Source organism: Microcaecilia unicolor, chromosome 7 (genome assembly GCF_901765095.1).
Source record: "Microcaecilia unicolor chromosome 7, aMicUni1.1, whole genome shotgun sequence".
Taxonomy (NCBI): domain Eukaryota; kingdom Metazoa; phylum Chordata; class Amphibia; order Gymnophiona; family Siphonopidae; genus Microcaecilia; species Microcaecilia unicolor.
This window is the reverse complement of record NC_044037.1, coordinates 272,505,626-272,577,714: the sequence shown is the minus strand read 5'-3', so window position 1 is coordinate 272,577,714 and position 72,089 is coordinate 272,505,626.

Below are 72,089 nucleotides of genomic sequence, written 5' to 3'. Positions count from 1 at the left end.
TCTCTACAAAGATGTGAAAGTTAGCTCCAACTTGTGGTGTAGAAATACAGTACCAATTGGTCAAAAAAGAATAAAATGCAAAGGACTGATAATATTATACGACAAATTGAATTGTAATGTCAAGAAGTCCACAGTTTATGGTAATGCACTTAATAATAACTTAGGGCGTCTACACGGTTAGCGCATGCTAATTTTAGCATGCGCTAAAAACACTAGCACACCTTAGTAAACAAGGCCCTTAGTTTATTACCTTTCCTTAATAGGATTTCACATCTTTTGTTATAATTCCTGATTTCTTATCTCTTAAAAATGGTGTTTGTGAATAATGTTTTATAAATTATGTGAATTCAACATGTAATGCTGATTTTTTAAAAGGGTTCCATGGTTGATCTGGCAAACTACAGACCGGTAAGCCTGACATCAGTGCCGGGCAAGATAATGGAAACTAAAATAAAAAGTAAAATTATGGAACATGTAGACAAACATGGTTTAACGGGACAGAGTCAGCATGGGTTCAGCCAAGGAATGTCTTGCTTCACCAATTTGCTTCATTTCTTTGAAGGTGTGAATAAACATTTTCAGAAAACTTTTGACAAAGTTCTTCATGAGAGACTCCTGAGAAAATTAAAAAGACATGAGATAAAAGGCAATGTCCTTCTTTTGATTAGGAATTGCTTATTAGACAGAAAACAGAGGGTAGGGTTAAAGGACCATTTTTCTCAATGGAGGAGGGTGAATAGTGCAGTGCCACAGGGATCTGTACTGAGACTGGTGCTATTTAACATATTTATAAATGATCTGTAAATCGGAACAATGAGTGAGGTGAACAAATTTTCAAATGACATAAAACTATTCAAAGTTGTCAAAGCATATGTGGATTGTGAAAAATTGCAGGAAGACCTTAGGAAACTGGAAGACTGGACATGCAAATGGCAGATGAAATTTAATGTAGACAAATGCAAAATGATGCACTTTGGGAAGTATAATCAGAATCGTAGTTACTTGATGCTAGGCTCCACCAAAGGAGTCAGCACTCAAGAAAAAGATCTAGGTGTCACTGTAGACAATACGCTAAAATGTTCTGTCCAGTGTTCTATAGTGGCCAAAAAAGCACACAGGATACTAGGAATTATTAGGAAAGGGATGCAAAATAAAACAAAAAATATTGTAATGCCTCTGTATCGCTCCATGGTGCAACCTCACCTTGATTATTACATTCAATTCTTGTCACTGTATCTCAAAAAAGATATAGCGGAATTAAAAAGGTTCAAAGAAGAGTGATGAAATTGATAAAGGAGATGGAACTCCTCCTCTATGAGGAAAGGCTAAAGAGGTTAGGGCTCTTCACCTTGGAAAAGAAAAGGTAGAAGAGGGAGGATATGATTGAGATCTATGAAATCCCGAGTGGTGAACAAGTGAATCGATTTTTCACTCTTTCATAAAAATACAAAGACCGGGGACACTCGATGAAATTACATGGAAATATAAGTTAAGCTCTGAAACCTTTTGCCAGATGATGTGGTAACAGCAGTTAATGTATCTTGGTTTAATTTCCTGGAGGAAAAGTCCATACTTTGTTATTAAAATGACATGGGGGAAGCTACTGCTTGCTCTGGGATTGGTAGTTCGGAATGTTGCTACTAACTGGGTTTCTGCCAGGTATTTGTGACCTGGATTGGCCACTGTTGGAAGCTGGATCCTGGGCAGGATGGACCATTGGTCTGACCCAGTGTGGCTATTGTTATGTTCTTATGCCCAATATGGCATCAACAATTTAGAAACTTGGAGCATATGGAGGGTAGGTTGGTTTATTTGATTTCCCCAACCAAAAAATGTGAGAAAACATTCCCAGAGACGTGTTTAGATCAGAGGAGGAAAGTAACACGTGTGGATTATATTTTTGAATCTATACATTTTATTTACCATTAAAATTAAACCAACTTTTAGCCCTTGATGCAGCCTATAGGCGAAACATGGCCATGCCAAATTTTAACTGATTTTATTATATGCGTATGGTAATAAACTTATTGTATTTATATATATTTCCTAGTTCTATTTTTAGCTTGCTCTGGTACTTCTGTAGAACCCAGACCCTCATTAATCACAAATTTTGAGTGGGATATTGTCTATACAGCTAACATCTTTCCATATAGGGATCTATCATACACAACCCTCCACCCAACCTACTTTTGTAATAAACCCCAATGGAAAAACAATATGCAGATCATGGGAAAAATATATATTTATGAAATAAAACCCACTCTTCCTTTCTCAGTTCTTTAAAAACTGTTATAAATACCAGGTATTAAAATTAGGGCATCTTTTATCAAGCCGCACTAGCGGTTCCCACGTGGCAATGCCGACAACAACCATTCAAAGTAAATGGGCTTCCTTGGCATTGTCACACCGAGGACCACTAGTTCGGTTTGATAAAAGAGGCCCTTGGTAACCATTACATCTACATATCCTTTATCATTCTGGATGTCACAGTGAAATGGGAGGAATTTACAGCTATTACATTTGTGCCCAACAATAATATAAGAATAGAACAGCATTTTTAAAATGTCTTTCAAACTAAAAGTGTCCTAGAATGCCAATTTACTTCCCTGGCACTTTTATATACAGTATCATCAGGAATCAGGTTATGATTGGTGATGCAGTTCAATGAAATTCAGCCTCTTTTTTATTGCCTTGAATGTAATTTTAGTGATATGCCGTAACTGCTGTCTGATAGTTTAATAAAATATGATGCACTTTGGCTGTTAACTAAAACAACACTGTGCTATGAACAGGATCTGAAATGACTAGTTACGGACTTTAGAAACTGATGTGTAGTACTATAACCACAAACAGAAAAAAGAAGGGATGGATAATGTTCTTCCACCCATCGATATGATATATACTCGTGGCTAGATGGGCTTGATTTTTATACATGATACCTACGAGCAAGGTCTAAAAAGACATCTATTATATAAAAGCAAACTAGGCATTACCCCCAAGATTCTATATATGGAGCCTAGAGTTACTTATTCAAATTGGCATGCATAGCTGATTTGTGTGTGTAACTTAATTAAGTAATGAGCCAATCAGAGCTGATAACAGGATGTTAATAAGCAATTATCAGTACCAATTGGGACCAATTAGAATTTATGTGCAGTACTTGCCAAGTGTATTCTATAAGGTAGTCTGCATAAATTCTGCCGTGTGGATCTCAAAAGTGGGCATGGCCATGGGTGCAGCATGGGCTGTTCTAACCTTTACACGTGGAGAGGCATAATCGAATGCGAACGCCTATCTCCATGGGCGTCTATGTCCGAAAACGGGTAAGTGAAGAGGAGGGACAGACCGTATTTTTGAAAAAATGGACGTCTTTTTTTTTTCGAAAATACGGTTTGTACGGACCAAATGCCATGGATTTTTTCTTTTCTGAGCTAAGCGTTTTTTTTTTTAAGCGATAATGGAAACTAAAACCGGCCAGCTCAAAAATGTCCTAATCCAAGCCATTTGGTCGTGGGAGGGGCCAGGATTCATAGTACACTGGCCCCCCTGACATGCCAGGACACCAACTGGGCACCCTAGAGGTCAGTGCGGTGGACTTCAGAAATAGCTCCCACATGCATAGCTCCCTTACCACGGGTGCTGAGCCCCCAACCCCCTCCCCCAAAACCCACTACCCACAAATGTACAATACTACCATATCTCTTAAGGGTGAAGGGGGCACCTACATGTGGGTACAGTGGATTTTGGAGGCCTCCCATTTACCAGCACAAGTGTTACAGGTAGGGGGCATGGGCCTGGGTCCGCCTGCCTGAAGTGCACGGCGATACCCACTAAAAGTGCTTCAGGAACCTGCATACACACAGGCCTCTGGGACTTGTTGCTGCTGTAGAACCTTGGCACACCAGTTGACACCTGAAGACTAATGTCTCCGAAAACGTTCTTTATTTGAATAAGCACGTTTACTCACAGTTAACTGCAGATCAGAGGTTGTGCCCCACTGGCAAAGAGTCTTCCTGGTACTGAGATTAGCAGTAGGTCAGAACTGGCAGAATGCTGTACAATGCCCACTTTCAGTAACGTGGGTAACACATGAAACGGAGCTAAAACTGGCTTACAAAAATGGACACTACCTCATGGACTACTGGAAACAAAACAGGGCACACTTTGACCCAGTAAGCAGAAGGAAAAGCACCATGGGAGTAGAGCCTACCAACTACCAGCATCGTGAGCATGTAACACAAGCTAGTGGAATCACGGAGCCCAATACCCTACACCCACCACAATGCATTGCTGATGTAACTCTGCAGTGCCCTTAACAGAAAAGGTGTCACACTCACCCGAGACCCACATCAGAACCAGGGAAAGGCTGTCAGAGGATAGAACACATTCTGCTGTCATGGAGGTGGGTACAGAATTTGAGGCTGGCATACAGGCTGGCAAAAAAAGTTTGTAAAGTGGGTTCTTTTGGTGGGAGGGGGTTAGTGACCATTGGGGGAGTCAGGGCAGGTGATCCCCGATTCCCTCCAGTGGTCATCTGGTCAGTTGGGGCACTTTTTGGGACTTGTTCGTGAAAAAAAAGGGTCCAAATAAAGTGACCCAAAATCTTTTTTTTCCGATTATCAGCTAAAGACGCCCATCTCTGCTCAGGCGATAACCACGCCCCAGTCCCGCCTTCACCACGCCTCCAACACGCCCCCATCAACTTTATTCGTTCCCGCGACGGAGTGCAGTTGAAGACACCCAAAATCTGCTTTTGATTATACCGATTTGGGCACCCGCGAGAGAAAGACGTCCATCTCCCGATTTAGGTTGGAATATAAGCGTTTTTCTCTTTCGATTATAAGGTGGATAGTGTTATATAATAACCCATTCTGTGCCTTCATTTAGTTGTGGGCATTTACACCAGGTTTTCATTGGCGTAGATTTTAGTCGCGTGGACGGTGTTATGCCTATTCTACAAACTGTGCCTAAATTTTAGTCATGTGGATAGCGTTAAGCATATTCTATAAACTGAGCCTAACTTTAGGCATGGCTTATAGAATATGCCTAAGCATGTTTTTGATTGGGCTGATTTTTTAAGGAACATACATAGAATTAGGACCTATCCCCCTAATTCTATGTCACCAAAAATAGTGTGTGCAAATTATGGGCTTGTGCCAATAACATGCAATTATTGGCACTAGTTAGATTTAATTGGAACTTACGCACATACATTTCACCACAAGTAAAAAAGAGGGTGTGGAAATTGGAGGTTTATGGGCAGAATGGGGGCGTTCCTAGCATTTCTGTACATTGTTATAGAATAAGGGGGGTACGTGTCCAGTTTAGGTACATACATATTTGTACCACATTTCATTTGACACAAATGGCTGTGCCTAGAGATAGACTTGAGTCCCAGGCATAAGCACTGTTCTATAAACTGTGCCTAACAAAGTGAATGGGCTTTATCGGCATTACCACACCGGAAGCCTCCAGTGCAGCTTGAAGGATTACTGCGTGAGCCCTTATCGCCTACAAAATATATATCAGTAAGTGCTCCTGTGGTATTTCCTTTTAATGATCATTGAATAGTGCTTTTTTCAGTGCTGATTTTTTTTCAGCGCCATATAAAGAATTCAACCCTATGCACCTTTAGGACTAGACTCAGTAAATGATGCCCATATTTGGGAGCCAGGAAAAATCTGCGCAAAGCACATCAAAAGGCACTCCAAGTCACACACTGTTTATAGAATAGTATGTACCACTGGAATCTGTGCCCAGATTTGGATGCGAGAATTTACACCAACTGAAACCTGGTGTAAATCCTGGTGTATAAATTAGGCGTAGATCTACTGAATTCTATAATACTGCATTCGTCTTTAGTGAATACCCTTGACCTGCCCATGCCCCTCCCTTGGCCATGCCCATTTTTCAGTTGCATGCAAAAAGATTTGCACATGGACCTTTATAGAATAGTGCATAGCAAGATGAATGCACAATTCCTAACTGGAGCTAATTAACTGCAATAATTGGATGCTAACACCCAATTATTGCTAGTTATTGGCTCATTGTTCAATTAAAATGCATACAGCCATGGGTCTTAGAACCATGCCATTGATAAGGGAAATATATAAACCCCAAGTAGTAAAGCTTTGTTTGGCAGACCTCAAAACTAGCAGCAAAATATCAGAAGCTTCTAGTGAGGACGCTGATTTTTTGCTGCTAGTTTTGAGGTCTGCTGAGCAATGTTTTACTACTTGGGTTTATATGTTTCCCTTATCAAAGACATGGTTCTAAGACCCATGGCTGGATGAGAAGACTCCTGAGGCAGGTATGTGGCTGAAACACAATACTTTGTTGAGTCTTCCATCAGTAAACACCACTCAAGCTTTTCAAGTTGTTCTGCCCATCTCTGAAGTGCCAGGTCCACTTCCCACTGTTTGTTTGTTGTCTATTTTGGGTTTTCAGGGTTCCTCCGCCAAGGTGATCTCTAGATTTCAGAAAAATGCTTGTACTGAGCACTACGGGGATTAGGGGAGGTTATCCCTTAAATCCCCCAGTACTTGATATCCCCTTGCCCCTCCAGAAAGCCTGGCAAGGGATACTGGAAACTGTGACAGCTTCAGAAAAATAAATGTTTACTTGTAGGTGAAAACCATGTTCAGTAATGCATAGTAATTTGACATAATAACGTGGTTGCATAAAACATTAACATCAAAACTGACCAAACCAACAGGCAGCAGAGAACAGTAAATTGCTGTAAGGTTCTATAGAAAATTATCTTATGCTATTCTCGATCCTTTCATGCTTAATGGGACCTTTATTCCACTTCAACATTCAGTGAACATTTTAGGAGTTATCTTGGATAGTACTTTCTCTTTTTATCCACACATTTCCACCCTAATAAAGAAATAATTATTTGTACTCTGGCAGTTTAGAGATATTTGTCATCTTTTGGATCAGACATCGTTCCGTGCATAGGAGTCAATTTTTCAAAGTGATTTGGGGTGCTAACCCAATGGAAATTACCCCTCCCTGATCACAATCAAGGAGTTTGCTCAATATTGGAGGTGCTTAAACACTCACTGCACCCACGTAGCTGGCTTCTATGGCTCTGTCTCCTCATACACTCCCTTCAGCTTTCACGCCTTGATTATTGTAATTCCTTAGAAAAAGGTCTTAAACGTTCTTATCTTCATTGGCCACAGATAATCCAAAACATAACTGTGAAGCTTTTGAATTATGCAAATGAACAAACAAACAAAAATAACTGATCACATCACTCTCCTTCTGGTTAAAGGCCATTGGCTCCCCATTTCATTCTGAATTCAATTTAAGATATTGACTGTTATGCACCAAGGGCCCAATATTCAAATGGGTTTAACTGGGCAGGAGAGGCTGGGGACTGTTCCTGCCTGATGGACCACCAGGAATACATACAGTAGGTCTTTCAGAATGGTGTGGGGGGGGGGGGGTCCTTTGGGGAGGTGGAGGATGTCACCGGAGATGTGTGTGGCCTTGATTAGGGAGGAGACTTAATCAGGGGGTAGGGGGTGTCTTCTGGGGGGGGGGGGGAGAGCTGGGGGGCTTGTTTGGACGTTGGGGGATTTCTTTTTTGATGAAAAAAAGTTTTGGACTTGTTGTGGATGTGTAATAGCATGCTAAGACCAAAACCTAATGGATTTTAGTAGAAGGACCCCTACATGCTTAGCACGCTTTAATGAAAGACCCCCTCAGAGTCTTGGAGGAGCCAATCATAGTGAGGGATATTTCTGTAAGTTGTCAATGTGTTATTGATCTGTTTCAAAAGTACTTAAAATGTAAAGGCATCACCTAGTGATTGATAAATAGTTAACTGAAAAATCAAATTACTATGATCATATTACCATGTTTTAGGGGAAAAAATGATTGTCTGACTACACTTCATGAAAATCACATTTCATTAATGAGCACTTACAAAACATATTGATAAAACATTATAGCAGAATCTTCGTTAGAAATTTGATCTCAGTCCACAAGTCAAAGAGCACTCAATCAAATGTCCTTTACCTCCATTTACTGATAATGTTATGTTGGGTTTTGTATAACAATAACAAGGGATGAAATTTACAGTATTTCAATTTTCTAATTGTGCTATAAATCTGTTAATAGGAACTAAGGTGTTAGGTAAATGCAAGGATGAGCGTCTTCCAATTACAATGACAGTTTTCAAATTTTCTAAGTTAAAACAGCAATCTGATCTTGTAGAGTGATTATGCAGTAGCGATTAAAGCAAACATGCAGTACTGATGTAAAAATTCCACTCTTTCCATTTGGATTAACCCACTGGATTGAATTAGCACAATTTAACAAACTATTCCAATGTTTTGCAGTACACCATGTTAATGGGTAATTTTATAACTCAATGGCTACATAAACAGTGCATATTAAAAACAGAAATAAGGCATAAATATCTAAAGCAGTCCAGGAGAGTAATAACCAAAGGTTTACCAGCAGCTGTGAGATATTTGAAATTAAATGGAATGATTTTTGAAGAATTTGCAATTTGATAAATATTAAAATGTAAAAACGATGGTGACATATTTCTCTAGGTAAAATTTTCTAAATCCAAGTGACAGCTCTGAACTTCAACATATATATATGAATGTGTATTTTTCCAGTGAGATATCTCTTGGAAAGTGTTTGCATAAATACTGTATGGCATACTTTCCCCTATGTAGGTGCCTGCAAATTTTCCAAAAAATTACCCCTAAGAACTTATGCACATATACTCATTTATACTTGTTTTTCATTGCCTACACTTTACCAGATCTGCGTGTTAACAATTATTGGTGTTAATTGGCGCTAATTAGGACTTACGCATTGTCCTATAACACTGGCCACCTAAATTGTCTTGTATGCAATGGGTAGTGCATGGGCAGGTCAGGGACTTTCCCAAAATTAGGCGCAATGTTATAGAATACTTGGGATTTGCACGCCCAACTACAATTAGTTGGGCATAAGAATCTACACCAACTTTTGGCATGTGTAAATTGGGCCCTGGAATCAATGCTCAAGTGCTATACTATTAAGGATGTTTAGCACTATGGTACCTAAAAAATCAGCGCTGAAATCAGTGCCAACTAAAAGTATTCTATAATCGGCACGCAGATTTAGGCGCTAATGATAGAATACGCTTAATTGATATTTCAGCACCTAAATCTATGCACATCCATTTACACCAGTGAAAGTGTGGTGTAAATCCTGGTGCATAGATGTAGGCGCACTGGGCCATATTCTATAAGTAGGCGTGTAAATTTCAGAATGACCACAAAATGCCCATTTCCCTGCCCATAACATGCCCCATTTTGTCTGCGTATGTGTTAAGTGTTGTGTCTTAAGTGAAGAAAAGTGGTATCACTTTTGGTCAAAAGTAACGAAGCCTCTTTCCTCCGCAGCAACTATGCAATCGGTGTTATTTCTGTATCATAAAGCAATATGGACTCCAAGAAAGCTTTCTGCGGCTGGTTTGAATTAATCAGACAAATGCTGGCACTGTTCACAATATGTGGGCACTTTCTTGCATATAATGTATGAATGTCCAATAGTTCATGTTTTCTGGAAGGAAATCAGGAACATCATCCAGAAGATTCTACGTATAGTGGACAATTTGTCTTATTCTATCGTCATCTTCAAATCAACTTCTCAATCTTTTGAACTATCAAAGTCACAAGCTAGACATTCTCCTCACTATTGCTCAAAGACAAATCTTACAGAACTGGAAATCTGCACGGCTACTAAATGTTCACTTTTGGTGGAATACAGTTCTGCAGCACCAGAAATTCGAGTTTGCCATGGCAGAGAGGTCTTGGGTGACATTGTCCACAAAAAAAGTTTGGTCTTCTGTAGAAAATTATCTTCAATCTACCCAGAACTAACCCTGGCCTAACATACTGGACTTACATATTGGACTAATATCAAAAGTTAGTTGGGGTGAGGACCTTAAAACATTCAGATTAAGGTAAATACTTATAAAGGTACTCTTATAAGATATGACTGTTGTAATAGCGACAGAACTACCAACATACTTAGCTTGGTTGGAAGTAAATCTCTGAGCTCTCATCTGCTTCAGGATCACTAGACAATTTGCACTTCTTTCTGTTAGTGAGTGACACAGAGACTAATTGTCTAGTGATCATGAAGCAGAATTCAAAACGCTGGCTATCGTTGATCACGGACTAAGAGACAGATGAGAGCACAGAGATTTACTTCCAACCAAGTTAAGTGTGCTTGAAGTTTTCAAATAGCTTGTTGAAATTGGTTCGATGAGGTTTTTCTGGCCCATGATGAGAAAGCCCAACCCCGAGTGACCTTCATTTTTTGTAGTGTCACGGGGTTTCTCGAGGCCTTTTCCTCATTACAATGTGTTGGTAGTTCTGTCGCTATTACAACAGTCATATCTTATAAGAGTACCTTTATAAGTATTTACCTTACATATTGGACACCTGGATTCCCTCTCTTTCTCTGCCCCTTTGCTCACTTTTTCTCTCTCCATAAAGTTTCTTTTATGTTACTGTTATATATTGAAAACCAATAAAATATTTTGAAAAAAAAGTGTTGTTATCAGCACTCATTAGCTTACTAAGCCAATTGAGTTCAGATCATTGTTATGGAACCCATGCCAATTTTGGCACGGATCTCTAGGCGCTCTACATAGAATCCATGGGTAAGTGACCTTTATAGAATTGGCACTTAGTGCAGATTTTAATGGTGCCTACTTTGGGTGCTATTTACTGAGGGGCCCTTTTACAAAGGCACGGAAGGGCTAATGCATGGGTAGCATGCATCCAATCAGCACTACTGCTGGGGAAGCTCTTGCACCCAGCGGTAATTCAGATTTTGGCATGCGCCAAGTCCTGCAGTAGAAAATAATTTTCTATTTTCTACCATGGGGGCATTCTTAGTGGTAACTGGCAGCACGCCCATGTTGGTGCACGCTGTAAGGTTGCCACATGGGTAGCAGCGTGAACCCTTGCAGCTAGGCCAATGGGTGGTGGTAAGGACCCAGGCCGTAAATAGGTGTGCACTAGTTTTAATGTTAGCGCAGGCCGATTAAAAATTGCCATTTTCCCAGCTGTGTAAAGAATGGCCTAGCACACGCTTAAAATATGATCCCACACTACTTCAGGCCACCTTTTACCACAGCTTCATAAAAGGACTCCTGAATCTGGCTCTAGGTGCACAAATGTATCTTATACATCTTCATTGTGGATATGCTGAAAACCTAATTGGTTTAGGGGCTCCAGGACAGATTTGGGAAGTACTACTACTACTACTACTACTATTTAGCATTTCTATAGCGCTACAAGGTGTACGCAGCGCTGCACAAACATAGAAGAAAGACAGTCCCTGCTCAAAGAGCTTACAATCTAATAGACAAAAAATAAATAAAGTAAGCAAATCAAATCAATTAATGTGAACGGGAAGGAAGAGAGGAGGGTAGGTGGAGGCGAGTGGTTACAAGTGGTTACGAGTCAAAAGCAATGTTAAAGAGGTGGGCTTTCAGTCTAGATTTAAAGGTGGCCAAGGATGGGCAAGACGTAGGGGCTCAGGAAGTTTATTCCAGGCGTAGGGTGCAGTGAGACAGAAGGCACGAAGTCTGGAGTTGCAGTAAGTGTGAGAAGGGAACAGATAAGAAGGATTATCCATGGAGCGGAGTGCACGGGAAGGGGTGTAGGGAAGGACGAGTGTGGAGAGATACTGGGGAGCAGCAGAGTGAGTACATTTATAGGTTAGTAGAAGAAGTTTGAACAGGATGCGAAAACGGATAGGGAGCCAGTGAAGGGTCTTGAGGAGAGGGGTAGTATGAGTAAAGCGACCCTGGCGGAAGATGAGACGAGCAGCAGAGTTTTGAATTGACTGGAGAGAGGAGAGGTGACTAAGTGGGAGGCCAGCAAGAAGCAGATTGCAGTAGTCTAAACGAGAGGTGACAAGGGTGTGGATGAGGGTTTTGGTAGAGTGCTCGGAAAGAAAGGGGCGAATTTTACGGATGTTGTAAAGAAAGAAACGACAGGAAGTCATGAAATGTTTGATGTGCTTTTATGCACTGAGATATTTTTATGGACTCAAAAAAAAAAATAATAAATAAATCACTTCACGTTTCCATTATCTTATCTCCCAGAAGATTATTCAACCCCCTAGATACATGAGGGCTGATAGTTGAAAGTAATTATGGGGCAGTTGTATAACTGGGGGCATCCATTTAGGCACTCCGAGGTCACACAATAGGAGCCTATTCCATAACGAATCCAAAGCACCAAAGTTGTATTACACAATTGAATCCTTACATAACCTAATATCAACACACCTGACATTTAGGTGCCCACACCTATTCCCGCATAGACATTTTGTAAGTATGGCCATCTAAATGCAGCAGGTGGGCACATAAAGGGGTGTATTCTAAATATGGTGCTGAAAAAGTGCTATTCTATAAGCCACACTTAAAGTTATGCATTGGTTTATAGCATAACCCTTATACCCACGAATCGCTCCTAACTGTAGGTGCAGCCATTTGCACCAACTGAAACGTGGTACAAATGTATGTGTCTACATCAGGCACATATCCCCATTATTCTATAACGATGCATATTAATTTTAGGAATCCCCCATTCTGCCTGTGATTCTCCCATTTTCATGGCCCCTTTTTCAGATCACGTGTAAAATTTAGGCACGGATCCTGAACCTAAATTTATGAGCATACATTCCAATTAAATCTAATTAGTGCCAATAGTTGCTTGTTAAAAGGCCAATTATTGGCACTAATTATCTCGTTATTTAATTAAATTGCATGTGTGCCCAAATTTGCGCACACAAATTTTGGCGACTATTATAGAATTAGGAAGAAAATACAGTATTCTGTAAGTAGAAGCTCCACCTTTGTCCCTCCCATGCTCTGCCCCTGTGTATACCTCCTTGCAAGGCTGCCGAGAGACACTACCGGGCACAGAGCAGAACTGGACCACTGGGCCTGGGGCAGAACCGGACCACTGTGTGCTACCCCCTCCCCACTCATGCCACCGCTCCCTCCCGCCCGCCCACTCCTTACCTTTCTGTATCTACCTCCAAGGGGGGACCGGCTCCAGCAAGCCTCTTCCTGCTTGCCAGCTCCCATGGTCTGTCCTCTCTTGCTCCTGTCCATGCTGGGAGTCAGGACCCAGATAATTGCGTTAACACGATATCAAGCTAATGCAATCATCAGGGTCCTGGGTGGCACACGGGAGCAGGAGAGAACAGACCTGGAAGTAGGCAGGCAGGAAGAAGCTTTCCGGCGTCGGGCCAAGGCCCCCCTTGGAGGCTGGGCCTGGGGAATTTTGCCCCCCCCCCCCCGCCCCCCTGGTCAGCAACCCTGTCTCCTTATAAATATATGCTATGTAGGATAGAGCTTGGGTAAAAGTTTGGCCTATGCATGTGTATTGTATATATCATTATGCTAAACATTTATGAAAGTAACATGCACATCAATGTAAATGCCTAGCTTCTAGGATTGCCATTTAATGGGCAATTCTACAACTTAGCACTTCCATTTATGTGCTCCAAGGACTTGCTATATATGGAACCTAATCTGTAGCGGTCCCTGGGCTCTCAGGTTCCAGTATAGAATACTAGCTTAACCCAATATTGATGTGCTTTAGATTTAGATGCCCAAAATTACACTAGCCATAAACCTGCCATTAAGTGTGGGCACCTAAATGCTACAAGACGCATTCTATAGAATGTGGGGTTAAGTGCATAATAGCACTTAATGCAGCTTAGTAGAAGGGCTTCTACATCATTTGTATGTGGATCACAAATCATAGGGATCACAGTGCAACAAAGGGCTGCGGGAACAGTATAAACCATGTAATTATTTATTTAAAAATGTCTTACCCTCACCATCTCCTATTTTGGGCGTCCCACAACCAGGTACTGAAAATGTATCTGAATGTAATGCAAAATAAAAATATATTTAAAGGTGATCTAATGAAAATAGTTACAAGTATTGTTGGAAAAAAAAGATTTTAGAGGCCTGAAAAACAAGTGTGTCAGTGTACTATATTTGCTTGCCATATATTTTTATGCTACACCTTACCAAAGGTAGTTATCAATCATGACTGTCTCATTTTTCATCTGGCCCCAGAAGGACTCTTGATGAAGCAGACCTTCCAAGGATTGCATATAAACATCAGATAATACTGATTCTCATGCATCATCCTCCGAGGACAATCATTTTCAGATGAATGTCTTGCCATGCTGCCTTTCCTGCTTTACAAGGAGAAGGTCAAAACTTCCTCCAGGCATAAAGCTATTTTAACCATGGAATATTTTTATCATAATGACTTTGACCAAATTTCACCAGCAAACCAAAACATGTCTTCTGTGATCTTGAAAAGTCATAAAAGAATAAAGATTATCATTGGAAGAATTCCTCCTATGTGTCACAAGGAAATAGTTTTAGACTGTTTAAGTCATGGAACCAGAATCCAGTTTTGTGAGACCTGGACAGCTGGGACTTTCTAACCCTGGAGTTATATTTCTTCTAATGAACAGTCTTGTCTTGCATTAAAACCCGCCTGTTGAAACATTTTTAACTGCTAATATTATTTTGTGTATAGTGAGAACTGATACTGTATAGTGTATGATAGCAAAGACTATAACCCGCCTTGAGCTGATAATCACTCCTATCTGTACCCTTTTCCAACACCGCTAACTCCAGACTCCGCCCCTTCTGCCTCGCATCACCTTATGCCTGGAACAGACTTCCCGAGCCCATACGCCAAACGCCCTCCCTGCCCATCCTCAAGTCCTTACTTAAGGCCCATCTCTTCTCCCTTGCTTTTGGCGCCTAACCACCTTCCCCATTCATGCTACCTACACTGACTACATAGTTTGTAACCTTTAGATTGTAAGCTCTCTTGAGCAGGGACTGTCCTTCCCCATGTTAAACTTGTACAGCGCTGCGTAACCCTGGCAGCGCTATAGAAATGCTAAGTAGTAGTAGTAGTAGATAATTAAGCAGAATATAACAGGGCAATTCTATAAGCAGGTGTCTAGGAGCATAAACCAGTTACATGCATCATTGGCGCCAATAAGCGGCAGTGATGTGCGCCTATGCAATAGGCGCTATTCTATAAGATAGCACGCAAGAGCTATGGAATGTAGCTGCATGGACAGGCCGTGGGTATGTCGCCAAACAATGTGCACAACTTATAGAATACTATCGGTTGCGTACATCGATTGGAGCACCTAGGCACGCTCATTATACCAGCCATTGACCGGGAGTAAGTGATCACTTCTGACTTTTGTTGCATCATAGCAGGTTTTTGTTAGCATTCTATAATGACTCATGCACTCCTAAGTGCTGTCATAGAATTGACACAAAGGGGTCCTTTCACTAAGCTGCAGTAAAAGGGGGCCTGCGCTAGCACCAGCATGGTTTTTGATTCGTGCTGAGGATCCCTTTTACCACAATGGGTAAAAGGCTGTCCATTTTTGGGAAAAAGAAATGGCCCTGTGGTAAGTGAGCGACTTAAAAAGCCCTATTGGTGGGAAGCCCTTGCCGCAACCCACTTTGAGATGGCGGTAAGGGCTTCCATGCTTTCCTGGTGGTAACCGGGCAGCCCACAGCACTGCCCGATTACCACCAGTTAAGTTCCAGTGCTACAAAAATAGGACATTTTTTGTAGCGTTAGAAATGGTGCACGCTAGGGGTGGGAACTACCACTGGACTGCCGCAGGAGCCCATTGGTAGTTCTGGATTGGTGCACGGCAAGCCTGCAGTGGGCTTACTGCTGCTTGGTAAAAAGCCCCCCTCCCCCAAGTGTGCCACATTACTTCTTGACACCGCAATATAGAATTATCACCTGAATTATAATTAAATGTACATTAAATTGACATGTTCGCTGCAATTCTACATTTCCTAGATGGCAGAGGGCTATAGAAGTTATCCTTCTGAAGTTCACCTCCAGTGCCACTTTTGGTAGGCAGAGAGGCCGTGGTAGTGGCTGCCACTTTCCTGAATGCAAACATACAGTAGAGAAGGACCAAAAACCTCACAATGAAGATCAAGGATGCAAAACAAAGTGAGAAGTTTGAGATACTTGATGGAACTAATGATCTTTATTCTGACCAGCAGACACATACAGTAATTGTCCTTTTTCCTCACTAGGGGGGAGGGAGATAAAATAGTGGAAAATTAATATATTTTGAAAGGCTTGTAAAATCTATTTCTGCTGTGCATATATGAGATTAAGAAATCTGGGAAGGTTTGCTGTTATTAGAGATTACGGAAGCCATAGTGGTATTTGAAATATGTATGTTTTAAGTTTTATGTATTATTTTGTTTGGTTGATGTTATTGTAGCTTTATGTATGTGTGATTAACATATACCACCTTGAGCAACCAAAAAAACCCCTGTGTATAAAATGAATAAATACATGTGATTTGATATTCAAAAGGATTTGCATGTTTAATAGTAGCTGCTAAACATATTAACCATGAGTTTTCAGCAGCATGTGCAGAGCAATTCTATAAAAAAATGCATGAATGGTTAAACGCATATGTCAGTCATTAGAATAATGGTGTATACTCGCATATACCTTTACCCCGGTGTCACATTACTCACCGCTGCTCTTTCTCTTTTTCTTTACCTCGCTGTTGTCTTTTCCCCATTATACTTCTAGGACATTAATTGTTTGACCCCTGACTTGCTGTGTGTTTATGTAGATTGTTGTAAGCCACATTGGGCCTGCCCATGGGTGGGAAATTGTGGGATATAAATGCTGTAAATAAATAAATATGAGTGCACACACACACACACACACACACATGCCAAAATTCCATCTAGCGCTAAATATGGTTTTTGGAAACTGACAGTGACAGTGGGTGCATTGTATAGGTAAATTATACTGTGTAATTGTACAGCAATTTTCTTTTTTCCTTCTTTTTACTCAATTTTCTACTAGGAACAAGTAGAATAAAAAATAGGAATAACCAGTGGCTTACCGAGGGCGGGGCAGTGGGGGCGGTCTGCCCCGGGTGCAGGCTGCAGGAGGGGTGCAGGGAACAGCCGCAGAGCTGTTGGCCCTACCGGTTCCCTACTCCCTCTGATGTTACTTCCCGTTCCGGGGCAGAAGGAGCAGAGAACCGGCAGAGAAGACAGCTGCGTGGTTCTCCCACCACCCCAGGAGGTAAGAACAATGCACCCGGGGGGGGGGGGGGAGACTTGGAGGTGATGAGCCGGGGGGTTGACGCTGCACCTGGGGGGGTGTTATGCTGTACCCGGGGGGGAGTGTGCAGTGGCAATCCATCCCGGGTGGCAGCCGACCAAGGAGCACCACTGGGGATAACATGTACACTGGTGATGCAACTTCCTCTCTAGAGCAACCTGCTAACATACCTCAACCTTACTCAGGAGAGACCAGATCTAAGGGTGAGAAGGCAATTCAGTATTTGTACTATATCCCCTGGATTCTATATATGGTACCCAAAATTGCACAAAGAGAAGGGCGACGAAAATGATAAAGGGGATGGGATGACTTCCCTATGAGGAAAGGTTAAAGTGGCTAGGGCTCTTCAGCTTGGAGAAAAGGCGGCTGAGGGGAGATATGATAGAGGTCTATAAAATAATGAGTGGAGTGGAACGGGTAGACATGAATCACTTGTTTACTCTTTTCAAAAAATACTAGGACTAGGGGGCACGCAATGAATCTAGAAAGTAGTAAATTTAAAATGAATCGGAGAAAATATTTCTTTACTCAACATGTAATTAAACTCTGGAATTTGTTGCCAGAGAATTTAGTAAAAGCGGTTAGCTTAGTGGGGTTTAAAAAAAGGTTTGGATGGCTTCCTAAAGGAAAAGTCCATAGACCATTATTAAAATGGACTTGGGGAAAATCAACTGCTTATTTCTAGAATAAGCAGCATAAAATGTAGTGTAACATTTTGGGATCTTGCCAGGTACTTGTGACCTGGATTGGCCACTGTTGGAAACAGGATGCTGGGCTTGATGGACCTTTGGTCTGTCCCAGTATGGCAATACTTACGTACTTATGCATATGAACTGAATAGAAAACCATCTTAACAATGTGTTTCAAAATTAGTAATTTGGACACTTTGGCAAAAAAAAAAAATCTGCCTCTGTGGACATTTTTTTCTGTTTTGAAAATGAGCCCTTTACTGAATCTAGTCCTATATGTGTGATTTCTATCTTCTCTGTTGAAACAACCAACAACAGGACCAATTATTGCCAAACAGTGCAAACAGTGATGGTAGATACTTGAAACTCTATCAATTCCTTTCATGTAGGCTCCTTTTTTACTACTACTACTACTACTACTACTAATCATCATAGTGATATCAGACGTACGCAGCGCTGTACACTTGAACATGAAGAGACAGTCCCTGCTCAACAGAGCTTACAATCTAATCAGGACAGACAAAGAGGACAAATAAGGGATAATGGAATTACTAAAGGTTGGAATGATAAAGCATAGGGCATGTCAGGGCGGGATTTGGGTGTTCCTAAGACTTGAACGTTTTTCAGCCATAATGGAACAAATCAAAAAGGCTGCAATTGAGACATTTTGGTCTAGACCTGTATTTATCACAACTAAGTCACAAAAAGGTGCCCCAAGTTACCACTGGAGAGATTAAGGTATGACTCCCCCTTACTCCCCCAGTAGCCACTGATCCCCCCTCCCACACCCCCAGAGATGTGAAAGAAACAGTACATACCAGCCTCTATGACAGCATCAGATATTATGGCCAGTCCTATTAAAGCAGCAAGTACATCCCTGGAGTAGCCTAGTGGTTAGTACAGTGCACTGGAGAGAAGGAGACCCAGGCCCATATCCCATTCTAACTGGTACACTCGTGGTGGAAAGTGTGATCCCTTCAAAACCCACCAAAAACCTACTGTACCCACATATAAATCTCATCTGCAGACATAAGAGCTATTGGGTACAGTAGGTTTTTGTTGGGATCTTGGAGGAATCACCATACAACATATGAGGTTAAGGGTAAAATGTGTACCTGGGACCTTTTATGTAAAGTGCACTGCAGTGCCCCCTAGGGTACCCCACTGCTCTGTTGGAATGTCAGTGTAGCCATTCTACTAAGAATGCTGGCTCCTCCAACATCCCAAAGGCTTGATTTCATGTGATTTTCACTTATACATTTTTTTCCAAAAATGGTCCAAAAAGATAGATGCGCTGACCACAACAATGTCTAGGAAATTATTATTTTCAAAAAAAGACAGATAGATGTTTTGCTAGTTTGAAAATGGTCATGTTCAATACTCAATTTCTAGACGTTTGGCAGAATATGTCCAAAGTCGGATTTAGACATATCAAAAATGCCCCTCCACATATCTATATCTATACAGATAGATTTAGATGAATTTTCAGCTGTGTGATGAATATATAAAAGGAAATATCTAATTTAGATGTTTTCATATTATATAATTTAATTATTTATTAAGGTATTTATACCCCACAATATCCCCACAGACATGCAGGCTCATTGTGGCTTACATAAACCGGAGAGAGAGAGAGAACTCCGGGTGATATCAGATACAAATGAGAATAGTAGAGTAGAAGGGCAAGAAAGAAAGGATACGTTACATATAACAGTACAAAAGAATAGGACTAAACAGGATCCACGTATTCCAGCTGGCAGAAACGATAGTCCTATATTGTTCCCGGAGAAAATGCTTTGGTAAACAGATGCGTTTTTAGTGCCTTGCGAAAGGTAAGGTAGTCTCTCAGACTGGTGATGTCTCTAGAAAGTGCATTCCATAGTTGCGCACTGATGAAGGAAAAGCGTGACGCTTGAATAGATCCGCGCTTACAGCCTTTCCAGCTGGGGTAGTGCAAGGTGAGATATTATCTTGAGGACAGGTCAGCAATTCTGGATGGCAAGTCAATCATATTCAGCATGTAACTTGGGACATCCCCGTTAATGATTTTGTGAACCATGGTGCAAACCTTGAATTCAATGCGCTCCTTGATCGGAAGACAGTGAAGTTTAGCAAGAAGAGGCGTCGCGCTATCGAACCGGGCTTCATTGAAGACAAATCTCGCTGCCGTATTTTGGACAGTCTGTAGTTTTCTCAAGACAAAGCCCTTACACCCTGCTAATGTACATCATATATCTATATCTAAGCTAGATATTTTCAAATTATATATTCACCACACAGCTGAATATTCACCTACTTAAATTTTGTCATGAAAACTCCTTAAATAATCAGTGTTTTTATTATAAAATACTTTTAATGAAATGGAACAGCTGAAAATTGTGTCATTTGTAAGGGAATGACTCACAGATAATGAGCAATACAACTATTGCATGCTTTATTTTCCAAATATATTACCTTAGATACCTTTTTTGAGGAGGAGAGGGATGGTTCTAGCAGTTACACTTATAAGGGAACATTTACATTAATCTTATCTGACACTTTTATTGTTTGGTTCTGGAACAGAAACCAAACTTCAGCAATCTTAATGAAATAATACATGACTATCAAACCACAGCTAACGCCTTGCATACTTAAGCATGGCATATTGACGATTATTTCCAAACCCTAGTGAGAAATTGACAAATATGAGAAACAGAATTGAAAATGTGATTTCCCTCACTGTATCATGCCCCTCTCTGTTTTATCTGGAAGCAGCTCTATAAATTACAAATACAAGCATTGTCATGATTTTATAGCATTTTCCAGATATATACAGCCCTGTTTAGAGATACATAATTGATATTCCCTATTTGACAAACAGGCTACACAGCAAAGAGCAAATGGAAGGTTTTGAGATAAGACATCAAGACCAAAGCTGATAAGAATTAAAGTAGATAGTAATGGGTGAGATTAATTGAATGAGGAAACTCTGTATTATATTATGGAGCATTTAACTGTGTAGAACTTTCAGGAAGACATGTTTAATGTGTTGGGTTTTTTTTTTCTCTGCAATTAAAAAAGAGAGTTGAAGCTTCTCTTTTACTTATCATGATGTTGATTTAAATTGCGAGTGAAGCCATCATAGCTGTAATACCTTCCATACGTTTAAATGCAATCTGTCAGGCCTTTAGCACTTAAAACCCGTTCATCAAAAGAAATAGTGTAGACTGTAAACCTAAAAACATTGTCCCTAAAGTTTATTTTTACGGGTGCAAAATAGAAGCAGAAGAGTTATAGCACAGTGGCTGTCATTCTCTGTTTTAGATCATTTCCCCTTTAATGGAGACGCTGGCTTTCTGCCTAAAGTCACTAGTATAAACTTACATTCATTTTATTGCAGTCGTATCTACTTGTTTTCCTTTTTTTTTTTTTTTCTATAGGAAGCACAGAAGCATATTTTATGTCACAAGATAAAAATCACAGAATTTATGTGTCAGGCATTCGGTTTTTATATATGCTTTCCCCGCGCCATACCAAGTAATGCGCTCGCTGAAGTATATCAAAAAATAGTCTCCAGTAATCGATCAGGAGCAATATATTCATTACAAATCCAATGAAGCATAATTTATATTAGTGGATATCTTAGGAATAAACTCTCTCTCTCTCTATCAATCTGTGCAGACTTTATTTAGTGTGCCTTTAGATGACCTTGGAACTCATTCCATTTCTGTGTTGCAGTTAACACAACTGGTTGGTCACCGGGTCATATTAATTGGATGGAAGGCTGCCAATGCGAGAAGTACAGATTGTGGGAAACCATTTCTTTCTTAATTGGTTTCCTTATTTTTTAAAAGGTGTCCTTTTACTAAGCTGCACTAAAAAGTGGCCTGCGGTATGAATAGTGTGTGGGTTCCCTGCGAGCTGAGGCCACTTTTAATGCAGCAGTAAAATGGCTGCATTTTCTATTTCCCCCATTAATGGCCATGTGCTAATTTTCCAATTAGTGCATGACCATTAGTATGGGAGCCCTTACCAACACCTATTTACAAGGTGGTAAGGGCTCAGGCACTAATCATACGCTAATCGGTTAGCATGCGGTGATGCACCTGTGCTAACCGATTAGCACTGAGCATGCCTAGTCTCCACCCTCAAACACGCCCCCAGCGATAAAAAGTATTTTCCATTTTTTAGCGCGTGGGTAGCATGCGCTGACCACAAAACTACCACAAAATGCCTCACCGCACCCCGCAGTAGTGGATTTTAACCTGCAGAAAGCACATGTTAGTGCTTAACGCAGCTTAGTAAAAGGACCCCTAAGTTTGTGTATACATGTGTATGACTCTGGATAGACATGTTTCCTTGTCAACCAACCCATTCTGAGCTAGGTTGACCGGTGCTGTAATGGATGGATCTATCAGATCATGCAATATTAGTACAGCGGGCACCAACGGTAGCTCCAGCCTCGGCATATGCCATTTGCTACACTAAAGAAAATAGGGAAAGGGAAATGAGACGTGGAGGGGCATAATCGAATGCAAACGCCCATCTCCACGGGTGTCTATGTCCGAGAACGGGTACGTGAAGGGGCAGGACAGACCGTATTTAAAAAAAAAATGGCAAATCATCGGAGTTGTGCGGATTTGAGCTGGGCGGTTTTGTTTTTCAGTGATAATGGAAACCGAAGGCGCCCAGCTCAAAAATGAACAAATCCAAGGCATTTGGTTGTGGGAGGGGCCAGGATTCTTAGTGCACTGGTCCCTCTCACATGCCAGGACATCAACCGGGCACCCTAGGGGGCACTTGGAACAATTAAAAAAAAAAAGTCAAATACCTCCCAAGTCCATAGCTCCCTTCCTTTGGGTGCTGAGCCCCTCAAATCCCCCCAAAACCCACTGCCCACAACTCTACACCATTACCATAGCCCTTATGGCTCAAGGGGGGCACCTACATGTGGGTACAGAGGGTTTTGGGAGCGGTTTGGAGGGCTCCCATTTACCACCACAAGTGTAATAGGTAGGGGGGCGATGGGCCTGGGTCCACTTGCCTGAAGTCCACTGCACCCACTAACAACTGCTCCAGGGACCTGCATACTGCTGTGATGGAGCTGGGTATGGCATTTGAGGCTGGCATACAGGCTGGAAAACAAAGTTGTTAAAGTTGGATTTTTTTGGTGGGAGGGGGTTAGTGACCACTGAGGTGGTCATCTCTGATTCCCTCCGGTGGTCATCTGGTCATTTAGGGCACTTTTTTGGGACTTGTTCGTGAAAAAAAAGGGTCCAAAAAAGTGACCTAAATTCGCTCTAAAAACACCTTTCTTTTTTCGATTATCAGCCGAAGGCGCCCATCTCTCCTCGGCCGATAAACACACCCCAGTCCCGCCTTCACCACGCCTCCGACACGCCCCCGTCAACTTTGTTTGTTCCCACGACGGAGTGCAGTTGAAGACGCCCAAATTCGGCTTTCGATTATACCGATTTGGGCGCCTTTGCGAGATGGGTACCTATCTCCTGATTTGGGTTGAAATCTGGGCGCCCATCACTTTTGAAAATAAGGCTGTTGATATACTGCCTTTCTGAGGTGTTTGCAACTACATTCAAAGCGGTTTACATATATTCAGGGACTTATTTTGTACCAAGGGCAATGGAAGGTTAAGTGACTTGCCCAGAATCACAAGGAGCTGCAGTGGGAATCAAACTCAGTTCCCCAGGATCAGAGTCCACTGCACTAACCAGTAGGCTACTCCTCCACTAGCAACATTCCATGTAGAAGCCTGCCCTTGCAGATCAGCAATGCGGCCGCACAGGCTTCTGTTTCTGTGAGTCTGACGTCCTACATGTACGTGCAGGACGTCAGACTCACAGAAACAGAAGCCTGCACGGCCGCGTTGCTGATCTGCAAGGGTAGGCTTCTACATGGAATGTTGCTAGTGGAATAGCAACATTCCATGTAGAATCTCAAATAGTAGGAACAGAATCTCCAATAGTAGCAACATTCCATCTAGAATCTCAAATAGGGAAAGGGAAATGGGACTTGATATACCACCTTTCTGAGGTTTTTGCAACTTCATTCAAAGCGGTTTACATATATTCGGGTACTTATTTTGTACCAGGGGCAATGGAGGGTTAAGTGACTTGCCCAGAGTCACAAGGAGCTGCATTGGGAATTGAACTCAGTTCCCCAGGATCAAAGTCCACTGCACTAACCACTAGTCTACTCCTCCACTCCAATAGCACTAATTCGGTGGTAATCGGGCAGTGCCGCACGCTACCCAGTAACCGCCGGGTTAGCACAGGAACCCTGAACGCCGCCTCAGTGGGTGGTGTTAAGTGATCCTCCCCCGCATGGCCTCTCGATAAGTGAAATCTTACCGCATGGCCATGCCATTTTTTTGGCCTTTTTACCCCTTATGGTAAAAATGACCACAATGCACTGCAAAAAGGGCCCATGCCGCTAGCACAGGACCCTTTTTACCGCAGCTTGGTAAAAGGACCTTTATATTTGTGGAATATTAAGATGTGTTTTTGCAGAGAATAGTCCTCCTTCATACGCAATGCTGCCTATGAAGAAGAAGGGTAAAAGTAGATTGGTTTTGCTTTCCACGTCGCTGATATTAATCCTTAATTCAGGTATAACATTGCCTGTCTTCTACTTCTGATAGCGTTTTTTAAACCAAGAATGAAAAATATGTTTCCTTTTTTTCTTTTTCTTTATTCCTATCTGATTTTAATGCATTTGGGCTTTACAAGTGGCTTGGAACATATTATCATCTCAGGTAATGTGCTAATTGAAATGCAGGCACACATTTTTAATTTCTTAAACTTGGAATCAGATGTACTACTGAGTAAGAATATATGAATGGAAAGTAAAATGAATAATGGGATTTTCACATTGCATACTTTTAAACAAACTAAAGGGGGTCTTTTACCAAAGAAAAACACATGTTATCTGTAGCAGGGCCAACAGGAATAAAATGAGTCCTAAAGCAGATAATATAAGCTAATCTTCAGTAAAAGACGCCATAAATGACAGTGTATTTGGAAGCAGCTGAGATTTCCTTTATTCATTTTTTGAATCATTGCAATACAGTTTATTGGGCCTGCCACTGAAGAATTGCTTTGTGAAGGGTGAAAGTAGAAGCAAAAGTCATTTCACTCATCACAGTGACACTTTTTGAAAAGCAGTTAAACAAGCCTATCTCTGCCTCACTCCTCTCAAATATCATGGCTTATGTAAGTGACTCAGTAGAAAACTGCAAGCAAGCCCCAGCAATCCTGAACAGTTTTCTCTCCATTCAGAGAGAGAAGGAGATAGAGAAAGTTGATGGTTTCAGAAAATCCTTTGTTTAAGTCAAGAAGGTGTAAAAAGAGGAAACATTCAGAGAATATAGAGAGGTCTTTGAGAAAGAGAAAGAGAGAGAGAGAGAGAGAGAGAGAGAGAGAGAGAGAGAGAAAGAGAGAGAGATGTTTCTTGTGGGCCGATGATCACAAGCAAATGCAGACACTAGAGGCTGTTAGCACCATACTAGCACCTGCATTTGCTACTGCCCCATGATCAGAGCCCCCGAGCGCATGAAACAATGTGCTTGTGGGCTCTGAAAGCAAATTGCATGCAAATGCATGCAAAACAGGGCTCTTAGCACAAGTACCATGCAAATGCATCCTAAACCTATTCATCCCCAATGATCAATGATCAGCGTGCCAAAGATTGGCTCGCTAGCTGCGGAAACCCTATGCCAGCTTGGAGCTGGAATTAAGGTTTGCAGACCATTGGGGAGGAATGGTGAGCCCTGTCCAGCATGCATTTGCATGCTAGCAGACCCCCATTACCCCTAATGCAGCAGACCCCTGCAGGAACCCAGACACGACCCCACCATGACAGGGGGCTGGAGGTCCGGCAGACATCCAGTCCACTCAACCCCCCCCCCCCCAACATAGGTTCAGGGGGTCTGGAGATCCAGTGGTTCTCCAGACCCCCTTAACCCTCCCCAGCATCCCTCAGATGTCCCTGGTGGCCCAGTGGGCAGCAGGTCAATTCCCCCTCCCCCCACCTGGTGGTCTAGCAGCACTTCCCCACCCCCTACCTTCAGGTGGAGGAGTGAGGTGGCCTCCCTCCTCTTCCATCGGCGCTGCCAGGAAAATGGCAACTCCCAGCCCGGCCCAGTGCATCCTAGGATGCACTGGGTGGGGCTTCACATCATATAAGGGAGATGGGGAAGGATTGTCAAGTGCAGGAGGATTCAGGCACAATCCTCCCGCACTTCTACCCCATGATCAGAGAGAATTGCATGCTTAAATTTGCATGCAATTACCTCTGATCATAGTTGCGGTAAAGCCCCACGCTGTCCCAGTGCTATTTTTAGAGCGCTGTTTGGAACAGCACGGGGTTTTTGATTATCTGCCCATCAGTGTCACAGAAAACTAACCTTAACAAATCTCTCAGGCTTGCTGGGTGTGGATCTGGAACACAGAGCATAGTGACAGAAATAAAAAGGAACTTGGGATTGGATGAAAGGACCTAGGCAAGTGTGGATCCAGACAGCTGACATATTCAAAGTCCGAGAGAAAAAGTACTGTAAAGTTTGGCATTTGTAATGCTTTAGATATGGTCTTCTATTGCCCTTTTTAGTATTAAGATTATGAATGAAGCATGGTTTTATCAGATTCATAACACGATACAGCCCTTATTTTTGAATTATGTGCCTCATTTACTAAACCGTGCTAGTGATTTCCGGTGTGGCAAATTAGAGGAAACCCATTCAGTTCCTGTGGGCTTCCTCTCATTTGCCACGTGGGAATCACTAACACGGTTTAGTAAAAGAGCCCTATGTTAGTATTCTATAAAGAAAAGTAGACACAGATATACTTTATGGGTGCCCTGTTATAGAATTATCCTCCACTTGCATGGTTCAAATCCTTTCATTCAGACAACAGTCAGCTGTGTTCAGCAACAACACATCAACAGCTTGGGCACTGAACTGTCACCTTTTTTATTTAGTATTTATTTCAAGCCTTTAGCTGAGCTGCTTCAATTGATGGACACAAAATTTTATATCAATGCCAATTATGTGCAGCTACTCATATTCCTTGAGTAAATTGACTGCATGTTTTATAGCAACTCTTGAATGGAGAAAAACAACAAACTCTGCCTAAACCCAAGCAAAACAGAGATTCCAGGGGTTCCTAAAACAAGAGGAGAGTTGCCTGACTTCAAAACGCCATTTAGGAAGCAAGAACTCCCCCCAAAATCACAGGTTAAGAATCTTGGGATACTGCTTGACTCATCACATACTTTTATCCTGCAAATTCAGGGGTCCTTTTACTAAGGCATGCTGAAAAATGGCTTGTGGTTGTGTAGGCGCGGGTTTTGGGCGTGTGCCAATCCATTTTTCAGTGCGCCTGTAAAAAAGGCCTTTTTTGCCGAAAAATGGAATGTGGCAAAATCAAAATTGCCGCATGTCCATTTTGAGTCTGAGACCTTACCGCCAGCCATTGACCTAGAATTAAAGAATCCGGGCAGTAATGACCTACGTCCGTCAAATGCCACTTGGCGCGCGTTCGCTATGTGCACCCAAATATAAAAAATATTTTCAGATGCGCATATCAGAAGCGCGCCATAAATGAAATTACCACAAACGCCATGTGGTAGTCAAGCGGTAACTCCATTTTGGCGTGTGTTGGGTGCTCGTAGACGCTTACGTGACTTAGTAAAAGGGTCCCTCAAACATCCTTTGAAAATCATTTCTATCACCTGCAACCACTACAAAATCTCTCTCTCTCTCTATCTATCTATCTATCTATCTATCTATCAAAAAGATGAGTGTCATCACAGTGATCCATGCTGTGATGATGTTACATCTAGACTACTATTAACACCCTTTATATTGGTCAAGCCAAAAAGAGTTTTCACCAACTCCAACTAATTCAGAGTGCTCCAGCTTGACTGATAGAAGATTATAATGGTTTCCAGTACCTTACAGTACCAAATTTAAAACTCTATCTATGACTTTCAAGGCCCTCAGACTAAATGGGTCAGAGTATGTAAGAATATGTTGGCCCTCTCTACAACTTGAGGCCTATGAGGTCCTCTCAAGGAGTATCACGGTCTTTACCCTTGCCAAAGGAAATTGCATGATAGGACAGTGTTGTACTGAGGGCGGGGTGCTGGAGGCAGTCTGCCCCGGGTCCACGCAGCAGGAGGGGTACAGGGAGCAGCCGATTTCCCTCCTCCATTTGCTGTTACTTTCTGGCAGAGTGAGCAGGGAACCGGCAAAGCCGACAGCTGCGCTACTGCTCCCAGCACCCCAGCAGGTAAGAAGAATGCACCCAGGGGGTGGAGGCATGGAGGTGATGCGCCCGGGGGGGGGGGGGGGGGTGCGCGCAGTGGCGATCTGCTCTGGGTGGGAGCTGACCAAGGTACACCACTGCAATAGGATACCCAACAGCAAGTCTTGTCAGGAATACCTCACCCACCACCCCACACACATTCTGTAACTCACTTGCAGAGGGGCTACGCCTAACTCCTTAACTCAGCTGCAACTTGTTCAAAATGTGGCAGCATATCTTCTTATGTGATATAAACAACATCTAATATAATAAAACGCACCCTCAACGTTCTGAGGACAACGTTCTGTGAAGCCTTGAAGCCTGAAGCCTTGAAGCCTGAAGCCTGAAGCCTTGAAGCCATCTGACGTCACTCCCAGGCTGAGGCTGAAGGGTTCGTGGATTCGTGGTGTGAAGCCTTCAAGCCAGCCAGCCATCTCTGCCCCGCCCTCGCGACAAAACAAACAAATCCGGAAGCGAAACGTCAGGGAAGGAGGCGGCGCTCCCGACGTCTAGCCTTCCCTTCGCTGTGTTCCGCCTTCAAAACAAGGCGGAACACAGCGAAGGGAAAGCTAGACGTCGGGAGCGCCGCCTCCTTCCCTGACGCTTCGCTGCACGAACCGCCACAGAGGTAAAGTTAAAAAGAATAAAAATAAAAAAAAAAGGGATGCATGGATGCGAGGGGGGGGGCATGGATGCGAGGCATGGATGCGAAGGGGGGGGGGGGAGAAGAGGGCGGGCCAGGCTGGGACATGGGAGAGAGCGTAGCATGGATGCGAGGGGGGGTCATGGAAGGACGAGAGGGGACTTGCTGGAAAAGGATGAATGGAGGCGGCAGGGGACAGAGGAGCATGGATGGGTATGGATTAGGAGGGCAGGGCACAGGGAGAGAGGGGAATTACTGGAAATGGATGAATGGAGGGGGCAGGGGACAGAGGAGCATAGATGGGCATGGATTGGGAGGGCAGGACTCAGGGAGAGAGGGAAATTGCTGGATAGGGAAAAATGGAGGGGCCAGGTGACAGATGAGCATGGATGGGCATGGATTGGAAGGGCAGGACTCAGGGAGAGGGGAATTGCTGGATAGGGATGAATGGAGGGGACAGATGGGCATGGATGGATATGGATTGCAGAGCAGGCCTCAGGCAGAGAGGGGAAAAATGGAGGGGCCAGGTGACAGAGGAGCATGGATGGGCATGGATTGGAAGGGCAGGACAGGACTCAGGGAGAGGGGAATTGCTGGATAGGGATGAATGGAGGGGACAGATGGGCATGGATGGATATGGATTGCAGAGCAGGCCTCAGGCAGAGAGGGGAAATGCTGGATAGGGAAAAATGGAGGGGCCAGGTGACGGATGGGCATGGATTGGAAGGGCAGGACTCAGGGAGAGGGGAATTGCTGGATAGGGATGAATGGAGGGGACAGATGGGCATGGATGGATATGGATTGCAGAGCAGGCCTCAGGCAGAGAGGGGAAATGCTGGATAGGGAAAAATGGAGGGGCCAGGTGACAGAGGAGCATGGATTGGAAGGGCAGGACTCAGGGAGAGGGGAATTGCTGGATAGGGATGAATGGAGGGGACAGATGGGCATGGATGGATATGGATTGCAGAGCAGGCCTCAGGCAGAGAGGGGAAATGCTGGATAGGGAAAAATGGAGGGGCCAGGTGACAGATGAGCATGGATGAGCATGGATTGGAAGGGCAGGACTCAAGGAGAGGGGAATTGCTGGATAGGGATGAATGGAGGGGACAGATGGGCATGGATGGATATGGATTGCAGAGCAGGCCTCAGGCAGAGAGGGGAAATGCTGGATAGGGAAAAATGGAGGGGCCAGGTGACAGAGGCGCATGGATGGGCATGGATTGGAAGGGCAGGACTCAGGGAGAGGGGAATTGCTGCATAGGGATGAATGGAGGGGACAGATGGGCATGGATGGATATGGATTGCAGGGCAGGCCTCAGGCAGAGAGGGGAAATGCTGGATAGGGATGAATGGAGGGGGCAGGTGACAGACAAACATGGATGGCCATGGATTGGGAGGGCAGGGCTCAGGGACAGAGGGGAATTGCTGGAAAAGGATGAATGGAGGGGGCAGGGGACAGATGGCCATGGATTGGGAGGGCACGGCTCACACTCTCTCTCTCATATACAATGTCTTTCTGACTCTCACTCTCACACACTCTGTCTCACACTGTATCACATTCACTCTCTATGTGCCACACAGTCACTCACACACTCGCTTGGTCTCATACACTCACTCAAACAGAGAATCTGTGTCTCACACACACTCTCTCTCTCGCCCACACACACACACACTCTCACTCACACTGTGTCTCACATACACACTTGCACACACTCTCATTCTCACACACACACTCTCTCACAAACACACTCACACCCAGACTCACGCTCTCACACAATCACACTTTCACTCTGACTCTCAAACAGTCACTCTCACATACACTCTCCCAAACATACACACTCCGAGGAAAACCTTGCTAGCGCCCGTTTCATTTGTGTCAGAAACGGGCCTTTTTTACTAGTGATCATATAAAACCGGCACTTCAATCATTACACTGGCTCTGGATGAATTAACGCATTTGGTACAAAATTATTTTGCCAGTACATAAATCATTTTGATCAAATATACCCATACTAGACTTTGAGCCCGTAAAAATGGGCTATTATAGGAAGGGGGGGGGGGTTGAAAGGCCCGCCCCCACAGCCGAGTTCGCCGCTGTCCTCCCCCTCCGAGTTCGCGCCCCCCACCGAGCCGTCACCACCCACCTTCCACCCGGCCGGGCCCTCGCTCCGCTATTGAAACAGCGAGGGTCCGGGAACGCAGCACTGAGCTCTGCTGAGCTGCCGACGTCGGCCTTCGTTCTTCTTCTCTGCCTGTCCCTCCCTCGTGTGACGTAACGTCGTCGGGGGTGGGACAGAGGCAGAGAAGAAGGAAGGGCGATGTCGGCAGCTCAGCAGAGCTCAGTGCTGCATTCCCGGACCCTCGCTGTTTCAATAGTGGAGCGAGGGCCCGACCGGGTAGAAGGTGGGTGGCGGCGGCGACTCGGGTGGGGGGAGCGTTAGACGGCGGTGTCCCTCCCTCAGCAATGCGCAGTACAGACCCTCTGTGTTCCGCCCCCCCCGTCATCACGTATTGACATGGGGGCGGGGCAGAGAAGGTCTCTACTGCGCATTTGCGAGTGAGTACGGTCACTCGCCGTTTATATGTTTGATACTTGTTTGATATGCTTACTCCTGTTTCTTCTTCGCATTCAGCACAATCATGTTATATGAATCAATTAGTTTTACCATCAGCCTTCGTATTTTGGTTCCCATTATTGGAATATTATTCCCCCTGAACTGTGTGGTAAATTAAACCATGAAAAATTTAAAATTGTTTAAAAAACATTTAATCACCTTGGCATACAGAATCATATTAATGACTTTGGTGCAGCTGGGATCAATCTTGCTGGTTAGATTCCATGACTTTTGCTATTTGAAGGTGTTGTTTTTTTTTTTTACTAAGGTGTGGTAGTGTTTTTAGCACGCTCTAATGATTAGGATGCGCTAAATGCCAGAGACACCCATAGGAATATATGGGTGTCTCTAGCATTTAGTGTGTTCTAATTATTGGCATGTGCTAAAAACACTAGCACACCTTAGTAAAAGACAGCAGCTGGCCTTATGAAATTTAAAGGGGGTTTGGACAGATTCCTGAGGGAAAAGTCCATTGAACATTATTATTATTATTTTGGGGAGGGGGGGGTTGCCGGGTTCTTGAAGCCTGGATTGACCGCTGTCGGAGACAGGATGCTGGGCTTGATGGACCCTTGGTCTTTTCCCAGTATGGCGGTGCTTATGTACTTATGACCCCCTGAGTTTTGTATTTCTCTTCTTCCTTTTGTATCATTCATTATTGTAAACCACCTTGTTGTGCTAAATATCAGGAACTGCAGTATATCAAGAACTAAACTAAACTAAGAGACTCTGGTTCAGGAAAAAGGTTAAATGCTGGCTTTTCTCCCAAGCCTTTAATGCCTGGGTCAACTAACTATCCGTTCACTCTGAATCTAGAACATCTTGTCGCACGCTTTTAACTAAGATGAGTTCAAATATACTGTATTCAACTGTATATATTAGCATTCAATTTAGTCACTCGTTTCTTTCTCAGAAAGCTTTTGTCCTACACATTTTGTCCGTCTGTATTGTCTGAACTGTACTTGCGCCCCTCCCCCAGCTGCCTATTAAGATGTTTCATTTGTATTCTGCTGAAATTGCGAGTATCACATATAGGTTATATGAATGTTCTTGCATCTTGCCTATTATAGTCTGTCATTTGTATTCTGCTAGCATTGTATTTCTGTTGTATGAATATTCTACTGTGCTGTTTGAATATATGTATATTTCTCATACTGCATTGTCATTGCCATGACTAGAATTTAATGTCATGTCCCAGGTTACCTCAGTGAGGGGCCCTTTTATGAAAGGCTTGCCGTGCGGCAACCGAGAACTACTGCTGGCCCAACACAGCTGTCAGCGGTAGTTCCGCCTTGAGTGCATGCCATTTCCGGTGCTGCCCAAATTTTTTCTATAATAATTAGCACAGTGCTAACCTGGTGGTCATCGGGCAGCTCTGTGCACTGCCTGGCTACCGCGGGTGCCTTTATTTCTACCTCATTGTTACCTCATGGCCCACGCCAATTTTCAGCCTTTTTTAATCCGCTGCAGTAAAAAAGGGCCCTGGCATGTGGCAAAAACGGCTACCGCAGGGCCCTTTTTACTACAGCTTGGTAAAAGGACCTCTGATTTTACTTCATGCTTACATTTGGTCATTCTGCTTTTGTTATGCTGCTACCACAATGCAGATCTCTTCATAAAGGTGATTAATAAATCTCCATAATATAGTAACATAGCATAGCATAGTAACATAGTAGGTGACGGCAGAAAAAGACCTGTACGGTCCATCCAGTCTGCCCAACAAGATAAACTCATATGTGCTACTTTATATGTATACCTGACCTTGATTTGTATCTGCCATTTTCAGGGCACAGACCGTAGAAGTCTGCCCAGCACTAGCCCCACCTCCTAACCACTAGCCCCACCTCCTAACCACCGGTGCTGCCACCCAATCCCTGCTAAGTTTCTGAGGATCCATTTCTTCTGAACAGGATTCCTTTATGTTTATCCCACGCTTTTTTGAATTCCGTTACCGTTTTCATCTCCACCACCTCCCGCGGGAGGGCATTCCAAGTATCCACCACTCTCTCCATGAAAAAATACTTACTGACATTTTTCTTGAGTGTTCCCCTCTTCAAACTCATTTCATGTCCTCTAGTTCTACCACCTTCCCGTCTCCGGAAAAGGTTCATTTGCAGATTAATACCTTTCAAATATTTGAACGTCTGTATCATTTCACCCCTGTTTCTCCTTTCCTCCAGGGTATACATGTTCAGGTCAGCAAGCCTCTCCGCATACATCTTATAACGCAAATTCCACACCATTTTTGTAGTTTTTCTTTGCACCGCTTCAATATATAAATTATTATAAATAGTTATTATATATTATAAAAATATATAATAACTTAAAAAATACATAAGTAGTAGGAAAGATATGTGACCCTAAAATGGACTTGAAAGTCACAAGTTAGCAATGTACGCAATTGTATGTAGAAAGAGCTTATCATGCTTAGGATGTCTATGGGGCTCTTTTAGCACACGGAAGTAAAAAGGGCCCTGCGGTAGGGTCAGTGAGCAGGTTTGCCATGTGCCGAGGCCCCCTTTTACCGCTGCTGGTGACAGGCTTTGTTTCTTTTAAAAAAGGAAATGATCATGTGGTACGTTAAACATTTGCAATGCAGCCACATCACCTATTTTGGAGGCGGTAGGGTCTCCGGCAGTAGCCCAACAGTAACCACTGCCCGATTTCTGCTGGGCACACCTCCAGCACTGGAAAATACAAAAGTATTTTCTAGCACTCTAATTGCCGAATGCCGGAAGGCAGAACTACCCATGGTCTCCTGAGCGAGCTCAGTGGTAGGGCTGATTTAGCACGCGTCAGTACAGCTACTGCTGCTTCATAATAGGGCCCTGTATGAGGAGATATATTTCATCTACTTGCAATTGAAAAAGTATGCCTATTATTTTTTTGAAGAAAAAAATAATTTCCCCAGTAGAATAGAATCCATGACAACAGTTTAAGGGGTCCTTTTACTAAGATGTGCCAAAAAATGGCCTGTGCTGGTGTAGATGTGCATATTAGACACACGCAGGTACATTTTTCGGCGCACCTGCAATAAAGGCTTTTTTGGCTGAAAATGGACGTGCGACAAAATAAAATTTGGCGCATGTCCATTTTGGGCCTCAGACCCAACCGCTATCCATTGACCTAGCAGTAAAGTCTCACGCGTTAACCGGGTGGTAATGGTCTACGTGCCTACAATACCAATCACCGCCTGGTAGTTCAAAATTTATGCACATAGAACGCACGTACATGCCTACGTGGCTTAGTAAAAGGGCCTCTAAAATTGTATCAACTGCAAGCGCAGCTAGGATTAACTGCAGTTTTGCTATAGAAGTGCAATATGAGAGCATACAATAGTGATCAAATTTTTCAGTGCCTGTACTTTATCCAGATTTAATTATAGGGGTTTCTTTTCATGGTTTTGCTGGTTCTCCAGATCATTCTCTGAACTAACTGGAGCAGAAAATTGCATGTAACTCAGCTGCAGTAGTTAATAAGAAAAATATGTATATTTTCTCTTAAATTTGAAGTACTATATATGCTGATTATTGATTTGCAATATATATATATATATATATATATATATATATATATATATATATATATATACAGTGCACTCCATTTAAGTGCAAGTCGGATAAGCGCATGCTCTGTTTAATTGCATGCCGTACTTCAGTCCCCTTTTTGGCGCAATCAATTTCTATGGGGACAAACTTCGGTTTAGCGCACCACTGATAAGTGCAAGATTGGCTTATATGCATGGTTTAAGACCGCTCCTCTGCAGGAAAGACTCCAGATAAGCACACGCACGGAATATGGAAGCCGATTGGCACGTGACAAAGGGGCGATAAATTTGAAATCTCGTTGGTTAACTGCCACAGGCAAATAAGTGAAAGAAAGTTGTTAGAGTGTACACTGGAGTCGTCGTCGTCATCGCGGCGGAACTGTAAGACTTTAACACTGGCTGAACGAATAGAAGTTCTTAAAAAAATTAGAAAACAAACAAAGTCAATCATCTATTGCTAAAGAATATGGTGTTAATCCCAGTCAAATTTCACGTATCTTGAAACAGAAAGATCAGCTTCTGGAAGACTGGCAAAACAATACAAATCCACACAGGAAATGTAAATGGGCTGGAAAAGCTGAGGATGTAGAAGATGCTCTTCTTCGGTGGTTTTCTCAAGTCAGGAGCAGACAGTTTCCTGTCAGTGGTCCACTGCTTATGGAGAAAGCTAATCAGCTAGCTGAAAGTCTTTTACTAACTGAATTCAAAGCCACTGTTGGATGATTGGAAAGATGGAAGGAAAGGAACAATATAAAATTCAAGAAACAGCATGGTGAGAAACAAGACGCTGATGACCTTGGTGCTCAAAATTGGGTTGTTTCAGTTCTTCCTACCATCTTGAACGAGTTTGCACCTCGTGACATTTTCAATGCTGACGAAAACAGTCTCTACTTGCGAGCGATTCCTGATGGAACACTTGCATTCAAACAAGCCAAAATTACAGGAAGTAAAACATCGAAGGACCGACTGACAATCCTCCTTTGCTGGATGGGAGTGAGAAGTTAGAACCACTCGTCACTAGAAAGAGCAAACAGCCCCATTGCTTCAAGAATGTTAAGTGACTTCCTGTGTCATACAAGGTTAATGCAAATTCATGGATGACTGGGGAAATTTGGAAGCAGTGGCTAAAGAAAATAGACACTAGAATGCGGGCACAAAAGCGTCAGATTTTGTTGCTTTGTGATAATTGTGCTGCACACAGTGATGATGTCAGGCTGTCAAACGTCAAGGTGGTCTTCCTGCCACCAAACACTGCCTCTCTGATCCAACCTATGGATCAGGACATAATAGCCAATTTCAAAAAACATTATCGCGCTTTTGTGCTACGTCGTCTGATGAGCGTTATGGATAAACGTGCTGCTGAACTGGCTCGTAATCTATCCCTGTTGGATTCCCTACATATGCAGAAAGAAGCCTGGAATCATGTTACACAGGCAACCATTGTGAACTGCTACAAGCGGGCAAGCTTTGTTAAGGATGTGGAAAAAGAACGAAACAGATGCCGCTGTTGTAAGTGTGTCAGATGAACAGGCTATTGACATCCCAGCCGGTGTTCCTGAAGAGGAGTTTCATCACTACGTAGCTATTGATTACGATCTACAAACAGCTGATGACAGCACTGATGTCGAGATATGCGCCTACACGCAGGCAACGGCTGATGATGAAACAGATGATGAAATGAGCAGCAAGGCACATGCTGACAAAATTCAACAACCTTCTGTCACTTTTGCAAGCAAGTAATATTATGGGAACCTTGTTCTCTCCCTACTATTAGTGGGGAAAAGCAGCTTATTATTCATAGGGGTCCTTTTACTAAGGTGCCCCGAAAAGTGGCCTGCGCTGGGCTAGATGCGTGTATTGGACGCATGCAGGTACATTTTTCAGTGCACCTGCAAAAAAGGCCTTTTTGGCGGGGGGGGGGGGGGGCAAAAATGGACATGCGGCAAAGTAAAAATCGGTGCACGTCTATTTTGGACCTGAGACCTTACTGCTACCCATTGACTTAGCAGTAAGGTCTCACACATTAACTGGGTGGTAATCGTCAGCACACATGCAATGCTGATTACTGCCCAGTTATCACCGTGTGCCGGAAATTTCTGTTGCACATAAAAAATTTAATTACCGCCCATGCCACGCAGTAGCTGGGTGGTAGTTCCAAATTGGCACGGGTTCGGCATGTGTAGGCGCCTACGCGGCTTAGTAAAAGGGCCCCATAGTGTTTAGAGCAAATGCACAATTTATCTTTGTAAAGCATAAACATATAAACATTTTTCACAATGGTTCATTCATTTGATATTAGCTTATTTATTTGAAATTTGTTCTTTTTTCTTGCAATGAAGATTATCTGTGTCTCTCTTTGTATTTTATATTTTATGTTTGTATCTGCTTTAATGTTAACAATAGGAAGTTTAACCCTTTGATGACTAGTCTAGGAATACGTATTGAATAAAGAATCCTTAGGTATGTCTCTTTTTAAATTCATTTTATTATATATATATATATATATATATATATATATATATATATATATATATATATATATATATATATATATATGTGTGTGTGTGTGTGTGTGTGTGTGTGTGTGTGTGTGTGTGTGTGTTCATGGACGATTGTATATTTATTTCTTTTTAATGTGTATGACTTTAGACCCCTGATGCAGGCCAAGAAGGCCAAAACACAAGTCGTGTTGGGTCGTCATCACTATTTTGGAAGAATTTTCAAGAAACTTTATTTTGAACACCATCTGTGAGAGGTTGCATTGCTCTATTTTTTCTCGTTTGGTGCCTCCCTTCCAGTAGAGCATTTTTGCCTTCTGTTTGTGACCGTGCTGTTGTACTCAACATAGTTAATTTCTACCACTTTGATCATAGATGATTATCCAGTAGCATTAACATGAGCCCAGGTCAGACCACTCTGAAAAAAAGGAGAAATAGATCTGGGACAATTAATAAGCTATCATCTTGTTTTGAATCTACCATAAGAGTTGAGATTATTGAAACCTGTGGGGCCCTTTTACTAAGCTGCGTAAGCGTTTACACGTGCCCAACATGTGCCAAAATGGAGTTGCCGCCCGACTACCATGTGGATCTTGTGGTAATTTCATTTTTGGTGCATGTCTGATACGCGCATCTGAAAAATAATTTTTGGACATGCGTATTGGGCACGCGCCAAGTGGCATTTGATGCGCGTAGGTCACTACCGCCTGGCTAGCGGTAAGGTTTCAGACTCAAAATGGATGCACGACAATTTTCATTTTGCCACATGTCCATTTTTGGCAAAAATACAAAAAAGGTATTTTTTACAGGTGTGCTGAAAAATTATTCTGTACACGCCCAAAACACACGTCTACACTACCGCAGGCCATTTTTCAGAGCACCTTTGTAAAAGGGCCTCTGTGTGATGAAGTAATTACAAGATCATTTGGAATTATTGAATGACCTGGGAGGTATACACTCTGGGTACTGTGTAGGTTTTGTCATGGAGACAGTTTTGCTGGCTTGATAGATGGCAAGTGCCAATGATGGATAGGGGGACACTGAATTTTTTGGAATAGGAATGTAGAGAAGCCAAAAATCAAAAGTTTTCATATATCCCAGGATTTTTCAGATTTTAGGATTTTTTTGTAGTTCATTTCACACACTCATATTAATTAAACATTTTTAGTGCATGCTATATCTTAATCACACTGATTAACAACGCATGTTAATTCTTAGGTTAGTCTGTGTTAAATCAATTTAGCATACTAAGTACATAAGTAGTGCCATACTGGGAAAGACCAAAGGGGTAAATAATCAGCATGGATTAAGCGGACAGGAGAGGTTCCTATCATTTGAACCACACTGAGTGAGCTGGTCACCATTACTGAGCAGTACATTTAATACTGGTGCTGACTGCCATATCACTGCCCAGGTAGTGTTTGGGTGGCCCAGTGGTGGAATCAAAGAAACACAGGGGGTCTTTTTACAAAGCCACACTAAAAAGTGGCTGGCGCTGCTGTCAGCACATGGGTTTCCCTCACACTGTGGCCACTTTTAGGGGCCCTTTTACTAAGCTGTGTAAGCGTCTACATGTGCCAAATGTGCGCCAAAATGGAATTTACCGCCTGGATGCCACATGGCTCTTGCGGTAATTTCATTTTTGGCACACATCCGAAAAATAATTTTTATTTTCGGATGCACATATTGGACACGCACCAAGTGGCATTTGATGCGCGTAGGTCAGCACCGCCTGGTTACCGCATGAGACTTTACCACTAGGTCAATGGCTGGTGGTAAGGTCTCAGACCCAAAATAGACACACGGCAATTTTCATTTTGCCACACATCCATTTTTGGCAAAAATTTAAAAAGGCATTTTTTACAGGTGCGCTGAAAAATGATTCTGTGTGCGCCCAAAACACATCTACACTATTGCAGGCCTTTTTTAAGCATGCCTTTTTTTAAAAGGGCCCCTTAGTGTGCAAGTAAAATGTCTGCATTTGGTTTTTTTTTTAATGGCCACATGCCGATTTCCGCATTAGCATGTGGCCATTACTGCTGGGAGCCCTTACTGCCACCTATTTAGGAGACAGTAAGGGCTCCAACACTACTCCCATGCTAATTGGGTAACAAATGGTAATTAGCACAGGCATGCCTACTCTCCACCCCAGACACACCCCCCACAGCAAAAAATAAAAAAATATTTTTTACCATGAGAGTAGCACATTCTTATATAAGTACATAAGTTTTGCCATACTGGGAAAAGACCAAAGGCCCATCAAGCCCAGCATCCTGTCCCCGACAGCGGCCAATCCAGGTCAAGGGCACCTGGCAAGCTTCCCAAACGTACAAACATTCTATACATGTTAGTCCCGAAATTGTGGATTTTTCCCAAGTCCATTTAGTAGCGGTCTATGGACTTGTCCTTTAGGAAACCATCCAAACCCTTTTTAAACTCTGCCAAGCTAACCGCGTTCGCCATGTTCTCCGTGGTCAACCTATTGCGGGATGCCTCAACGCATACCACAGTAGTGCCCTTTTACCACATAGTAGGCCCGCTTTAGGCCTACTGCACCTCAGTAAAAGGGCACCATAGGCAGTTGTATGGGTACCAGTCATATTCAGTGCTGGTGTCTGAATAGCTAACTGGGAAGATAGGACTGCACAAGAGGTTACCCTGTCTTTGCTCACTTAGCCATGCATATCGGCCAGCATCTGCATAACTTCTGGGGTGCTGCCTGATTCTGGATATTCAATGTTGGTGCCCATACAGGGCCTGGCATTGAATATTTGGATTTAAATCTGCCCACAAATGTCAGTGGCTTAAGAAAAAAAGGTGATTGCTGTGGGCTGAATATTGGCCCAATGGAATTCATATTAACAAATGCACATTCGTATTCTGGTTCTGATTGATCTATCAGTCATTTTTAATTCCGTGAATCATGAGCTGCTGTTGACTGTCTTAGTAGAGGGGTTCATGCATTGAGGGAATGCTTGATTTCATGCGTTTTTGGTGGACAGATCATACATAATTGGGCAGCATGGCTGTCAATTCAGTGCATTACACTTGGAACAAGGAGTGGCACAGGGTTTCTCTTTCCCTCCTATATTGTTTAATATTTATGTTCTCTCCATGGCAGATAGTAAAGCGGTTTGAAACCCTATATTTATGTAGATGCTATCCAGACTTGTGCTCCATTTAAGCAGGGCATGTCTAAGGTTTGAGGTTAACTCGAGGATGGTTTTCAATCCCTGAAATGCTGGATGCAATTCAATTACAGATGAATGTAGACAAGATTGAGATTTTCCCAAAGTCATTATATTTAATATGTCTTAAGCTTAATGGTGTCGGCATTCCCTTATTCTCAAACAACCTTAGCCCAGGAGTCATCATAGATGCGTCATTATCTATGGAGCCTCAGATTGCAGCAGTTTCCAAAAGAGCCTGGTTGACACTAAGATTGGTTCATCAGTTACACCCCTGTTTGGATCTACAACATTTTAGAACTGCAATGCAGCATCCCTGACTATGGCAGTGCGGTCTGTGAGGGTTGTCTAATAAATCTGTGAATTAGCAAAATAGCATTCAGAGTTTAACAGCCATGGAGTTACATGGAGTATTTTAGAGAATACGCCTAGGCATATTTTTTTCTGCATGGATTTTTCAGGTGATATATATAGAATCTAGCTCTTAGTGTGCACTAAATAGTAAGACACCCATAGGAATATAATGGGCATCTTATCATTTAGCGCACCTTAATAAAATGACCTCTTAATATTAATAAACTGTAATCAGTACATCTGTATTATCATGAGCTAACTGATTAGTGAGTGATTAGCATTTTAGCCCTTATGATCTACAAAATAGGTGTCAGTAAGGGCTCACACGCTAATTTTTGTTAATGGCCAGTCATTAACAGCAACATTAGCGCATGGCCATTAATTCAGAAAAGGAAAAAATGGCCATTTTCTGGCTACACTAAAAATAGCTGTAAAGTGCAGGAAAGGCCTGCGTAAGGGCATGCTAAGGCTTGCTTACGAGAGGCAGAGATTTAACACTTACAGCAGCATCTGTTAAAGGACTTTCTCAACAGCAATCTTTTGTGCCATTGCCCAAGAAACATTTGATATTGGAGATTGTGATATATATTCATGTAGAAAAGACTCCTGAGGCAGGCCAGTGGCCAAAACACGGTACTGTGTCAAGTCTTTTGACCAATAACGATTCTTTAAGACCTACGATTATTGTCCTGGTCTCTTGAGTTAATGGTCTACTTCCCACTACTTTTCTACTTCTAAGGCTTCTTTTAGCACAGCTTTGTAAAAGGACTCCTTTAGCAGCACTTAATCCTCTGTTTCTATAAAAGTTGCCAAAAATTGTGCGCACAAATTTGAGTGCACATCCAATTTGTGCATGCAATTTAATTGAATAACATGCCGATTAGTGCCAATAATTGTTTTTTTAACAAGCAATTATTGGCACTAATTAGAATTAATTGGGATTTATATGCATAAATTGCATGCGACCCAAAAAAGGGGACTCAGAAATGGGAGGGTCATGGGCATTTCGGGACAGATTAAGGACATGGCTTTCAATTACATGCATAATTATATAATATGGGGGCTACGCATGTAAATTTAGGCATGGGCATTTGCACCACATTTTCCTTGGTGCAAATGGCGGTGTCTAAATTTATGCACGACCCCTGCATAGAAGTGCTATTCTATAAATGGCACCAACTTTTAAGTGTGGTCTATAGAATAGCTCTTTTTTGGCGTGGATTTTTTTGACACCATAAATAGAATTCACCTCTAAGGGCATCTACGCCAACTGCATAAGTGAAAGCTACAGAAGTACTGGGTACTAATTGAAGTATGCAATCCCTGCCCATTCTCCGCTCATAATCTGCCCATTTTCCAAATCCTAAATTCTATAAATGGCACCTAAAAAATTGGCACCTAAAAAACCCCACGCTTAACGCTATTCTATAAACCCTGTCTAAAGTTAGGCTAAATCCAAATTAGTTATGTACTCCTTAAATTATAAGAATAGATGTATGCATCATTTATTGTCGCAAATATATTAATTACTGTTATGCTTCTACCCTATTTATATTTGTTCATACAAACTTACATCTATCTACATTATATCATTCACCACAAAGCTATAACACCTATGCTAACTAAGAAGTTAGGAATGTGACTATTAATAATCTTATGTCTGCCACATTCTGTATAGTTCAAATCTTTGTCATTTCTGTAAATACTCTGTTCTGATGTAAATATTCCTTGTGGAGCTAGAAAGGAAAGAGCAAAAGAAAAGTCCCGTTGTGCTGTGTTATATCTGTCCACATCTCTCCTTTATAATCCAAACCTGATGAAATTCGATACTTGAATTGTGAAAAATTTCCTGTGTATTCATCAAATAACTGTCTCGCATTCTTTTCTAATTTCTAATAAATTGAAATGTGTCAATTAACATCAATAATTGTTGATGCCTCATTAGCTCATTAATTTGTGTGCAGATCTGCCCTCTGTGCCGAAATTTGGGGGTAATAGCTTAACACACTTTAGTATAAAGGCCTCATTAAGATTTTGTTTATTTTAAATGGTGACTAAGCTATTTGGAAATGTAGAATCATTTTGACTGTTCATATCACCAAGTTCCTCTCTACAAAAGATCAATAGTCATGTGCTAGCAGGCTCACAAAACAGAAATAGGGAATCATATTTTAAAAATGAATTCAGAGGTTATTTTAAATAAAGTATGATTATTTACATATGATGCAGGTATTATGGACTTTGGGGTCCTTTTACTAAGGTGTGATGAAAAATGGCCTGTGGTAGTATAGACATGTTTTAGGCGCACGCAGATCTATTTTTCAGCGAGCCTGCAAAAAAATACCTTTTTAAATTTTTTGCCAAAAATGGAAGTGCGGCAAAATCAAAATTGGCATGCATTCATTTTGGGTCTGAGGCCTTACCACCAGCCATTGACCTAGCGGTAAAGTCTCATGCGCTAACTGGGCGGTAATGACCTACGCGCGTTAAATGTCACTTAGCATGTGTCCAATACGCGCATCCGAAAATAAAAAGTATTTTTCAGACGTGCAGCAAAAATGAAATTACTGCAAGTAGCTGGACGATAATTCCATTTTGGCACATGTTGGGTACGCGTAGACGCTTATGCAGCTTAGTAAAAGGGTCCCTTAATTTCTATTTTGTGCTTTATGATTTTATTTTTTGGTCTCTGATAGAAAGCTACATTCCTAAATACAACCAATAGATTAAGTGCTGTAAAAATGTCTGCTCGGTAAAGTAAATGCCCTCTAGGTTAGCAAATGTATTCCAATATCTCCTGCTGCATGAAAATTATCCCCTTTCCGAAAATGGCAAATTTAAATATGCAACGGTCTATTACTTTATTAGTTGTGCATGATTTTATAAATAATTGATTTCACAGTAATTAAATAAAACATTTCTGATTAAACACAATTTCCTTCCACTGTATGATAGAAAGCAGAACCTATTTGTCAGTAGATTTCACTAATTTAGTTTTGGATTATTGAGCCTTTTATTATTTATCACTTCAATTTTAATTTAGTATAAGATGACCTACCTCCTTATATAGAAAAATTCTCAATGTCTTTGTTCTCTTATGAAAAATGCATCTTTCTTTTTCTATAACCTTCTTTGCTTTCCTGTACTCTTCTTGTCTTTGCCATTTGGTAAAGGGTTGACTCCTAGTGGACATGGGTTCAAATTACATTAGTGCTCCTTGTGATCTTGAGAAGTCACTTAACCCTCTATTGCCTTAAGTGCAAGATTGTAAGCCCCCCAGGGACAAGCCAATACCTACTGTACTTGAATAATCTCACCTTCAACTGCTACTGAAAAGGCATGAGCTAAATGAAAATCTCTCTGCTCCCATATCCATGTGTCTCAGCAATTCTTATTACCAACAAATGACAGTTCAACGACAGATAATAACAGATTTGTTGTTGTTGTTTTTTGTTTAAGTAGTGAGGATTTCAGAGATGGATGTATCTTGTACACTACAGACTCAATATCTGAGTTGTAAAAAACTATGGGCCTCGTGTACTAACCTGTGAAAACTGTCATAGGTTAGTCTCATTTTAGTGAAATTTAACAGTAGGATGCAAATAAGCCCCTGGGTCATCTGCATCTGTAAGTAAATGTCACAATAAAGTTTTTGTGTATTTCGTTTGAGAACTTCATGCAATCCTGACTATGGCAACATACAAATTATCTTTAAAAATATGTCCTCTTTGTGTGGTTGTGGCACAAGTTTTAAAGGGGGCTATTGGGTTCAGTAATTCAGGCCTGTTGGCCCCTCTGGGAGGTCTACAACTCCTATTTCTAGCTGTTCTCTCAACATTCTCCTAAGAAACAAGATGGCAAGCGATCAAGGAGATCAATCAGTGATATGGTTCAAGACTTTATTTTCAGAAATTTGCCCGACACGGACTGTGTTTCGTCCACAAGGGCTGCGTCAGGGGCTAATAGTCCAAACAGGACATGAGATTGAAACGTAAAAAAACCAGCAGGGTGCTTTCCTCAATCAAGGTGAGGACATCAGCTCAATAGACAGGGTAAGTCCGGTCGCATCTTTCAGCTGCTGGAAAAAAAAACAGCAGCTGAGAGATGTGACCGCACTTACCCTGTGTATTGAGCTGATGTCCTCACCTTGATTGAGGAAAGCACCCTGCTGGTTTTTTTACGTTTCAATCTCATGTCCTGTTTGGACTATTAGCCCCTGACGCAGCCCTTGTGGGAGAAACACAGTCCGTGTCGGGTGAATTTCTGAAAATAAAGTTTTGAACCATATCACTGATTGATCTGCTTTGTTTGTCTCTCAACATTCTCTCCAGTCCTGATATCGGGCATTAATGATAAAAAAATAACCATCCAAAGAAGTCCTGGCTCTTTAAGTTTTGCCTCCCTCATACAGCTAAAGGTCAGAGCTATCCCTCTGGACAATACAGCTCTGCATGGCCTCCAGGGGATGCTGAGCCCAGAACTCATCCCCTCTCACTCTGGAGCTGGAGGTATCATCGTGGAGCATGGCATTGCCTGACCCCTAGCGGAGGGGCAGGAGAGAGTGAACCTTGGGTCTCTTACATGGCACCCAGAAGCCCCTTAAATTTGTGATTCCCAAAACTAAGAGTATCTCCTGAGGTGTAGTTAATTATTTGTAAAAACAGATTGATGAAATCTTTTTCACACACTTGTCCTTATACATTTTTTTGGAATTAGTGAGTTATTTTGCATGAATTTGCATCACAGCTGCTCATTAATGCTAAATTTAAATCAATTCTCACGTGAAGCAGGCTTTGTTTGAATTTTTATGAATGCAAAATGTAGTTTTGTGAAGTGACCAACTTCACATGAAAAGCAGTGTAAAATGTCTGAAATATGACACATTTATGTATTTCCTGGTATGTGGGTTATTTTTCACATGACATCTACATTTTAGACGTTACTTGACATTTTAGTACTTTGGTCTTCACTCCCACTCCTTGAGGGCTGGCAATGGGTAAGAATTTCAGAGTATCTCTGATGAATATGTATGACTGAGATTTGGACAACTAGTACCTCTATTGTGTGCAAAATCCTTCAGGCATATTTATTAGATATATCCTGAAAACATGATCCATTGTTGATCCTTGAGGACTAGGAGTGAAGACAAGAATTCAGTATATGAGGCTATATGAAGGCAATTCTGTAAGTGGGTACCTCCATCTAAGTGCCTGGATGCTGCGTGGTAAAGTCCTATTCTATAACAACATTTGCATGGCAACTCCACCCGTGTATATGCCCTCTTTGTATTTATGCACTACCCCTGATTCTATAAACGGAGACTAAAGTTGTGCACGCAAATCTGCATGTGTAACTAATTTGTGCATGCTATTTAATTGTTTAACAAGCTAATCAACGCCAATCATTGGCCACAAACAAGCAATTACTGGCACTAATTGGCACTAATTAGAATTTACGCGCACAACTTTCTAAGTGTATTCTATAAAGTGGTGCACACAAATTCTAATGTGTAGATCATAAAAGGGGGTGTTGTCTTGGGAGGGCCATGGGAGTTCCTGAAAATTACGTGCACTGTTACAGAATATGCCCGATCTCTGCCTAAATAAGACGTGGGCATGCAATGGGACTTTCACCTCTGACCCATCTCACCCTTCCGACAACAAGAAGTTGCATCAGAAGGGCGGGATGGGTCAGAGGGGAAAGGCCCTCTGTGTACTGGTGGCAGCCAATGACTAAGGCTGCCGCCAGTGCTGCAGCATCGAAGACTTCAGAAAAGGTACCAGTAACAAATAGCATATGGGCAGGGTTGGGAGTGGGGGAAGACACCGGACCGTGCAGGGAGGGAGGGAGAGGGGAGAGAAGTCAACCTAAACTCACTTTGGGGCCATTTTACTAAGTCACACCTATAAGTGGCCTGCGCCAGTGTAGGCGCATGTTTTGGACACGCATGGGTCCATTTGCTCAGCACATCTGAAAAATGGCATTTGTTTTGTTCCAGAAAATGGATGTGCGGCAAAATTAAAACCAGCGAGCGTCCATTTCTCGGCTGAGACCTTACTGCCACCTATTGACTTAGTGTTAAGGTCTCACATGCTAACCAGGCAGTAAGCGGCCAGCACGCGTAAAGCCATGCGGGTAAGCGCCATGCGGTAGAAAATAGAAAATATTTTCTACTGTGTGTTTATTTTAAGCATATGCTAAAAACGCTAGCGCACCTTTTTAAAAGGCTCACTTAATTGTTAAATTAAGTGCCAGTTGGCCTTAAGTACCAATAATACCCTTAAGTTGTGTTAACGGGTGCTAGTTGTCACTATTTTATAGCTACATGCGTAACTGCACTTAGGCGCTGTTCTAAAAGAGCACCTAAATGCGCATGGGTCAGGGGCGTGGCTTGCAGTTGCATGCATAAGTTACAGAATTCTATGAATTATGCATGCAATTGCCAACTTTAGGCATGAGCATTTCTACCAACCTTTGACATGGCGTAAGTGCTTGCCTTGCACCTAAAGATAGGCGCACACATCCCAATTTATGCTATGTTCTATTTCACATGCAATTCCCATTACAGAATTGGTGCTTAGCGTTCATATTTTTTGCACCTAAGTTTTGGCACCATATGTTGAATCTTATCTCTATTTCTTTTGGGGGTAAGTAAAATTGCTTTCTTTTTGCCACTAGCACTTTCAATTGAGTACAATAATCACACACTGAACATTTTAGAATTTAAAAACTACAGGTCTGGCACCACCTGTATAGTAGATGGAAAATTTTTAGCTGATGAAAAGGCAAAAAGTTTAACAGATGAGAGCACATCTTTCTACTAGTCATACCAAGAACAGAAATCTGCCCTTGGAGATATAATATTATCTATATTTAGCGCCATTTATATCTGTCAGAGTTGTTTTCAGAGATGAATGGGATGAAAAAAAAATCTATTCACAACTGAATAATATTCTACTGAACCAGTGTAAATGACTATAGCTGACAGGGTATCAAATATCTTTTCAAAAGCTTAACAGCCAAAATGCAAGGTCAAAGGCTTTGACTGTTTGTAAGCAGACACTCTGACAGCATATTTATGTCATGACCACCTTCCCTTCTTGTCTTTCTCCCTCTCTTTCTATCATTTTTCTCCCCCTCCCCTAACTAGTCATCCCTAAAACCCCTCTATTCATATGTTTGTTCAACACATGACTGAATTTAGAGGCCCTTTTACAAAGCACATTAGTGTGCCTAACGCAGCAAAAAATAGAGTCTGGTGGTGGTTTTGGAGTATGCACACGTCCTCTGTAGGCTATGACCTTTAATTGCAGCCTGTCGGCTAAACACTCTCCAAGTTTGCTTCTTTTATTTTCAACCCCAAATCTGTTTTTGTAATAATATAATCCAACACCCATTTCTTTCTGCCTATTTTCTCTTCCTCCAAAAGCCAAACAGATCTCCCTGGGGGTCACCTTAACTGCTCTCTTTCATTATCAGGGTGAGGCATTTGTCCTGCAACCAAAAAATGCTTCCGCTACCCATATCTGCCTCTTTTAAAATACTATGATCCTTAACCTTTAGCAGTTATAATCATTTTAGATATACAAATGATCACAGTGATCCCTTTTACCTCATTAAGTTCAATAATTTGCATATTGTTGTGACCCTTCCCCACTAAGGTACTGGAATGTAGTGTAACACCTTCCCTACCTATCAAGGAACTAACCCAACTGCCAGATTGCCTTCAGCAAAACAAATCCTGTCTCATTCAAAACCTCTATCCAGAGGGGTTTCATCTCTACAAGGTGTGGATATCTATATCTATGTGTAAATCATGGTTTTCTGAAATTGGTATTTACATGTGTATATGATAAACGTATGTAAAAGCTACTATTTACACGTGGATATGTTCCTACAATAATGACCTTTGTATTTCATTTCCTATCATTTAAAAAAAATGCATTAAATTTCATTTATTTAAAAATGTGCAACCCCTCCTACCATATTACAAATAAAAAGCTCCTGAAATTCTCTGCCTTGCTCCACCTTATTTCTTACCCTATTGGGGGTTGAAGTGATTTTCATTTGCTTCTGACTGGTCAGTTTTATAATCCACAATGCTACCTGTCAACCAGTTACCTGCACTATTTTGGAATATGGCACTGGCTGGGAAGAAGCCATTGTGGATTTTTCCCTACCCTCTCCTTGACTCAGTAAGCAATATATGTGAAGAGGGGGTATCTGGAGCAGTAGGATAAGTAGAGAAAGTGGGCTTATCTTTTGGTTTAATGTGTGCTGTTGATAAGTGCAGACTAAAACATACAAAAAAAAAAGTAAAATGCAAATTGAACCCTCTTCTGTGAAACATAAGAAAAATAAGTTAAAATGTGCACATGTTAAGGGTTTGCACAAAATGTTTTGCATGTGCAAATAAAGCTATGCATAAGAATGGAAGAGACATAAGGACAACCCCCAACCACACGCACTTTTGATGGATGCAAAACATGATTCCCCTGCATATCCCTAATACCATAGACTTTTGCCTAAATAGGATCATAGTGCACTTTACTGTTTGAATAGTTTAGATGCTAGTTCTACCATGCCAATCTGAGCAATTTGCAGTTAAATCAGGGGAAATTTCATATTTCTCACATACTTTGGGAAAATCATTGAAGTACCTCAATTCCCGCCATCCTCCACTGACAGATCTGGGTTAAATATAACAAACAAACAAAAATCCTTTCTGGATTTCTAAACCATCTGAAAACAGTTCAACAAACGCCTCCTTCATACTTTTGAAATAGTTGAAGCAGATTTTCTGATCATTTTTGGAGGTTTTTCACATTTTTTTTTTTCTTAAGCAATTGCTGGGCAACCAATTTGATAAAACTGAAATTTTTGTACAGCTTTGGTACATTGGTCAATTTATTTGTGAATTATGGTGATTATCAGGCTTGTTTTCGAAAGGGATCGCCGGCGATCTTCCGACACAAATCGGGAGATCGCCGGCGATCTCTCAATCCCGGCCAAATTGGTATTATCGAAAGCTGATTTTGGCCAGCCCCAATTGCTTGTTCGTTGCGGCGCCGGCCAACCTTCAAGGGGGCGTGTTGGTAGGGTAGCGAAGGCGGGAAGGGGCGGGGTGGGGTTACGAGATGGCTGGCTTCACCTTAGTATTTAAAAAAAAAAGGCCGGCTCGAACGAGCATTTCGCCGGCCGCACTTAGTCCATGTATTTTAGGATCAAGTCCCAAAAAAGAGCCCCAACTGAACAGATGACCACCGGAGGGAAGCGGGGATCACCTCCCCTTACTCCCCCAGTGGTCACCAATTCTCTCCCACACACAATTAAAACATTTGTTGCCAGCCCGTATGCCAGCCTCAAATGTCATACCCAGCTCCCTGACAGCAGTATGCAGGTCCCTGGAGCAGTTTTAGTGGGTTACACTTGTGGTGGTTAATGTTGAGCCCTCCAAACCCCCAAAACCCACTGTACCCACATGTAGGTGCCCCCCTTCACCCCTTAGGGCTATGGTAATGGTGTAGACTTGTGGGTTTTGGGGGGGGGGATTTGGGGGGCTCAGCACATAAGGGAAGGGTGCTATGCACCTGGAAGCTAATTTTGTTTTTTTTAAGATTTTTTGTGCCCCCTAGGGTGCCTGGTTGGTGTCCTGGCATGTCAGGGGGGCCAGTGTACTACAAATGCTGGCTCCTCCCATGGCCAAATGCCTTGCATTTCGCCGGCTTTGAGATGGCCGAGTCCGGTTTCCATTATGGCTGAAAATCGGAGCCGGCCATCTCATATAAACCCGGTGATCCTGTTCCAAACCCAACGAGCGATTTGGCCGGTGCCAAGCATATTTCGAAAAATACGCTTGGCTCCGCCCGCTTACATCACCGGCCCCGAAGATGGCCGGCCATCGATTTCGCCGGCACCGTTCGATTATGCCCCTCTATGTCTCTTTTATTCAATGTACTGTTTTATACTGTAAATCGCTTAGGTTTAAGCATGTAAAAAAGTTTTTTAAATAAATAAATATGTACCACATGTCAGTTAGCCAGTATTAAAATAGTATCAAACTCCCTAGAGTTATCATATCAGGTCAACTCATATTATTTACCCAGTAGAGACAGATAAGAAAAACTAAACTCTACTTTGTACAGTAATGGATTTTTAAGCTTTGGGAACATCATCTTCTCCAGGCCTGTGATTACATTAAGTTCTAAATCTCCTTAAGGTAGGTAGCTAATACCAGCAGTACTCATTTCAAAGTCACTACATTTTAGTATACCCAAAAGAAACATGTGTCAGTCATTTTCTCTGCTTTCTGGAAAGTGTAAGTAAAATCTGATTGCTATTAAAAAAGTGCCTTTATCCACTGGAGTCCCAGTGATGTCTTCGAAATTACAGTGACAGTTTAAATGACTTGAATTTTTTCATCATTTTAATAACTGCATTTTGGATTTAATTACTCACCTTTTCAAAATCCAAGCCTAAAATAAGCTACAATTTAGGCACTGTAGTTATTTTACAAGCCCTGAAGGCTCACAATGGAAGCCATGTCTGAAGTAATGAAAGGTGAAGTGACTTGGTCAAGGTCTTCAAGAAATTCAGTAGAAGTTGAACCCTGGCTTCTCTAATTAACAGTATGCTGTTCTAAACAATAACTATTTCTCCAACAACATGGTGTCTGGACATGCGAAAGGCAATTCCTTAAGGGGTCCTTTTACTAAGCTGTGGGAAAAAGGGCCCCGTGGTACCGGCAGGGGCCATTTTTCCCGCACGCCAGGGGCCTTTTTCTGCAGCCGGTACCCCCCCCCCCCCAAAAAAAAAAAAAAACTACGCAGTGAAAGAACTCTTACTGCGTGGTCATGTGGCAGGGAGCCCTTAGCGCCATCCATTGAGATGGTGATGCCCGATTACTGCCGTGCAAGCCATTTCCAGGGTCCCCCCCCCCCCTGGAAACTTGGCAATATTCAGTGGCATGGGACACCATAATTTTTTTTTTTAACAATGTTCTTCTAGCTGACGGGGCCTAGCTAGGTAAGGAACACCATAGGGAGAGAGCTTTGAGGAGAGATAGGTATGTTGAACTGGAAGGTGAGAGTGGAATGAAGAGAAAAGATAACATTTTTGACTGGAAGGAGCATCCTTCAGGTAGGTCTGCGGGGACTACAGTGTAATCATGGGGGGGGGGGGGGCTCGAGAAGAGGGTGGATGCACTAGAGGTCTTTGGAGGAGAGAATCTTCTATGTGAAGGCTTGTTGGAGGGGGATGGATCCACTGGGAGTTCTTCTGTACGGCTTTAAGGGGGGGGGATGCACTTGGGGGGTCTTTAGGAAGGATTTGAGATGGGGATGGATTATCTGGAGAAACATGGGGAGGGGGCAGGGGATGCATGCTGGGGAAGTCACACAGGGCATAATTATAGCTTGCTATAGACCTGATTGAGAGAATGCAAGCGGCATTACTGTGCATATTATTAAAAACCAGATATGCTGCATCATATGGATATCCTATTTTATGAGGACATTTCAATTTATTAGCAACATGCAACAGAAAGAAATTATACATCAACCTATACTGACAGTATCAGACCTCTTCTGCATTTTAAGGTGCAATTGGCTTGTCCATCACCCAGCATGTACTATTTTATGGAGTAAACAATATGACCCCCCCCCCCCCCCCCAATTTACCCTAATCTAAAATTCTGTCTCTATCTAACTTTCCCATACAAGGTTTAGAGGTTCATTCTATTCCCACAAATGCATTTGAAACTCAGGTGAAAATACCCTGACATGGAGCACATTCTGCAACTGCAGCATTTAAAGACACATCCAGTACCTTTGACTTTCGGTAGCTTGATGCTTGCATTTATCTTACTTTTTTCATAAGCAAGTCAGGCAGTAAATGCTCATTTCTGGCTTCCTCTTTAATTCATTGCAACCAGTAGCGCCAGTAAATAATGCAGGTCTGTGACCCTATTTGTCATATAACTGTCACTTACTTATGCGGTGCTCTGTTTCAGGGAAATTGGTATTTATTAGCTGAATGCATAAAAACAAGAGCTTAGCACACCCCCTGTCCCATATCTCCTACATGTGATAAAGCCATACTTTGCAAATAATTATTGTAGTGAACATAACTAAAGCTGACATCCTATGCAATCACTCAGTAGCTTAATTAGCTACAGTACGCTCGTATTTCTTCAGCAAGTACCTGAGTGACAATTACTTGCATCTTGCATTGACTGACTGCCCTAATTTACAGTACTTAAGAGAAACTTATATGTTTCCAAAGCAGATGAGAGCTGATTTTATTCTAAATGACTGGATGACATCCCAGAGAGAGGCGACGTGAGATATTTCAGTGGCTAGTTCTGGATGGATTTTATTAATGTATATATGGACCCCCATTTTAGAAGGAATACACGTGTGAGGACACAGATATCCATTTCGCGCATGGAGGCTGGTGACATTGTTCGAAAGCAGGGGCAACCATTGAGGCCAATCTGACATATGTGCATCTCCACACCCTGAAAATGAGGTGGAAAAAAACTCATAGCGGCAACAGCCATGTGTAAATATTTCAAACTGGCAGAGAGATACATGTGAATGATATCCATGCTAAATGGGAGTGGTAGCACATGTAAATCGTGACGTGGATGCCAGCACAGTGCCGATCTCACATGAAAAATAGCTGGGACCCTATAGAGGCATTTACATGCAAGTGGTGGTATTTTGTGTCTGATCCTCCAGTAGGTTACATGTGTAAGTACTTCAATGTCCACCATTTGCACATACCTTCTTGCACAACCAAGGGCACGGCACGCCTTGCCCCACAGGGTTGTGATAATGTGTTCCTGTCCTGCAGTGGTTTCTAGTGGACTTTCCCTAGACAGCACCAACATGGCAAACAGGAGGTAGGGAGACCTGCTGGTACTCCTGAGGTCACACTTTTCCATCCAGATGAGCAGAAGCTGGATGATGCTGCAGCACGGAAGGTTGGGGAATAAATCAGGATGACCCTGGCAAGGTAAGCAGAAATAATGTGTCCACTATGCACCTACAACAAGATGTGCTAGATAACCATTTAGCAGAGGGATGCCACCTATAGGGTTGCCATCTAAACATCTGGCAGCAAAAGCTGCTCTGCCTCATGCATGAGGTCCCAGCACTAAAATACACTGCCATGGTGACTCTGGGTATTGAACCCTCCAGGGTACCCACATTGTACATGAAAACCATATTGTCAGATAACAATATAAGCAAGGTATGCAAGGTATAACTCACATGGATGTGACAGCCACACCGATTCATCCATCTGGTATGGTCAGATAAGGAGGCAGGAAGATAGAAGCCTCCCTCCCTCTCCAAATACATAAGCAAAATATTAATTCACATATGCTACAATCAACAGTGTGGTATAATAAAATCATGACAACCAAAACTGGCAGTGCTGTAGTGTCTATATTGAAAAGAGGGAAAAAGCCTCAACTATTGCGGCAACAACTCAAAACATATCAGTTGCACGCAAAAAAAGTCATCATCGACTAAAAAAAACCCCGTAACTTTTTAAATGTTTTCAATCTTTATGTTATATTTAAATCTATCGATGCACTAATTGCTCTTGAATCACAATCTTTCACAGAGTACACAAGTAAACTTATCTTATATGCTCCAGCTTGCGTGTTGATTCTAACGGTCCCGTTTTGGTAATCTTCCTCAGGGAACCACACCGCAAGACATTTGTTGATAGCTAATGCTTCATGCTGGAGAATTGTTAGTTGATGAATTCTCCAGCATGAAGCATTAGCTATCAACAAATGTCTTGCGGTGTGGTTCCCTGAGGAAGATTCCCCACCAAATATTTCCTTCCAGTTGTTAGTGGTAAGAGCAGCATTCAAAACCTGGCCATCAACATGCCATAGCTCTCACTCTACCAATGACATCAACACCTGTCCTGTAATGTGCCTTGTTTTGATGAATGTCTACCTAAACCTGTTAAGAGGGTGGCAGCTGAGGAGGACATCTACTAAAAACCGGTGCACCAGTTCTACCATCAACTAACACACCACTCTTTTTCTCCAACAGTTGCCACAGATGCCAGGTGCCTATTTGACTGACTGTACATTTGTCCTTTAGATTGTAAGCTCCTTTGAGCAGGGACTGTCCTTCTATGTTAAATTGTACAGCGCTGCGTAACCCTAGTAGCGCTTTAGAAATGTCAAGTAGTAGTAGTAGTAGTAGTAGTAGTAGTAGGAGAAGAATGACAGTGAGGAGGAGAAGGATCAGGATCAGGAGGGAGACACAGAGCAGTGCTTCTTATTGGAGCAGGAGAAAGGAGGATAAAGAAGTGAAAGAAGAGATGGATAAAAATCAGCAGCCAGAGGAAAAGCAGGAGGTGATGACAGATGAAGGAATGAGGAGGAGGTGGAGGTAGAGGAGCAGCAGGAGGAGGAAAATAGAGAGGAGCAGCATAAAGAAGATAACAAATAACTGGAACAAGAATAACAAAAGATGAAGATGAGGAAGAGCCTTGAGATCCCCTTGACCTTATAGCCTCAGAGGCTATGCACACAGCTGCCCTGCTGGACCACATGGGTTGCATTGAGGTCCCCAAGATCTGGAACTACTCCTGAAAATGCAGTTGATGAGGCAGGACATCTATACTTGATGGACATCATAGGGGCACATAGCTCTGCCCCTCCCAATCCAGAAACTTGATTTTATATTCTTTGACTGTTTAATTTTTTAAAGCATGCTTAATATGCTATTTTAAAAATTTACATTAAAAATAATCTTTTATTTACCCGCTGTGCCATTTCTTGCATCTGCCACAGGGCCTATACTTGGTACCACCATGTCACCTATCATCAGCCCCCTTTATATACCACAATGCACACATTTTCAGGATCACCATCCAAAGCCTTGGTCTGGCCAATTCAGGTAATCTTTGTATTGCAGGGTCTGGGATATCATCTCCTGGACAGCTGTGGGAACATGTAAATTGCTATGTCAAGGGGATCAATCAACACTCTCAATTACTGCCTGCTCAACATCCAGTCAATGTGTTACACATCCAATGATAGAAAGCAGGGTGCCCATTCATATGGAAAATCATATAAACAATATAGACAATCATATAGACAATTTATATGCCCATTCATATATACAATCACAGGTACCCCCTGGAAAATAGCTTAAAATACAAGGCATCCTAATAGGACCAACACCTTACATTCGACCAACAGACATTGGCAGAAGCCACCAAAGTTTGGTAAAAGGACCCCTTAGCCACTATTCCCGAGCATAGGTTCTATTCTATAAGCTGTACCCAACTTTAAGTGAGGTTTATAGAATAGCACTTTTTCAGTGGCAATTGTTTTTGCACCAGATATAGAATTTACCCCATAAAGTGCTGTTCACAAATATTTAAGAGGCAGACCTTGTTCAACAGATCTTACAGATAGGACAAATTAGGGATTAGATAGTTACACTAGGAGTGGCCTAGTGGTTAGGGTGGTGGACTTTGGTTCTGAGGAGCTGAGTTCAATTCCCACTTACTTCAGGCACAGGCAGCTCCTTGTGTCTCTGGGCAAGTCACTTAACCCTCCATTGCCCCATGTAAGCCGCATTGAGCCTGCCATGAGTGGGAAAGCGCGGGGTACAAATGTAACAAATAAAATAGATACTATTGGAGATTCTACATGGAATGTTGCTATTCCACTAGCAACATTCCATGTAGAAGGCTGCGCAGGCATCTGTTTCTGTGAGTCTGACGTCCTGCACGTACGTGCAGGACGTCAGACTCACAGAAGCAGAAGCAGAAGCCTGCGCGGCCACATTGGTGATCTGCAAGGGCCGACTTCTATATGGAATGTTGCTATTCCAACATTCCATGTAGAACCTCAAATAGTAGCAACAGTGGAGGAGTGGCCTAGTGGTTAGGGTGGTGGATTTTGGTCCTGAGGAACTGAGTTCAATTCTTGTAAGCTCTTTGAGCAGGGACTGTCTTTCTTCTATGTTTGTGCAGCGCTGCGTATGCCTTGTAGCGCTATAGAAATGCTAAATAGTAGTAGTAGTAGTAATTCCCACTTCAGGCATAGGCAGCTCCTTGTGACTCTGGGCAAGTCACTTAACCCTCCATTGCCCCATGTAAGCCGCATTGAGCCTGCCATGAGTGGGAAAACACAGGGTACAAATGTAATAAAAATAGCTTGTGAACAGGTGAGATAAAAGTGGGCTTTTAGCCTGGATTTTAACCAGAGATGGAGTATGATGTACTGACTCAAGAAGTCTATTCCAAGCATACGGCACAGCAAAATGGTACTAATATTTAAGTAAACAGTATGGGCTGTTAATCTTACTTCTGTAATCTAATACAACAAACACTGGAAAAAACAGCCAATTAGAATCCCAAGGGTAAAAGCTACAGCAGTTGGAATGTGGGGTTATCAAGCCAGCTAAATGAAGGCTATCTATGCTAAGCTGTAGCTTGGAAATTTTCATTACTCAGTAATGTCCTGAAACTTATGTTTGAATAAGAACAGTTTCAGAGGAAATGAGTGGGATGGTTTTACCCTATGAAAGAGACTAGACCGCGGACACAAAAATCTTACATAGATATCAGTGTCCTGTTGGTCAGACCTTGGTTGAAGCCTTGGCTTCTGAGGGTAATTCCCACGTTTTTGTTATTTGTTGTATGATCACGCTATACAACCCTTTGGGATTCTAATTGGCTGTTTTTCAGTGTTTGTTGTACAGCAAAATGGTAGCCAATGAAATGACTTGAGGAGAGGGGATATGTGAGTTTTAGCGACACTGGTGGAAGAGAAGTCATATAGCAGAATTTTGAACAGACATGGCTGCTTTGATAGTAATCTGCTGAAAAGGTAAGAGGATGGTTCCCTGCAGATACAAGAAGAAAGGAAAGAGCAATTTAAGTGTGATTTATTACCTACTATAACCCATAAATGAAATTGCATTGGGAGATTCCAGTTAGTGTTATTGGAAACCAGGGGATGTTCTCTGTTGTTTTCTTTTAAATAAATGACACTAGGAAAATTAATAAAGATGAATAGTTTAACCAGTTGGAGAAGTTTGTGCTTCTAATGTTATTCAAAGTAGGCATATTTCATAGTCCTCATACATTATGCACTGTGTGTGGGATCCCTGACTGAGGATTCCCAGCCCAGTGGTAGGGACTAGCTCTGAGAAATCAGAATGCCAAAAAGGTGATTATGGATGCTAAACATAGAGGGGCATTTTCAATATGAGTCTAAGTTGGACTTTGAATATTCTGCTCTAAACATACCAGATCCAAATAGGAAATATATCCATTTTCGAAAAAGAAAAATGATTATCCTTTATTTTGAGCAAGGCTTTGTGCATTTACATTTTTAGGCCATTTTTGAAAAAAAAAAAAACAGCACAAGTTTAAAATGCACAAAATCAAGCCGTTGGGACGTGGGAGGGGCCAGCATTCTTAGCAGACTGGTCTCCCAGACATCCCAGAAGAGCAATGGAGCACCCTAGAGGGCACTGCTGTGGACTTCATATAAATGTTCCCATGTACACATAGCGTTTGGGGCTGAACAGGGACATGGTTTTGAGTTATGTGCGTAATTAGAGAAAATGGTTGCACTGCATGTAAATTTAGGTGCAGACATTTGCACATTTTCATTGGTGCAAATGGCGGTGTCTAAATTAATGCACAGTATTTATTCTATAAACTGTGCTGAATTTTGGGTACGTCTTATAAAATACCACTTATGCGTGTATTTTTCAGTGTCGATTTTGTAGGTGCCATATATGAAATCCATGACATGCATCCATGTTATAAGTTCCTCCTTTAGAACAATATTTATTTAATTAATTAATTAATCAATCAATCACTAGTATTATATAAAACTGAGAATTAAAGGATTTATTTACTAACCAATGGAAGAATGTTACCGTACTGTTTTATCACAAGGCAATTATCACAGGATTCAAAAAACTGTAGTACAATTTGATGAATCCCTCAGTAATTTTCCTTGTGTTACTAAGATCAAGACCTTTATATATTCCTAGTTCTGGCAACATGAAAGGAAGAACTGTAACTCCCATATTTTAAAGGGACAAAAATGTTGATTTAAATGCCCACTCCCCCCCTCCCAATCTGTAAAAATCCCTGGTGGCTCAGCCCCCTTACCTTGTCCTCTCATCTCATCTCATTTTATTGTTTTAAGGAAAGAAAAAAATAAAGGAAATGGACCCCCTTAAGCCCCACTTTATCAGAAGGCCTGACCTCAGTAGGACCCCAAGCACTGCCTGTCCCCCTCAGGGTCAGGTGGCACCAGGGGAAGATAGGGTTGAGCCTTGAAGCCTCTACATGGAGGTCATTTTAAACAGGAGGTAGGCATTCTGATGGAGGGTGCAACTTGATGAGGTTCTATTTCCTTTAATTAAAATCTGAGGTGGACTCCTGTCAGCAATGGGTGGGGGACTTGTAGGAAAATGTATAGCTCATTTAACTGCTTCCCCAGAACATCACACCATGCATTAATATGATATGCTCCCAGAGTAAAGTTAACTTGCAAAGTTTAGCACAAGCTGTGTTGTTTGGGGAATTTTGAAAGTGAAAGTATATATATATATATATATATATATATATATATATATATATATATACACACACACACGTATCGCTTTCAACATTTGTACTTTTGTTCACAGAATAATACATGGTCTAGCTCCAAGCTGTATGTCTGAACTAATCGACTTACCAATTATAAACACAATTGAATCAGCCAGAATGTGCTTAACTCTTAACTTCCCAAGTTGTAAAAGCCTGAAGTATTAATCAACATACGTGTCAAGTTTCTCTTATGCACACAGCTCTGGAATTCTCTACCAAAACGCCTGAAATCTACGAATAATCATCTAGAATTCCGAAAAAAACCTAAAAACTCACCTGTTCAAGAAGGCATACCCCACAGTATCTGACATAAACACCAAATAATGAAATATGGCATTTTAATCAGGAAACGGACAGTTTTCAACCCTGACGCATGATCACACCCTAACATTTTGTCTGAATCACCCCAATCTATTTACCAATACTTCTTTACTGTACTTGTCATTGTAATAGTACCCCTATACTGTATTTGTTCACAGCGGACTCTGTAACCACCTCTCCGGAACTATGTAAGCCACTTTGAGCCTACTAATAAGTGGGAAAAGGTGGGATACAAATGTAACAAATAAATAAATAAATTTATACTTCTGCTTTGGAGTTTGTCTTAGAGAATTAATGTATTTACATTTGCAATTCTATTTATCATTCATACATTTTTCTGGGTTAATTTATGTGACTGCAGTTACAGTTTCAAAAGCTATATGTATAAATCAACACCCTCTCTAGCTCTACCTCTGGACATTGCTCCATTCAATCCAGGTAAAGCTAACTATGTATAGGCTGTCTGCCCTTAATCAAAGTTTGAAATGTTTTCCCCCTTAATCTTTGCAACTCTATTCAAAGGACCAGTGAGTGAGGATTTTCACTTTGAACATTTATGCAGATAGAAAATGCACACAGATAATTGCATCTGTGGTGCCAGTCTACTAAGAATATTGCCCCCCCCCCCCCCCCCCCCCCATACATCCAAATGGCTTGATTTTGTGCATTTTTCAATTGGACGCTTGGGTTTTTTTTTTTAGTGGTCACAAAAGAAAAATGCACTGAGCACAAAACGCGTAAAGACATCTAGGAAATAGGAAATTACCATTTTCAAAACAAAAAGATAGACATTTTTCAGGTTTGAAAATGGTCATGTTTACCACTTGATATTTGGATGTTTTCAGCAAATAAATCTGCTAAGCAGGTGATGTTCAGTTTTCATCAATTGTCTCACAAAGGCATTCTCGGTTGTTGATATGTCTGTCTGTCTCTGTATGTATGTATGTATATATATATTGTCAGTTGATAATATGGACTAAAATGATATGGTCTAATTTACAAGTATGACCATTGTTCCTTGTGATAACGATCACAGAAACATTGTCTTTGTTATCTTTGGCAATGATATCTGATGTTTTGTAATGTTTTGTATTAGTTTTATGTATGAATAAGAGTTTAGTTAGTATGAAATAATGGAGTGAGAATGTGGTAAGCATGAAAGAGTGTTGGTTTGAATTAGGTTTTTTTAGAAATTTAGTGGACAACATTTTGAATTATTAAGTGTATTATTTGAATAAAGATTTATTATATATAGAGAGAGAGAGAGAGAGAGAGAGAAAGAGAGAGAGAGAGAGAGAGAGAGATGTGTGAAGATATCTATCCACATGTAATATTTCTCCATATTGGTGGTAATTTCTTCTTCCCTGTCAGTTCCGACTGCATGCTCAATTTGATATGCCTTAAGGGGAAATCTGCTATTCTTTTGGGCATACACTGAACTTCACATTGGAAACATCTACTTAGGATACTTTTCAGGGTTAGAGTTGTACCTGAATTGTGGCAACTATTAATTATCTACTTACTACCAAGAATTGAACTGACTTCCAAATTATGAGGTTAAAACATCCCCTTAAATGTAGTAAGACTTTGAATAATAGCAAAGGATATCATAAACAAATGGATTTATTACAGCTTGTTTCCAGCATGCTTTTGGCTGTAGTTCTGCCTTTACACTAAATAAAGTGCCACTTTATAGAATTAGAATGAACTCTTGATAACATTTCAGTTTCTTACACAGATACAGTGAGAGTGATTTCTTTCAATACCATTTTCAGTTCCATTAGTGGAACTATCAGTTTTTGCAGTGTTTGGAAATATAAGATGTGCTAACTTGACCACGCTCCAGCATTAACTAGAGTCAGGGGCGCCAAGAGACTGAGCCGGGCCCGGGGCAGGGACGCCGCCGGGCCCAGGGCAGAATCGTCATCACCACCCCCACCCCCCAAAAATCATCATTGCCACCACCGCTGCCACCCGCCCGAAGTACCTTAACTGGCCACACCAGCTACAGGCAGCGTGGCTCCTTCCTCTGCCCAGCATTGCCTGCCCATGCGGCTGCTTTGCTCAGATCATACATGCTCAGTCTCAAAACTGAGCATGCGTGGCCTGAGGGCCCAGCACCTGCTAGGTAGGCAATGCAAGGGGGGCTCGGCGCCGGAGATTTCTCTTTCCTGCTCCTGTCGGGACGCGATGTACCGGGTCCCATCAGGAGCAGGAGAGAGAGATACCCCTGTGCTGGACTCCCCCTTGGAGGCTTGGGCCAGGGGAATTTTGCCCCCCCCCCCCCCGCCTCTTGGTGGATATGACTAGAGTAATTTGCTTTGGGCATGTATCCCTTGTAGTTGTGACAACTTTCAAAGGACCAACAATACAAGATGCCATGAGCTTTCAATGCAACAAAGTGTTCTTTCTTCAAATGTCTCTGGGCATGCACACATTTCAGCTCCCTGTTGAAGGTAGGGTTGATGAAAGGTAAAAAACTAACAGGTAAGAAAAGTGCCCAGCAAACACAATCCAAAAGTCATGAAACAGAGGTTAATTCAATGACATCATTCAATTTCTAATAGGAAAATTTTACTGTAAAGCAGCATTACAATGTCCAAGGTGTCAGTCTATTATTATAGGTTTTATTGGATTTAGTAGTAATTCAACATGTTACATTCAGTTATAACAGATATTTCTCAGTCCTCAATCTAAGGGGCCCCTTTTACTAAATTGAGTTAAGTGCTACTGTATACTTTATGTATACTAAGGTGGGATGCACTAAAGCATTTCACGTTAGTTTTGCCATCTGTGTCTGCTAACTGCATTGCAAATATTTAAAAAATTCTTTTTGGAGGGGCGTGTAAGGGGCAGACAATGGGTGTGGTTCTGCTCTTCAGCTACTATGCTGACATTCCTACCTACTTGGCCTCCAAACGATTCCATATACATCTACTCGTATCCTTTGTTCTCTAGACTCTAGTACTCCCTCATCCTAAGATGGCTCATTATGAATCAACAAGACCCTACACGTTTTATTTTCTTTCTCCAATGTAATAGAGTGACCTTCCTAGCCAAATTTGTAATGAACAATCCTTCACTAAATTCAAACACTTATTGAAGACACTTTTTTTCCGGTTAGTCTTTCCGTCATGAGTGATGGGGATGGCCTGGTGGGAGGAATGCTCTTTTTTTCTAGGAGTAATTTTGGAATGATTTTAGCTGAATGGTCTGTTTTGTGTCCTTTCCCATTTTTTTAAAATGGTGTTCCTTTTCTCTTGTTTTACGATATGTTTTATAATTTTAGTGTACTGTACAACATTTAGATCCATGTATTTGGATATATGTGGTTTAAGAAGTAGCAATAAATATAAACATGCTAACTGAATAATGCGGACAATGCGGGAGCCCTTACCGCTTCCAAAATAGGAGGCAGTAAGTGCCCCAGTATTAATTTTTTTTTTAAATGACTGTGTGCTAATGCTGACATTAGCACATGACCAGAAGTTCAACAATTAGAAAAAAGGCAATTATACGGCCATGCTAAAAATAGGCTTATCACATGGGAAAGACCAGCATGAGGGCACGCTTAGCCCATTTACTAGCGCAGCTTAGTAAAATGGCCATTAAGCACATAAGCACCACCATACTGGGAAAAGACCAGGGTCCATCAAGCCCAGCATCCTGTCTCCGACAGCGGCCAATCCAGGCTTCAAGAATTCGGCAACCCCCCCCCCAAAAAAAAACAAAAAACAAATGGACTTTTCCTTAAAGAAATCTGTCCAAACCCCCCTTAAACTCCGTAAGGCCAGCTGCTGTCACTACATTCTCCGGCAACGATTTCCAGAGTCCAACTACATGCTGATGGGGTCTTTTACTAAGGCGTGCTAAAAATAGGCACTTGCTAAATGCTAGAGACGCCAATGTATTCCTGTAGGCGTCTTTAGCTTTTAGTGCGCACCTATTTTTAGTGCACACTAAAAACGCCATCACACCTAAGTAAAACGACCCCCTAAGTTTGCTCCTGAGGTAATGAAGTGTTAAATGACTTGCCCAGGCTCATGGGCTGTGCCAATGTGATCTGAAACTTGGTTGCTTCTTGTTGTCAGCACATTAGATTGTGCCTCCTCTCAGATAAGCCAAGCAGAAAATAGATAGGGCCTAAGACTGGATTTAAACTGGTTGAGGAATAGATAACAGAAAGTGGAACAAAGTGATGAATGGTTTGCCTCTGAATAGAGCCTAGGATCAGTTCTGTTCAGTATTTTTTTGAGAAGCATTGTGTAGAGTTTAGAAGATAACATTATTATATGCAGCAGAGTGCATGTGATCTAGGAAACAGAGACAATGAGAAGCAATCTAGCAAAGCTCGAGATTTTGGTATTAAAAACAAAATAATACTGTGAGTTATGTATTGAGATGCAGAAATCCAAATGAGTAGTATACAATGAAAGGTGAGGTACTGATGTCCACAAAGCAAAAAAACAAAACAAAACAAAACCCACTTTGAGATGATTAATGATTTCTGGGTTGGCTGAGTTGAAAAGATGCTAGGATACACAGGAAAATATGGCTACTAGAAATAGAGTAAGTAATCATCCATTGTACAAGTCATTGGTCGTCTGGAGGACTGTTGTCCATTTCTGGATGTCATACCTCTAGAAAGATAGAGTGGAGGCAGCCTAGAGAACAGCTACCACCACTAGCATTGTGAAACTAAAGGATCAACATGTGTATAACCAAGAGAAGAAAAATGAGAGAAATATAACCGAGACATTTCAATACCTGAAAGTCAGCTCATTTCAATGAACAAGAGGGCATAATAGTAGGTTCCAAGAGGGGTTGACACAGGAGCATCTTCAGAAAATATTTTTTGTTAACGGAATAGTTGGTGGATACATGGAAAGTGCTCCAAGAACAGACGGTAGAAACTAGGGCAGTGGGGACAAAAGTCTTAGTTTCCCATGTCATTTACAGGATTTTTGTTTTATTCAGGGGGGGGGGGGGAGTGGAGGAGTAGCCCAGTGGTCAGTGCAGCAGACCTTGATCCTGGGGAACTGGGTTCAATTCCCACTGCAGCTCCATGTGACTGTAGGCAAGTCACTTAACCCTTCATTGCCCCAGGTACAAAATAAAAACCACTTTGAATGTAGTTGCAAAATACCACAGAAAGGCAATATATCAAGTCCCATTTTCCCTTCCCTTCTAATTGATTTAACTGGCCAGACACAACTCCTGGCCTGTTAAATTGCTTATGCCAGGCTATCCATTGATATTCAGTGCTACTTAAATGGTTAGTGCCACTGAATATCATCACTGATTGCTAAACTCAAAGTTGGCTATTTTGTGGGTGATCCAGGGGCAGGGTTGGCACTTATGCAGTTAAGTGCAATATTCAGCACTTAGGGGTCCATTTATTAAGGTGTGTTGAAAATGGCCTGTGGTAGTGTAGGCATGGGTTTTGGGTGCACGCAGATTTCAGCGCACCTGTAAAAAATGCCTTTTTAACATTTTTGCCAAAATTGGACATTGCAGCAAAACCAAAATCGGTGCGTCCATTTTGGGTCTGAGACCTTACCGCCAGCCATTGACTTAGCGGTAAGGTCTCATGCACTAATCTGGTGGTAATGAACTGTGTGCATAGAATGCCACTTGACGTGCATCCACTACGCGCATCAGAAAATAAATTATTTTTCAGATGCATGTAGCGGACACATGTCAAAAATAAAATTACTGCAAGGGTCACGCGGTAGCCGGGCAGTAACTCCAAATTGGCACATGTTGGGCATGCATAGGGGTCTACGCAGCTTAGTAAAAGGGCCCCTTAACTATCTAGGTTTAGCGGTCAAATGGAACCACATAAAAGTCAGTCCTATCGTTATATGATGTGCCTAATGCAGTTAAGTGCTGAATATCATACTTAACCACATAAGAGATAATCAGCCGCATATCCCTGGTTATTCAAAGTCAATGCTCGGACAGGGCTCAGCATTGAATATCCAGAAATAATACCACCGGTAGCTAAAATAATGTTCAGAGCCACCAGCTGATTATCCAGGGCTTTTTCATGCTCAATAATGAACTCTGTTGCTAAAATAGTGTGTATTATTGCACAATAGTGTGATATATTGCTTGAAAGTACTTACTGTTTTTCCATTAGTGGCCTGTTAATAAATAGTGAACACTAATGACAACAGAAAACGCCCAAAATGTCAGTATTTTCCCCCTGTCATTTCAGGCCAAACAAATGTGCATCCGTAGTAGAAACTATCAACAGTTTCGAACAGTGGTTCCCAAATCTGATCCTGGAGGCACCTCAGCTAGTCAGGTGTTCAGAATACCCACAAAGAATACTTATCAGACAGATTTGCATGCACTGCTTCCACGGCATGTAAATCTCTCTCAAGAACATTCATTGTGGGTATCCTGAAAACCTGACTGGCCGGGGTGCCTTTAGGACCGGGTTTAGGAATCTCTGGTGTAGAAGATTGCTCAAGACGTTTTGACATAACAAAAGTATTTTCAGGAGTTATAATTAAATGTTTATCTGATGTGTTTTTAGTATTGTTATTTCCTAAAGAATGCTTCAGTTTTTTAGTTAATGTTACTCACATTGAACTTTATAGCATTTGCAGGCTACGAGATTCTAGTGCAATGTAATGTAACTAGGGATGAGCAGCCAGAAAATTGTTCTTTCCATGTTGTTTCCCATGTAGTTTCTGGGAATGTTTCGTTTGGCCTTTTTTTTCATTACAGCAACAAAGTCATTGAGTGTACACTCTTTCTGAAAGTGTAGGGCACTCAAAAATTGGCACCAGAAAAAGTTGGCAGTAAGCACAATTCTATAAAAAGTGTTCCGAGTTGAGTGCCGTTTATAAAATAGAGTTGATTCCCACAAATCATAGTATTCTATAACATTACGCCTAACTTCTTGAGTATTGTGTTCAATTCTGGTCACTGTATCTCCAAAAAGATATAGTGGAATTAGAAAATGTTCAAAGAAGAGCGACCAAAATGATAAAGGGGATGGAACTCCTCTCACTTGAAGAAAGGCTAAAGAGGTTAGGGCTCTTCAGCTTGGAAAAGAGATGGCGGGGTGGGGGGGATATGTTTGAGGTCTACAAAATCCAGAGCGGTGTAGAGCAGGTGAAGGTGACTCAATTTTTCACTCATTCAGAAAGTACAAAGACCGGGGGACACTCCATGAAATGACATGGGTATACTTCTAAAACAAATAGGAGGAAATATGTTTTCACTCAAAGAAGAGTTAAGCTCTGGAACTCATATTGCCAGAGGATGTGGTAATGGCAGTTAGAATATCTAAGTTTAAAAAAGGTTCCTCCTGGAGGAAAAGATCATAGTCTGCTATTGAGATGGACATGGGGGAAGCCACTGCTTGCCCTGGGATTGGTAGCATGGAATGGTGCTACTAATTGGGTTTCTGCCAGGTACTTGTGACCTGGATTGGCCACTGCTGGAATCAGGATACTGGGCTAGATGGACCATTGGTTTAACCCAGTATGGCTACTCTTATTTTCTTCTGTGAATGCCCCCGATCCACCCTTACTCCTCCCATGGCCACACACCTTTTGAGTTGCACACTTGAAACGTTAGGCACAATAGTTATGGAATAGCACCTACGGCAGATGCACATGCAAATCCAAACTGGTGCCAATTAAGTCAAATTATTGATTAATACCTTGTTAACAAATTGATTTGCATGTGCATCAGTCCAGCACATGCAAATTTGCACGTCTAACTCTTGGCAACCTATATAGAATCTGGGGGTATGTGTACATGTGCTCTGGTTCACACGTGCATGATAGTTCGCACATGCACAATGGGCACCATCTTTGCAAATACTACTACTACTACTACTTAACATTTCTAGAGCGCTACTAGGGTTACGCAGCTTTGTACAGTTTAACAAAGAAGGACAGTCCCTGCTCAAAGGAGCTTTCAATCTAAAGGACGAAATGTCAAGTTGGGGCAGTCTAGATTTCCTGAAAAGAGGTATAGTGGTTAGGTGCCGAAGGCGACCTTGAAGAGGTGGGCTTTGAGCAAGGATTTGAAAATGGGCAGGGAGGGGGCCTGGCGTATGGGCTCAGGGAGTTTATTCCAGGCATGGGGTGAGGCGAGGCAGAAAGGGCAGAGCCTGGAGTTGGCGGTGGTTGAGAAGGGAACTGAAAGGAGGGATTTGTCTTGAGAGCAGAGGTTACGGGTGGGAACGTAAGGGGAGATGAGGGTAGAGAGGTAAGGAGGGGCTGCAGATCAAGTGTATTTGTAGGTTAGTAGGAGAAGCTTGAACTGTATGCGGTACCTGATCGGAAGCCAGTGAAGTGACTTAAGGAGAGGGGTGATATGAGTATATTGGTCCAGGCGGAAGATAAGACGTGCAGCAGAGTTCTGAACGGACTGAAGGGGGGATAGATGGCTAAGTGGGAGGCCAGTGAGGAGTAGGTTGCAGTAAAGGCGAGAGGTAATGAGAGAGTGGATGAGAGTTCGGGTGGTGTGCTGAGAGAGGAAAGGGCGAATTTTGCTAATGTTATAGAGGAAGAAGCGACAGGTCTTGGTTATCTGCTGGATATGCGCAGAGAAGGAGAGGGAGGAGTCGAAGATGACTCCGAGGTTGCGGGCAGATGAGACAGGGACGATGAGGGTGCCGTCAACTGAGACAGCAAGTGGAGGGAGAGGAGAAGTGGGTTTGGGTGGGAAGACAATAAGCTCGGTCTTGGCCATGTTCAGTTTCAGCTGGCGGTTGGACATCCAGGCAGCAATGTCGGATAAGCAGGCCGATACTCTGGCCTGGGTTTCCGCAATGATGTCAGGTGTGGAGAGATAAAGCTGGGTGTCATCAGCATAAAGATGATATTGGAAGCCATGAGATGAGATCAGGGAGCCCAGGGAAGAGGTGTAGATTGAAAAAAGAAGGGGTTCAAGGACACATCCCTGAGGAACTCCAACAGAGAGCGGGGTGGGGGTGGAGGAAGAACCATGAGAATGTACTCTGAAGGTACGGTGGGAGAGATAAGAGGAGAACCAGGAGAGGACAGAGCCCTGGAACCCAAATGAGGACAGTGTGGCAAGAAGTAAATTGTGATTGACAGTGTCAAAAGCGGCGGATAGGTTGAGGAGGATGAGGATGGAGTAGTGACCTTTAGATTTGGCAAGGAACAGGTCATTGCAGACTTTAGATAGTGCCGTTTCTGTTGCGTGTAGGGGGCGAAAGCCAGATTGAAGCAGATTGAGGATGGCATGAGAGGAGAGAAAATCAAGGCAACGGCTGTGAACGGCGCGTTCAAGTATCTTGGAAAGGAAGGGTAGGAAGGAAATGGGGCGGTAGTTGGAGGGACAGGTAGGGTCAAGTGATGGTTTTTTGAGGAGTGGTGTGACCACAGCATGCTTGAAGGTGTCAGGGACAGTTGCAGTGGAGAGAGAGAGGTTGAGGATATGACAGATGGGGGGGGGGTGACAGTAGGAGAGATGGTGTTAAGTAAGTTGGTGGGGATGGGGTCAGAGGAACATGTGGTGCATTTCGAGGAGGAAAGAAGATGGGTGGTTTCCTCTTCGGTGATATCAGGAAACGAGGAGAAGGAGGCCTTGGTTGGTTGGTTGAGGGAGTGAGTGAGTTATAGGGTGAAGAGGAGGAGATGATTTGGTGGTGAATTCGAGGTTGATCTTCTGCACCTTGTCGCGGAAGTAGTCAGCCAGTGATTGAGGAGAGAGTGAGGGGGGGGGGGGGGAGCAGAGGACACTTTGAGGAGAGAGTTAAGGGTGGCGAAGAGACGACGAGGGTTAGAGCTGAGGGAATTAGTCAATTGGGTGTAATAGTCCTGTTTGCTTCAGTGCAAAGAGTGCACACTGTTATCAACAAAGAATAAAACAGGATTTTTTTTCTGGTTTTCATTTTATGATACAAACCAAAAAAAGCACAACTGGGCCTTCAAGACTAAGACAACAGGAGTCCTTTATTAATGAGTGACCCGACACAGGCCTTGTTTCGGCGTTAACAATGCCTGCCTCAGGGGTCGAATACAGTTTTGAGATGTGTAAATGATGATGAAATTCAAATCCTTAGAGGAAAGTACAATTTTAGAGTATTACATCGGCTGTCAAAAAAGACAATGCCGTAGGAATTCTCCTGTGTAAACGTCATCGTTATTTACACGATCTCAAAACTGTATATCGACCCCTGAGGCAGGCACTGTTGATGCCGAAACATGGCCCGTGTCGGGTCACTCATTAATAAAGGACTCCTGTTGTCTCAGTCTTGAAGGCCCAGTTGTGCTTTTTTTGGTTTGTATACTTTTTGTGTATGCTGTTTTTCCCTCTCTTTTTTATCTGTTTTCATTTTATGATGACATTTCCCATTTTGTTGTAAATAGATACCCATCCCTAGTACAAACTAAGGGGCCCTTTTACTGAAGCTTAGTGTTCGCTAAATGCTGTACGTCCTATTTCACACCTATGGACCACGTGGCACTTAACACAAGCTAATGTTCGTAAGCAATCGCTAAGGGGGTCCTTTTACTAAGTTGCACTGAAAACTGGCCAGCGGCAGTTATAACGCATGGCTTTCCCATGCGCTCAGGCCACTTGTCAGCGTAGTTTGAAAATAACAAAATGTCAATTTTTCCTATTATTTATTTATTTATAGCATTTATATCCCACATTTTCCCACCCACGGGCAGGCCCAATGTGGCTTACAGTAATCTACAGAAATCATACATCAATTCTACAACAAACAGTCAACGACATTGAAGTGAAAGAGACTAGAGAGTAATAGCAAAGGTGGGGAAATGCGGAAAGAGAAATTGAATTCAATAGGAAGAGATGTGGGGTGGGTCTTGAGCGTAAGCCTTTCCAAATAAGAAGGTAAGATATTTTTTGAAGGTCGGGTGATCAGGGGTAATTTTCACAAATTTAAGTAGACCATTCCACAGTTGAGCGCTAATTTTCAAATGACTGTGCAGCCATTACTGCCTGGTCCCTTACCACCTCCAATTTAGTGGGTGGCAAGGACTCAGACGCTACTCATGCAGTAATTGGGCAGTGTATAGCAATATGCCCATGCTGCCCGATTTCCACCAGGAATGCCTACTCCCTGCCCCCCACGCTAGAAAATAAAAATGATTATTTTCTAGTATGGAAAACGGCACACGGCAAAACTAAAACTGTCATAGGGTGCCTGGGCGTGCCAGTGGTAGTGCTGTTTTGACGTGCACTACTCGTGCAGTCGCCCTATCATGCCTTGGTAAAAGTGCCCCTATGACAAAAACAGTCTTCAAGATGCTGGGAACTTTTTTTTTTTTTAATTTTCTTGGTCATCTAGATCCCTTGGATTACGTCCACAGTCACAAAGGAAACTGTACAATGTGTTTTTCTCTTTCTGCAGTGATTGCAGCAATCCATCACTGTGTGCAGACACTCAAGATGAAGGGAATTTGCCAGTAGGTGTACTTAATTTCCAATCTTTATCAAAGTAGCAGAGTAATACCTGCTTAAATAGAAGGTTATCAAAGACAACACTTCATAATGCTTTTGCTGATAAAAGGGGGTGCTCATTCTGTTACATCTAAAATCCAGCAAAGTTTTAAGTAAACAGTTTCAAGTAGACCCGATTTCTTTTAAATGTATAAAGAAAAGATTTGGCTATCTCATCCTTACTGCCATTTTCTTTCCTCAATCACATAATTGTTTTTTTTTCTTGTTGTCTTTCTTGCATTCTCCTCCTTTTAGAACCCAATCTTATCCTTTATTTCTACATGTGCTCTAACTTTGATACTACATGGATGGATGCAGTTTCCATTTTCATCTTGGTAATAATTAATTGGGAATCAAATGCTACTCTGCAGTTTTAAAAACTGAATCAAAATATTGCTGAAATTCTGAAAACATTAAGGAAATCAGGATGTATAAGTCTAGCCTCTTTGGTATTGCTTGTGCATTAAGTAAACTGTGCAGATAGAGGAAAATACTGCAAGAAATTTCCAGCAATGTGTTTGCTTTAGTTATTGTCACTGGAAAAGGTACACAAAGAGGTAATTGCCTGTTCTTTCTGCAGAT